Raw genomic sequence first — 72,089 nt, forward strand, 5'->3', positions numbered from 1 at the left:
GTTTGTAAACTCGTTCACTTTTCTGGTACCATCAGCTCCAATACAGCTTAAGCGGTCCGTCAAGAAGACTGTGTCTGGACTAAAGGAAAGGCGAAATCACAGTAAAAAAAATTGAAGTGGGATACAGTGTAGGCATTAGAAAAAAAAAAAAGATGCAGTGATAGTGTCTTTCAGCAGGGTATTGAACAAAGCAACGTCATTTCATGCTGCGATGTCGTAGAAACAAACCATTGTTTTGGAAACAAAACATCAAAGCAAAGCACACCGCCTGTAACGGGCACGGAGAGCCATGGGGCTCGCAGTCACGTGAACCAAGGAAAGAGCGACGAACATTTGGGTGAGGGACACAGGTGCTCCGTGACTATACAATACGCCGCTGTGGAGCATCATCATCTGAACAGTGAGGCGAAGCACACAGGAAGCGAGGCGGTAACACAGCTGAGCAGACTGATATATATATATTCACAATATCTACAAGAAACAACAGCAACAAAAAAAAAGGTTTTCCGGTTACGTAGGTACGCATAACTGAGGCTCACGGTTTAAAGATGATGATTTCCTTTTTTTTATTGTGAAATCTGCGCGCATAACAGCTCCCCCCCCCCCCCCCCTACCCCCCTCCGTAAGGGACCGACGGCTTCGAGAGCACGATACCGAGAGTAGCAATATTTTGTGGTCGAAGGTCTGTTTGCGAGGATTCAATCTCATAAAGGAATGGGTCCGTACGGCGAGTGAGAGGCTGAAAAACATGCAAAGGCCAAAAACGCGAATGACTGCTGCAAAAATAGGTCTGCTTCGAACAGCCAGTCGGGTTCGTAACGAGAGCGATGTCCACAGCCGTGCACGCAGCAGGAGTGCCAAGAATTATACCTCCCGAACGGAAAGCGAAAACGCTGTTGAATATAAATACACTATTGTACATGCATACAACTGCGAGCTGCGAAACCGAGGCCTCCGTCGGCCGTGTGGGGATGCAGCCAACCTCGCGGAAGGGAGACGCGAGCGCACTCGGTCCCCGCTCGCGGCCGCCCAGGGCTCGAGCGCGAGTTCCGAGGTGAGCACCAGGCGCGGGCTACGCTGCCGCCCACAAATAAGGCCCCTCATTCGACATGGACGCGTGTGAGCACAACTGACAGTGGTGAAGCATCTACAGACAACGGCATGCACACGCGCTGCGCAAGGTCCCCACAATGCGCAGCTGTCGTACGAAAAATCCACCCTAATAATGGGAAAAAGAAAGAAGGTTGTGCTGAGGTGGAAATGAATTTTTTTTTCTATTCTCTTCTTCCACTGGATCTGTCGAGTTACTTCAGCGAGGCATCAACCTGAACACGTGTTCGGAGATTTCACTGTGGTCCTGAGTATTTTCTCTCAACTGTTCGCGGCAGGAATGTGTCCTCTGTGGTAGAAGAAAACAAAGATCACAGACGTCGAACAAAAGCAGCAAAGGTCTCCCCATGCTTGTCTTCCCAACAGCTTGCGTCAAAATAATTATCACACCGCTCGCCTGAGCGTTCCGCATTCAACATATTTTTCTTTGTGTACCGCCTCGGTATCCGTCAGCGAATCGGAGAGAGGAACGAGTGCGATCAAGTTCAAAACGTAAAGAGGTGGAAGTGGCGGTGCTGGCAGCCGTCGCAGCGGGCGTCGCGATGCGTGGATCCAGCCTCGCTTGCGTTCATCTCGAGCGGGCCTTGGCCAGGAAGCCAGCTGTCCGATGTGTCCGTGCGGATGCTTCATTGCCACGCCGCTTCATTGGTTCAGTTGCTCGCAGATCCACCGCGATCGGGGCTCAGTTCCTGGTGTTTTCGCCTCACCTGCGCAGCAAAAGAGAGAGAGCGCCACGTTTAAAAATGCCACGCAGAAACGCTGACACTTACGGCGCGTTCCAATCGGCAATCCGGAGCAGCTCTCTGAATCCGTGAAGGAGCAAGCTAACCGCCGTGCTTCAAACAGGACTCGGCATCACAACCCAAACCTCCCATTCAAACAGGCTCTTTGGTTTCGCGGAGCAACTAAAGCATTGCTCCGGATCACTGATTGGAATACGCCATTAGAAATTTAATCAGAAAAACCATTCACAGGCCTACGACAGCAACGCGTCAAGCAAAATGGCTGCGCCATCCAAACGAAGGTATACAGTCTTTGTCAGAAGTTCAGAGCCAAGGGGGTTTGCTCCTAAGCCGTGTAGTGGGGCTTTTTTAGCATTCATGGAAGTCCTACCCATTGGAGGGGACAGGAGCAAAAATCTTCTGACCTTCAAGAGATTTTTATCACTAAGGATGCATTACAAGCCACACGGTGTGGCTCAGAAGCCAACCCCCTGGGCTCTAAACTTCTGACAAAGGCTGTACACTGGAAGATGGAGCTCTGTTATACCTAACGGCTGCTCACGTCATTAGATTATACAGCAGCGAATTTAGGACAATATTCGCTGCTTCCATGCTTAGTAACATGTGCGAAACCTGTGGCATTTCCAACAAACAGCACTCCTTGCGAAAGCAAAGGTCATGTGAAAAAGATATGCCGCAAACTCTCTGAATAACGCTCGAGTCGCTCCCAGCAGAACCAGATGTTGTGCCGAAGGTTTTCCTGCGTGTCCACGTAGCATTCAAAGTCGAGCGACAAGGACGGTCCCCGCTAAAAAGAGGAATACTCCGTGCGTCTTTTACCGCCCGTATAATGCAGCGGCGCGATGAGACACCCCCGGAACCAACCCGCTCAGCGGCGGCATCTTTCAGCCGGGTCTTTTCACTAGCCGCGCTGATCCTGTTACCGTCCCAGCGAGCGTGAAGCTCCGCCGCCGCTCCTAAACAGGATGCCCTGCGCGTACCTCGCAGATGGCAGGGATACAGCTCTCAGAAGGAAGTCGGTGCACCTCGTACGGGATCGGCGCCGGCATCAGGAGGAGTAAATAAAAAGGATATGAAGGTGCAAACTATACTTGAGCTATCGAATATGGTACTAAAACATGTCATCCCGAAACGCCGATTCTTAATCGCAGCATATAAGATGCCAAAATCGAAGCATGATCTAGAAGTACGAAGCGAACACAACGGTTCAAGTGCACGGCTATCAAGTTCTGCTCGATGATGCAAAAAAAGTGAGAAAAAAAATAAGTAATCGAGAACTAGAGTAAATGGGCTGCACGCGACTAAAAAATAAGTCTGCCTCAGTGCCAACTTGGAGTGCTTCACGTACGAAGTCCGTATGCGCGAACGATGAGACCTGTTCCGTGACTGCAAACATCACGTCGGGCGGGCCAGCAATGTTTGCGAGTTTATTTTTGCCCGTATGCAGAGCCTGCGTACGGTTGGCCAGCCGGTCACCACGCTGGCGCTCGCACGTGGCCCCACAGACGCGTAGCGAGGGTTGTTCCAAGAGAGTCCTCTTTCGCTACTCGATCCGAAAAAATCTCGCACCGCAATTGCCCCGTTATTTCGTTTCGGTCTGTCTTTTGGCGCACTATTTTTTTTTTTTTTGCATTCACTTCCGAGCAGAGAGTTTGGTGCGATTTCTCTATTTTCCCCCCGAGTTTCGCTCGAGAGCTCTCTGGGTTCCCGTGCCGTTTTGTTCGCGGGTCGCGCGCGGCGCAGTTCGCACGCCGGCGTGTTGCTGGCGCGGGTGTGCGCCCGGTCTGTGCGCGGCGGCGAGTGGCGATGCCGTCGCGACGAGGCCATCGCGGGGTCACGTGGGCGGCTCGCCCGGCTGAGCGAGCGCTCCTTTTGACCACTGTCCACCACTGTCCAGCCTGTGGGAACGTGCAAGGCCCAGTGAACGAACCAGTCCGCACGTCAAGCCGGGGCCGCGTCAGGTTCTGACTGCGCGAAAGGCAGAGCCGGACAATGCTTCCCGAACGGCACAAGCAAAAGAAGGTTTCGCCGCTTTGTCCCTCATCATTTGTACCGAGCTGCGCATATAGGCACGTGTTTCTTTTGTTCATCCTTGGAGTGTGCCGCTCATGCTCCCAGCGTAAGTTTAGAGCATCTCACGTCCTAGCCATGCATCGGGAACGCGATTTTGCACTTGGATAGCAACAATGTCTCTCCGCGCAATTTAGGCGAAGCTGGGCTAGTTGCGTAGACTCCGTTGCTTGAACGTACTCAGGTATTCATACCGTCTCGGGCGCGGCCACAGTGCCGCAACGATCCTTCCTCCCTCGCGTCCAGTGCGGGAGAGAGTCGAGGCAAAAGGCAACAGTCGCCGCCGCTTATCCCCTCATCTCCTTTTGAGTCGTGACTGCACCTTTCAGCGCGCGCTCTCAAGCGCGAAATCACAAGTCAGCGCGCCAATATCGCCTCTCTAATCCACGGGTCCCCGGAAAAACGCCGCCTGTCAGGGCTGTCTCATTCAGCGCGGGAAAATATTTATACGCGCCGTAAAATAAACGCCCTCCTCTCACCCCACTCACGGGCCGAGCTGACCCCTGCGGAGCCAACTGGCTTGTGCGCCGCCGAGGATTATCCCCCGTATAATGGACGCTAATGCGGTAATCCGGCTTTTGTCGACGCGCTATGAAACATATGCGGAGGAAGAAGCGCTCGGTGCCCCCTCCCCCCATCTACGGCGGCCGTCCCCCGTCGTCGTCGGCGGCGTAGGCCTCGGCCGCCGCCAGGTGCAGACGGGACCCGAGCGCGGCCCGGGCTCGCCGGTGCGAGGAAGGAGCGCGCCGGGGGAGCGGGGACGCTGCCGCCGCTGTGTACACACGCACGCGTTGGCCGCGGCGATCGATGAGGCCGCTGTTTGCCGTGCACTTTGCCAGCGGCCCGCGCTCAAGGACTGCCACAGCCGCCGCTGCTCTCCCACTCTCCGTGCCTCCGGTTTGCACCCTTCGCCCAAGATATACCGATGCGCCAGCGAGACGTTCCCGAGAGGATGAGACCTCGCGTCCGCTGAAGACGAGTGTGGCATTCGACTATGGCCTTCGCTGTTACATACGTCGGTAATTCATAGAGCCCTCCTTCATTTTAGCGCGCAATTATACCTGCTATGCACTGCGCCCAATGGTCTTTCTTTGCTTTCTCAACTCTACGTCACTCATCCTACGGTTTTATGCAGCATAGGCTACAGCTGCACGTAAGGCAGTTATTAAGGTTCTCTTTTTCCTTTTTTTCCTAACTTTCAAAATACAACCGTCGATATAGTATAACGGAAGCTGTCCTAAGTGCTTCTCAAACGAAAAGTCTCTATCTGCAGCAATTATAGCTGTTCGCGTTTGATCCCGCAGATGTTTCATACGAGATCGGTTTTTGGCTGGGATCGGCGTGGTCCCAGCCACATAGGCTATCGATTTCATCGCACGGATCGCTGCTTCGAAGCGCCGGGCATAATAGACACACATCGTCCGCGTTCTCGGCTTTATGCTCTAAAATCTGCCGCGGTACCAAGCGCGCTCTGGCCGACGGGGCTGCGCACATACGAGGATGTGCCTTACCTCTTAACCTACATAACGGAGCTGTTGCTTCTTTCTGTTTTTTTTTTTTTTTTTTTTAGAAAGGACGGACTCCTGCTTTTACGCGTGAGATGATCGAAGTGCATTGTTCGGCTCCCCGCGCGCCTAATGGAGAATCGGCGGACGCATTGTGACCCCCCCCCCCCCCCCCCCCCCCCCACGCGCGCGAGCTTCTCTGCTGGGGCTCGTGCGGAAGTGACGCGGCCGCACAGGCAGGGATATCGTTCGAACCGTCCGTTCACTTTCGTTCCTCCTATGTTTTGCTGGTTCTCCATTTGAGTTATTTCCTCTTGTACAGCTTCCGAATTTCGCGCCCGTTACTCGAGTCGGCTGCCGTTACATAACCGCTAGAAAGCTGCTACTTTGCAGTTGCCCATGTGGGAAACACTTTGTCATTCTCCGAGTGAAAGTTGGACCACTGCAAATTTGCGCCCAGTCAAGCTCTCTTGCATCTGTATGACGCAGCGCCAACATCAGAAGTAATATGCAACTGATCTCTACTTCGAAGCCAGGACCAATTATATATTCTGCGGAGTGCGATAAGGCACCGCGTCTTCGAAACATCAAAATAATATGACTGTCCAGAAAAGCAGTGTCGATACAGAACAGGAACGTTTCATATTTGCCTTCAACCGTGTAAAACAACGCATGTTTGTGAACAACTGACGACTCGGCTTGATAAGGCCGATCGGTGTGTTCCCACTAAGCGCGTTAAACTGCTTCGCTGTTTATTTACGGTATAAGTAGGCGCTTGAGTTCCGCTCTCTGTGCGGAATAAAGCCTCAGTCAGCCACTTACCCGGCCCTGCTTCGCATGCTCGTATTGGCCTGCGATGGTATTTTGACGTTAATTCCATGCATGCCTTGCAAAGTGATGATCTGGCTTTTCGTATCGATTAACTACGAAGCCAGGAGTTATCGGGCGCCCTTCCAGCGGAACCGTCGAGTATCGTCTACGGAACAACAGGACCAGCAGTATTTCCTCCTTGGCGTTCATGCTCCAACCTGGATAATTTCACCGGAGGTGCACGCACGGTGCTGTGTCACGTGAGTGCCCGGCATCACATGCAATTCGCCAGCCGCCTCGAAGCGAACACCGCTCGGCCTCCCGTCGCGCCTCCTTCATGAGGCGCGGCTTCAGAGAGAAAGGACCTCTCACGCACGCGCGCCTTGGCCCCCCGTAGCGCAGCCCCGGCGCGCCCAGCGTGGCGCCCGCTCGGGAGCTGGCGGATTCGCGGCGGGGGCGCTAATCCAGGGGCGTCTTGGGGGGGATCCATCTGGCCGCCCGGAAGGGTTGAGAGGCCGCGGATTAGCGTCGCGCGCCAAGACAAAGGGCAGATGCGCGGGGTAAGCAGCTACTGAGCAGGATTACCGGCACCGCCGCTTCCATACGTGCCCGAGGTTATACCGGAAGGGTTGCAAACAAGAGACGAGCTCGTTTGCATATGCATGCCATAAGCGATGACACCCGCCACACACAGCCGAGCCACGCGAGAGGGACTCCGCGGATTAAGTCAACGGGGCCCTTTGCACGCGCGTGTTTCGGTTCGCGGCGAAACGTTGATCGGGGCGTTTTGTCTGCGCGAGGAGTACCGCGCGGCAACAACTGTACACAGAAATGGTGTCGTCGGCGGCCGTGCGATAACGCCACATGGATGTCAGTTTTTTTTTATTTGGTTTGTTTGCAACCGTACAATATTTACGTGCGTAACTTAAACGCGATCCCGCAGCAACGAAAAAATCGAGCCGAGCTAGGCAGCCAGTCTACCTTTCACAAGTGACAGCTGAGCCGCCTTACTTATAACATAGTTCTTTTTTTTTAATCTGGTAGATCCCGCACGGAAGGCAAGTAGCCACGACCCTCCTCTGCAACAAGAGCAATCACAAAAGAGGACTGAGCAAAGAGATGAGGATGGCGTTCTAATATGTTGAAAAATTACTAAGACAAGGCAACCCAAGAAGCAGATAAATAGAAAAAAAAAACTAGCGCGAAATTCCATCATATTTTATTTCACCAAAAAGCTGGAACTATCATGCATATTTGCCTCTCTACCGCATGTCCACTGCCTTGTATAGGCTTCGAAAAGTTGAGCATTCTGCCGTGCTTCCCACTGCCCCTGCGTTTGAGCCAAGCCTGAGTGGGCTGCTCTTTCTTAGCGCTAGCTGTCCAGGAGTATGTTTCCGGCCTAAACGTCGTCGTTGTCGTGACTATAGAGCGTAACTAAACGTAACCGGGGCGGCACCTTACATGAGGGTAACGTGATTACTCCGTGCACGTGGCCCGTGCCTCGCGCTAACCCCGCCAAAACAGAAAGGCAATTGCCGCACCTTTGTCCGCGAGAAATTTAACAATTGCAAAAGCACTAGCGCTGATCACCCGTATTACCACGGGTGTAAAGGCCTTATATATATATTTTTACCTTATGTTCAGAGATTTTCTAAACAGCAGTAAAATCTGCGAAAAGGGAGCAAGAACCAGTTGGTACAGTGACCTATACACTATTATAGAGAACCGCTTTTTCTGGTTGAAATCTTTGTTATCTAGCCTTACAATCGCTTGCGCGGCAAACATGATACAGGAGATTGGTTGAAAAGTGTCAAATTAGGAAGGTAAAAAGCAGGAAGTATGAGATTAATCGCATGTGGCGCGTTGTTGGCAGCCGTAATTCCTTACGGTCTCCATCCCTCTTGACGACAATTATAGAGGCGTGCAGGCTCCACGTACGCGGTTAGCTTGAAAAAGTCATACAGTGACAAGTCACCGACGTTGCCTTAAAAGCAGCACCGTTTTCTCCAGCGCTGAAGTCGCTGAGCACTTACGCAGATTGGTAAGCAGAATTCTTGGCTTACTCAACAGCGTTAACATGAACAACCTTTGAGCGACCGACATATGTAGAATGGGCAAGAGAAAGAAATAAAAACAAAAGTTCCCAGTCCGCACCACCGGTAGCGCAAGCCCACGCTGCACAAATCTGAATTCTAAAGTAACGTTTTTCAATTTCATTTCTGTTAATTAATAATAAAAAAAAACTCGAGCCGAAGCTTGCGGAACACTCCTTGTATATTCCTATATGCATGTATTCGCTGGAAGCCTGGAGAGGGATACGAAATGCTGCAGGCTGTGATATGACGACAATTTGCTATTTTGAATTTCCTTTCATCCTCTCTTTTTTTTTTCATGTGGTGCTTATGACTGCACTTATACAAGAAGTGCCTACTGCCTATGTAGCATTAAAAGGCTGGATTGCGATCTTATAAGGGATACCTTATAAGACCACAGATAAATAAAAAGAGTTAGTACGTATTCCTTGTTCCGCTGTTGTTGCATAAGAACTGAATTGAATGCACAAGAAACAGCAGCAGCGTGTCTGTTCTGTCGAATGCCGAGCATTTTCTCGGTACACGGTAGATATTAGAGAACTGCATGTTCACGCAAAGTTGCTCAAACAAAAAGCACCTATTCAATTCAGTTCTTACGGAACAGAAGCGGAACAAGGAATATGTACCAACACCGCTGAAGGCGTGCAGAAAGTACGTGCGCAATTGTGCACGTCAAGGGAAATGTATTTTTGTCCTGAAGAAAGGATTTTACAGGCGTTGATATTTACTTCTGCTCGAAAAGGTTGGACGGAGAAATGCGTCAGTGGCTTCCTTTTGTCGCTTCCCTCGCGTGGCCCAGCCAAACTCGGGGCGCGCGCATCGGCTGGACTCGAATCGCAGGCAAAGCCTTTCATGCGACCGTCATTTGTCGCTTTTTGGTTGCGCGCGATGTTGTGCTCCCGCGGCACGGCCGCATCGGCTTGCTCCGCTCCAGTGCTGGCTTCCCCGGCGGATGATTTTTCAGAAAGGGGAATTCCCTCCGTTCTTTTCTCCCCTTTTCCCCTCCCCCAAAAAACGGGCGGAAAGAAGGCTGAAACGATGAACATCCACCAAGGGCATCATAGGGAAGCGTCGCCTTTCTCTTTTTCTATCTTCCCCAGTCTCGTGCATTCTGGCCCACAAGTTTGCAATCGGCGGAGATGCACATTGGGAGCCGCCGAAGCATCTATTTTGGCCGCGGCAACGAGAGCGGGATCGGAGGGGTGTTTGGTGCGGGCTCGCCGCGCAGCTGCCTTCAAAGCGCGCGTCGCCGCACCGTGAAAATCTGAAGAAATAAAACAAAAATGGCGCCACGCGAGAGCGAGGTGCGCCAACGCGTGCAACGCCGGCGCGGCGGACGCAGAATTGGCGAAAAAATTTCGCCGGCACGCGCTGCTGCAGAGGAGGAACTGGGCCAAGCGCACCCCTTTCCTTTGTGCGTGTTTGGGGCGGCCCTTTGTCATGGAGACGACGCCACGCGCTCAGGTGCGCGCGCCGCGCCAGATGCGGAGGCGCGCCGACGCCGCGTGTCCGCCGCGGCAAGGGTTGCGCCCCCGCGCCGCTTTCGGGGCCCGCATTTTGAGCGGATCGCGCGCAATGATCGCAAAACGCGGGTGGGAAAGGTCTGCCCGAAAGCAGGAAAACCTCGGGGGATAGGCGGCGCGGCGCGAACCCTGTTTGTTTGGCACTTGGCGAGCGAGCGCCGGACAGCGCGGGTCAAAGGGTTGCGCAGGCCGCCTCGTGTTTGCGCCGCCGTCACGCGCTCGGGCGAGGGACAGAGAGGGCTTTGTCGCTCTCCACGCTATTCACGGATCTTGTAAGCCGCGTTTCCGCAAATGAACCCGGCGGCAGACTTTACCGTGTCCCGCGAAAGTTTGCACGCACAACTTTTTTGGACGCTGTTGCGTTTTATATCATTTTCTCGTTGGCATAGCACTCCCGAGTCCAAGTTCAATTTTTTTTTCTGACATCGATTAGTAGTAATTTTGTATTGAGTTGATTCCTCTTTGAAATGGGCAACACTCTCCTTATTCAAATTATGTTTTCTGTAATCGAAAGCATAGGCGATTGATTATGAAATATACTCTGGCACTCTCATATGATATATGAAAGTGACAGAATATACACTAATGCCATTGCTTTATCACCAAAAAGCCTTGTCTACAGGCACGTCAATTTCGCTGTCTTTTGTTTGCCTGCTAGTAGACTACGAGGAGCTTCACCTGTGGATTACTTTTGTGCCCATTTGGGATGCGTAAAAACAGCGGCGGCGACGAATGGCCCTGAGACAGAACATGCGCAAGCCAGCTGCAGTCTCAGTGTAACTCCAAACCCTGAACTGTCACACTACAACACATATTTGTAAGCCGTGCTATACAGGCGTATATATTTACTGTGTGCAGATCGCGCGCATTTCTTCCTGAGCCTTTGCTTACCCGTGTGGCTTTGATACTGTTTCAGCAGAAAACTCAGCGAAAGAATATTACTGACACAGACAATGCGTTTATTATACACCCACTGTACATTCCCTCCCCTCTCTAGAGTGCCTGCAGTCATGAGTGCAAATGAGTATAGAAAGGTGACCCATAGGAAATATACGTTGAAAAGTTTACCGAGTAGTGTTGCCCCTGCACACAAGAACTTTTATACGCGCTTGTATATTGAAGCAAGAGGAGTTCAACGCCTTTTCTTGGGAGGAGCGTAAAAACTTACCTCGAGCTCAGCCGCCTCTGCCTGTCGTTCATGGCGCGCTCGGAAGGCCCTTTGTTTTTCTTCGAAGTCTCGCAACCTCTGGTTGTAGCACTCGATCTGGTCTCGAAGCACAGCATCTTCCAACTGGAAGAGAAACCGACAGCCACCGGTCACTGTCACACCCATTTAAAATACCCAAACAAAGCCGACCCACAACGGACATTCGTTTAGTCCTTGTTTTGCTCATATTCTACTGCCCAAATAACAAGTGTTTTGAAAATATTATTTGCTATCTTCGTTCTGTACACTGATGTCATTTGTATGCCCCTCCTGCTTGGGCCGTAAGGCCTGCAGTATTGAATAAATAAATAAATAAATAAATAAATAAATAAATAAATAAATAAATAAATAAATAAATAAAATTGTCCTTGAATGCGTGCTTTATTGCACGTCGTAACGAAACGGTAAATAATGGCGCAATTTGCGGACACTGCGCGACCATGACTTCAACCTTCCCGAAAGTATCTTACCAGCGGACATTAAGAATCTGGTTTGAAAGCAGGTTTTAACGAATTTTCTGTGTTATAATGCGCTCGGTGTGTTAGTCGGAGTTGCGATACAAGGAGCACATTGGTCGAATTGTCACTGTGTCCCATCTGCACAGTGTGGAATAACATCTATGTCCACATGTTTACACATATGTTTACACATACACATGCACATACACATGCTTACACATACATATGTATGTTTACACATACGTGCAAACAGGCCGAAAACAAAGCGAAAGGAGCGTCAATCCGCAGCATCTGCCTTAGCATGCGATGCGTTTCAACAGCAACAGGTGGGCACCCTGCGTCTGAACATATCTCTACATGTTTTCCAGCCTAGAGGTTCGCGGATGCCCGGTTTCTTCGGTGGCACGCGTTTGGTCGCCGCGGTAAGCATATTTTCGTTCGCAAAAAGGCTCGAAAGTGGAGGAGCGCAGTGCCGCTCCGCGGAGGGCGGGACCCCGAGCTGTCTGGCGCGCTGACGGACGTGTTCATCAGGCGGTTGCCAAGCGGCCACCGGCGGCCGGCTGGCATGGGAAAAGCGCACGCCGACCGGGCTGCCGCCGCGGCAACCTGCAATTAAGATGTGCCGCTTGCGCAAGGGTTTGGCCGCAAAAAGAGTCGCGACACCGACGCGAGGGCCCCCTCGCGGTGGTGGTGGCGCTGGCGTTGCCCCGGCTGCTGCCGCCGCGACCGTAATTAGAACCAGGCACCTGTGGCTGGCTGCGATGGCCGCGCCCGTCGTGCAGCGGGCCATTCCCACGCGGCCGCCGGGGACGCTACCGTTGGGGGCAGCCGCCGCCCAACTTCGGAAGCTGCGTCAGTGACCCTTGGGACGCATAACTCGGCTCGTATGTGCGAGTCGGCTCGCAGAGAGACCACCCCCTTAAAGGCCGGAATACATGGAGCGTTTTTACCGCGGCGCGTCGTCGATTTTCGCCCGACGGCGCAGATTTGACGCCCGGCGTCGAGAAAAACGCCCGCCGCCGCCGATCAGGACCGGCTAGATTTTGACGCGCGGCGTCCAGTGAGACCGGAAGCGGCGGCTGAAGCGAGCCAATGGCAGCGCAGACAGCCCGCTCTTCCGGTCCGCTGCCTGCCGCTGCCAACATGGCCGCCATGGCCGTCGAGCTGCGCCGTGTTTTTGGCACGGAAATGTTATTGTCGTGAAAATAAACGCTTCATCAGACTTGAAATGTCGCTTTTTTTGGAGAATACGGCCGAATCTTGGATCGGAATGCCTGCGCTCCCTCCCTGAAGCGAATCTGTCGAAGAAAACTGCAGCCGCTGGCGTCCGCGGCTGAGCGGGCGTCCAAAGGTACGCGACGGCATGCATTCGAGCACGCAAATCTTTATAAATACTTAAGCGCGCGTGCTAAAATTCGTACAATGGTATCGAAGTGAAACTTTCCTGATTTTAAGACAATGGTCAGCATCACTGTTCTCACAGACCTCCTTGCACAGTGGTGTTTGCTACTTGTTGATCACATTTGCTTTCGCGTCGAGGGATACGGGATACGCGGCGGCGCGCCGCCGCTCCAACGCTCCATGTATCTCCAGCCGGGCGTCGCGCCGCCGCGACGTTTTCTGCCGCGCGAATGTCGTCGGAAAAAACGCCGCATGTATCCCGGCCTTAAGTCGGCGAATGTGAAAGTGACTCCGAAACAATTTCTAATGTCCTATTCTAATAAATATTACCTGCATATCATAGATGAGGCCCTGAATTCGAGTCGAGTTCAAGCGCTCTCCTTGGAGCTTATAATTCATAAACTCTTTCTTTTTTATTCCAACTCTCCGTTAGCGTGTATATAACTGGATTCGGTTGAGAAGCGGGTCCATGGCCTACGACATTCCTCCGCGGTTTCACGCGGGTGAATTTAATTCGAAGGTATGCCTCGCATTTATTAAACGGGCGAAGCCCGCTGACATGCCGAGAAAATGAGCAGGCCGATTCTGCACCTTCCCCGCAAAGTGAATGGCGCATGGAGACGACAAATTTAAACGTTGAGCGACGTCTCGGCATTCACGTCGCATGCAGCACACTGTAGGTATCCGAATATATTACGTTCAAGTACAGTGTTCGTTTCTACTAGTGCGAAAGCACTCATACGCTCACCAGCACCGACCAAGAATCTTGTCACCCTCTTTGCCAAAAGTAACCGAACAGCCGCGACGGCAACAGGCGCGGGCTCTCAGCCGAGCGGCGGCGCTGGGGTCGCCGGCGCTGGTGTTCCTGTGTATGCCTCCGCCCGGTAGTGGCCGCTACTCCTCGGCTGCGAGTGTAAACTGAGAGAGGTAAGTTCGCACTCTCGCCCTCCTTCCTTGGATGATAATAAATCAGCAGGTAGTACGTGCGGCGAACAATTTCGCGCCTTTGGAGTGCTGTCATACTGAGGGAGGGCGCAGGTTTACGTCAGCCTGTTTACACTCGGTAGCCGGGGAGCAGCGACTGCAGCGCCGAAGATAGCAGCGCCGTCGCTCAGCTGCAAGCCCGCTCCGGCCGCAGGCGCGGCTGCTCGGTTACTTTTGGCAAAGTCGGTACGTAAGATCCTGTGCCGTTGCCTAGCAACCCGAGTTACTACCCGAGCTTACCCGAGTAAGCTCGGGTAAGTTCGGAGGAGCGTTGCGCCAACTGTGCGAGAAGTCGCTAGGGGAGAGCAACATTGGTCGCACATGCCCCTACCGGTGGCTGCCATAGAAACAGCCACCTGCCAATGCAGTGGCGCATCTCTTGATCGCTGCGCCACTGCGCTGGTAGTGGTATACGAGGACTCGCCGTCATCTATGAAAGTTAAGTATAGAATGACCAACGCTGCATATATGGATATCAAGATATCACGCCATACCTCCAATGCTATATAGACGGCCAGAAGGAAGGTTGATAGCTAATAGGGTCAATTAAATGAATGCGCATTGATTGTAATCGTCTCAAATGCACGTAAAAAAATTGGTAAATTGGTTTTTGAGGAAATGAAATGGCGCAGTATCTGTCTCAAATACCTCGGTGGACATCTGAACCGCGCCGTACGGGAAGTGAGGAAGGTGTGTCGTAGTGGAGGTCTCCGGAATAATTTCGACCACCTGGGGATCTTTAACGTGCACTGACATCGCACAGCACACGGGCGCCTTTTCCGTTCCGCCTCCATCGAAACGCAGCCGCCGCGGTCGGGTTCGAACCCGGGTACTCCAGCTCGGTAGACGAGCGCCTTAACCCCTGAGTCACCGCGGCGGGTCAAATCCACGTCCAAGCACGCCAATTTCAATATGCACCCAATCACCCAACAACACCCAACAACGCATCAGTTTTCATTGAGTGAACTTCAAAATCGTAATTTCCGCTCAAAAAAAAGAAGAAAAAAAAACACACCTATTGTCCATGCAGCGTGCATGGGTGAGATGATAGGTTAGTTAACATGTTTAAGTCGGTTTCGACGAACTGTTGAAACGTCTGAAGAAATGAAGAAGAGACATCTGGGCGAGCTGGAGAGAGCAGATTTTATCGACAGATCGAGTATAGATCGATAGAATAAGGGAAAAAGATGTCCCCACGTCGAATGAAATCGCCAATGCTTAATTCGTGCAAATGGAAACGTTTCACTTGGTACGAATTCAAGGTTGAAGAAGTCATCATCGCAGAGCTCTTCCGGAATATGTGTTCAGCTCGAAGCTCTGTGAACGACGGAGAGATTCATAGCCTTTTATCCGTAAGGTAGCCTCGTCACTGCAAATAATGCCCTGTCCGTTGCGCGAGTCGCACCGAACAAACACGAAAGGAACTTGTTAACATTCAAGTTGCTTTGTGTGTCCGGCCTTAATATTAGGCGCAATGGGTACAGATACCGGCCACAATTTGACGGAGCACGCTTCGGCGATCAAATTCTTCACGAGCCTTCTAATCGAAAGGAAGTACTTTATGCGCCTGTTAGCTCATGCAGGAGCGCTCGCGTATGAGCCCGACAAACCATCACACCTTCCGTATACGGAAAATTTAGAGAATTTTCGTGATAAAATTTAAAACGCCGAAGAGTACATCGTAATATTTAGCCGCACCTGCGCCTGGAATGTATGCTGTAATACTATCTATGCACAGAACACATCTACCGTGGCTCTTTTGTCTGACCCAGAAGGAGGAGTTTCCCCTCAATATCCGAGCCTTTGCAAGTATAGTCCCCTTTCGATTATACATCACCTCGGAGGAGGAGGACAGTGTCCCGGCAACTTGCGCAAGGCATTGTCGTGCAAGATCGTAAAATGCGCCGCAAGAAAAATGCATTATCCGAAGAAGGCCAGCTGCGCATAGCTGCTACGATAGATGGCCCTGCAGGGTTTCGCGGAAGAGTGCTCGCCCGCCTTCTTGGTCGACCGGAGCGGGTCGGAGTGTGGGCACCGGCCGAGCCGCGTCGGTGCCGGAATGCGATCCGGCGGCAGCGGTCAGGTGTCCGCGCGGCTCCGAGCGCCGCAGCTCCATCAGCGCTGGGCGGGACCCCGGCTCGGCGGTGGTTCCGCCCCGACCGAAACAATCCGGCCGCTTCGTCATGGCCGCGTGGTGTGCGGAGGTAACAATTAGCGGCAGTCGGCCGCCCGCGCGCGCCGACCGGCAGCGACGCGTGTGCACCGCAGAGCGAGCGCGGATAGACTGTTATTCCGGGTCGGCTTTTAGGCCGTCCACTAATTAATGAATGGGGTGCGAGGGCGCCGCTGCCCGCGGCGGAGGCGGCAGCGAAAGTTGGAAGAATCGGCGGAACGCGAGCGCGCATCGGCCTTGACTGCACAAGCATGCGACGAAGCGAGGGGTTCTGAGAGTGCTGCCGAAGGGCGATGGGAAAAGAAAAAAAAAAAGATGCCTCAGAAGCGGCGAAATTTGGAAGAAGAGGCGTAATTTTTGGTCTCCGTGCGCACAGGGCATAGGGTAAACACTTTGCCATTACGCTGCATTTGAGGTTTCTCGCCGGGGCTCTAATAACAGTAGTCGTTTTATAATGAACACTAATCTTGCGGTGGAGGACAAAGCCTACGGGGCCGATGCCAGCGCTAGGGTGCAGCCTGTCTTCCATTCTTTGCCCTTTAACTTAGCACATCTTCATGGAAAGCGCGATCAGAATAATTCGGGTTGCGTACACAGTAGCAATGACCCCGCATATCCGTACATCCAAAACCAGTGTATGCACAGGTCCAACGTTGCACAGATTACCCTATATATTACCCTCCAATTAGGAAATAAGTACGAGTATATTTTAAATTTTGTTGCGCGCTTAGTAGGCGTATAAGTCCCAGGGCTATATAACAGCAATATAGCGTACGCGGTTTCTTGTAATAACCTACGTCCGCCCAGTGCACACCTTCAGCGTTTTGCTAAAAATGAAAAACAGGAACGGCTCTGTGAAGACGGAAGCAGATGACAGCATTTAAAACTCTTTTCCCGCGGAGTGGATGAAATGGGCTGAATAATCTTTTTAAAGTACACTTCTTTCTCCAGTTCTGGAGAAGCCATATAAAGTTGTCATCCCAGACAACGAGTGGGTACTGTTTTTTTTTTTTTTTTGCGTAGTATTTAGACTCTAAGCGCTGAAGCCTTCTCCTATATATTTACCCGCAAGGCACAAAGGCTGGCTTTGGTGCTTACCCGTCCCCTCTCCTCGTCGTACTCCAGGCAGCCGACTCCGTCCAGTCGGTCGAGGTCGATCCATCCTCGGTACCGGACGCAGACTCCGTTCATGATGAAGCTGGACTTGATATGCACCTGCGCGAGAAAAGGAAGACAGACAATGAGTTTCGCAGGGGGCCCCGTTCCCGGCGTGCAACACGCAGGCCCCGAGTGTCCGGCGTGAAGGGACTCGCGTGACGGGGGCGTTGCCGGCCCGCTTGCATTGGCCGCGATGCGCGAGCGGTGGGCCGAGCTCGTCTGCGCGCTGTTTACACCGCCGCACACTGCAGGCGCGCCTGTCGGCGGCGGCCATAAATCAATCGCCGGGCCGATGCCTTTCTACGGAATACGGGTTCGCTGGAAATTAGAACTGGCCCCACGGGACACTCCCCGAGCACACGCTCGCGCCGGCGGCGGCGGGCGGCCCCTGCGCAGGGCAGCGTTGATGAATGATGGCCGCTGACCGGGTGTCTTCTGCGGCCCGCGGGCTCGCAGACAGCAATTTACGCGGTTTCCTAGCGCGCGGAGTCGCGCGCGCATCTTCGAGAAGTGCGCGGCCATTCACCGGAAATGACGTTTGTGCGTCGGCCGGCCGGCGACGACCTGCGTGCGCGCCCATTGTCATGGGGGCGGAAGGGGGGAGCCGCTGGCGACGTGCGCGCGGACCCAGCGCGATTACGGCTACGGGGCGGCGATGGGCGGCGCAGCGCCGGGCGCTGCGCCAACGAGCCATTTCCGCAGTTTGATGCCCCGGCGTCCTCCCACGCGATGTAACTGCGCCGCTCTCCAGCGAGCCCGACGCTTGGCGTGGAAACGGTAGCAGCGAGAAACGAGGCGCCTCCGGCCGCGAGAACAATGGCAAGCGTCGCCGGGAGGATTCGCCCCAGGTACTATTTTCTCCACGGGCGCCCTACGTCGCCAGGGAAAAGATGGCTCTCGAGTTTGTTGGACTTAAACAGCGCTTGGCTCCAGCTTGTTTCCCAAACGACGAAGAATGGGCGAAAATAAAAGGCTTGTTTCCCTTTGTTCCGAGTTGATGTTCCTTCGACACGGTGCCTCCCTACACCATCACGCATGTCCTCACGGGGCTGCTTTTGTCCGGTTAAGAACCCACGCATCGATGCCGGAGCATATTACAGCTCAAGGAGAATACGGTTCCGTGACTATACGAAACAGTCCCTTTATTATTCTTCCACCCAGAAAATACTCTGGCGTGGAACTGTGGTACCACATCGGGTGACGCTTTACCGACTGATAAGATGTCGGCCTGCAACAAAGCTGCAATGCAGACGGCCTCAATAGCGCGGTCACCTCCCGTGTGAAAAAGAGACGACAGGACCGATATTTAAGGACACAGCAGCCGCGGCCCACACAAATGTTCTGTGCCCCCTTTCTGCGGGTCTGAAGGAGAAGCTGCATGAGCAGCCGGTAACCGCAAGTGCGGTGCTCTCACGTGCTCACATCAGCAGTACAAGTCTGGAAACTGGCTGCGCGTGACAAAATACAGTTTTCGTGCACAACGTAGATTTAAACAAAGAAGTCCCCGAGTTTAGCGATAGTATAGTTTTCGTGCACAGCGTAGATTTAAACAAAGAAGTCCCCTGAGTTTAGTGGTGTCACGAAGGTTGCCGGATTGATTATTCGATGTTTCACAGCCCGAAACAACGCCTGCGGTTATGCGCCAAGCCGTACCCTTACAATACTGGTCTATAGACATCTTATAGACTCTTTCGCGTTCCTATAGATATTTACTATTGTCTATAGAAAGTCGATAGATTATGAAGAGGCAAGTCGACTAAAAGCGTATGGCATATACATACATGCTGTCTATGGGATTTGTATTGTCTATAGACTAGACTATAAGATTTGTCTATAGAAAGTCTACAGACTTTATAGACAAACATCTATGAATAGTCTACAGACTATCTAAAAAAACTTGTAAGGGAAGTGGGAGATCCGGATTATAATTCCTGTTATATCTGGGATTCTGGAGTCGGTGCAGCATAATACCCAACAACTCTGGGTATGCAGTAAACGGGAAAGAGTTTATGAACGCAATTTTTTCATATATTGTAAGATTTCACTATAAGAACCAATACATCCGCAGATCTCCCATCGACAGGCCTGCATTTCTTTGCTCTTAACGTTTCTTGCTCGCCAAAAGCCTTCCCAATTGGTTTTCTACGGCCGTCTTAACTGCTCCATACGAACGATGGCAAAAAATTTAAAAGCAAGATTTTGACATACATCGGAAGAATGGACCCTTACCTCCGACATTTCCGTTACAGTACGTTACAATTTGCCACTAGTCAAAATTTTTGTCCAAGAACATTGGACATGGCAAACGCCAGAATTATATCGCACGAATAGTCAGGAGCCGCCTCTCGACAGGCCAGTGCAACTCAGTTTCAAAGTAAGCTTTCTGATTTCGCCCTATTTTTTACGGTGTCTTTTTTTTTTTCAGTGCGCTTGAACGTTTCTTAGCTGCAAAACGTGTCTTTTTAGGCGTGCGTCTGGCACTTTTTGGCTTGAGCTGTTCTTGTACCACACTGTGTCGATCAGAACATAGGAAAATGATGATGATGATGGGTTTTCATGGCGCAAGGGCCTCTGTGGCCAAAGAACGCCATGGCACAAGGGTTTTTCTTTTGCTCAAGGTGGGGTCGAAGACCCATTTACCAAGCATTTCACCCTAGAGAAGCCGAGCACCAGGCCAGGGGAGAAGCTTGTACCCATTGTATCACCGCTGGGTACCAGGTGGCACTGGGGATCGAACCACGCACCTCCTGCATGCGAGGCGGATACCCAAACGACTGCAGGCTACCGCTGCGGCCCACAGGAAAATGATGATATTCCAGTCGACGCAATTACAGTGAACGTAGCGTGTGGCCAAGGCTGGCGAGACTGCGTGTGAGACGCGATATATGATTATACGGAGTGTGCAAATGGGGTGCTAAAGGAGCAGGTCATCCAAGGCAACAAGTCTTTTCTAAACGACCTGATCGCACGCGTGATGTATATGTTTTTTTATTTATTTTTCTGCGCGGGCCTGCACCTGACGGTGACGAAGATGCCTGCTGAGGGAAACTCAAGCAGGGAACATTTTTCTGTTATCTTTCAGGTAAAAAGTTATTACACTCATAGTTTTCCATCGATCAACACAACAAATAAAAATAAAAACATGCCTCTGCGCTTCCCTTGGTTTCGGTGGCTGTTCCTTCTTTCATTTGCATGAAGATATCAAGTGTTGATCAAATCAAATAAGCGAAAATACAGAAGGAGGTCCCATAGCTCATGGCTGCACCGGGACGTCAATGAGGAAAGCCTTCGAGAGTTTTTTTTTTCTTTTTTCATTTTCTAATCACTGGGATAAGAAAGTCTCTGTTGTTTGTTTTGTTTTCTTACTGCAAATGCCTTTCTGCAAAACTGGATTACTGACGCATGTGGCAACATTTCTGACCCGCTCCTGCAAGACAGTTTAATTATGGGACTATACAACTGTCACCTAACGAGACCACATGGGCACAAGCACTGCGTGGTAAAGAAAAAAATAGCAACTCTGTAATGAAAATACGTGGCAACGTATAGGTGGCGAGGCATCTGCATTCGGAGGTAAGGGCAGTGATATGTCCTATTTTTCGTGGTAATGGGAACCTTTTTTTTTTTTTTTTTCAGGGGAAGCTTCACGTGACTGGGAGTAATTTTTGTGCGAACAATCTTGACCGCCAATGTACAGTTATGCAAGGAACTGGTTGATACCTTAGACTGTCAGCTTTAATTTGAACGTATTCAGCCCCAAACAGAGCAAAATTACTGCCGATGTTGAAATGTCTAGACCCGATTGCCCCGATGGGAAAAAAAAAAAAAGTCATGGCTCGACTGTTATGGACACTTGTCCCCGAGTGGCCGAGTGCATGCCGACGCTGGACGCAGTGGCCAGTGCGTGTCGCGGCGCGCCGCCATGGCAACGTCGTGAAGACGATCGATAGGCGGCGCGGCCATGTTGATCCGCGGTCTGGGCGGCTGGCCGAAGCCCTCCTCCGGGCGGCGCTCATTGGACCGTCGCCGCGCTGCGGGGATGGCGGCTGAGCCAAATCCCATTGGGCTAAGTCGGCGCCGAGGGGGGAGGACCGCGGCGCGCACAAAGTAACAAACGAGCTCGCGATACGGGGCGCACCGTGACTAATCCATTGAGGGCCTCCTCGCTGGCGCTGGGTGCTGCCGCACACGGCTGGGAAACGGCCCTGCTCCTTTTCCGCTCGGCCCTTTTTTGCTGCGCCCCGCGGCCCAGAACAAAGGACGGCGCCAGAACTTCCCGCGTAATTTCCGTGCCGGTTCTCGTAACGTGGCACCAAAAGGGCATTGTGCGCCAGAGGCCCGGCAGTCAATCATCCCCAGCCCATCGAACGCGACACTCCTCGGAGGAGCCGGCTACGGAACAAAGAGCGCGGGTCGCAGTCGCGCCACGCCGCTGCACAACCTCGGCCAGAGAACGCCGCCGGTATATCGCGTAGGCTGCGCGATTCGCTCGGTTGGCCCCGTTGGCTCAACAGGCCGCTGTTCCTCATCCCAGAGCTGGCTTTCTTTTCCGTGAACTGGAGCTGCAGCTGCTGTGTTCAGAAGCGGGGGTGCCACTCTTGGGTGCTGCCGCCGAGTTTCGTTTTCCACGGGAAGAGTGAGTGATTGACGTGCCCGTGGGCGACTGGGGGCTCGTTAACGTGCAGTCAATCACTGAAATCGGTCTAGCCCAGTCATTTCTCTAAATGCGTCGTTCTTAATGCAAGCTGGTGAAACTTGTGTAAACTGTACACCCTCGGCAAACAACGCCTAAATTCCGATTTTATCACCCTCCCTTTTGCTCGATAACGGCGCTATTTCGCCCCTAAGACAACGTTTCGGCGATTGGGCTCGCACGACAGCGGAGGCAAGCGAACACACACGGCGTTCCGATCCACTCACCCGTGTCATAAGGGTTCTCCATATTCATTCCCCAGTCGTGAGCCGTTTAAGATAGGGATCGAGCTACGAAACAGCCTACGCCTTCTGCTCCTCGAGCTACCGAGCACGCACGGTGGCAAACGCTCTCTTTCTGGCGTGAACGTGCTTCAAAGCTAACGACAGCAATCATCACTCAAAGGGCCGTTGCATGACAACAGGGCTTCTACCACCCTGAGAGCAGCGTAGAAGCGGTCGAGCCAGTTGCATGACCTCGAACCCGAAGTTAGCTGGGAAAAGATCGTCTGCAAAGAGCGACATGTTTGCTGATTGATCAGATCACGTTAGGTCTACACGTAAACAGTGTGCGGTGCAATTCGAAACAATATCACACCAGATCACTTTTGCGTGCCTATTTTACATTTTTCGTCGCGACATTATGCGAAAGCTGGGCCCGCTTGCACGAAGAAAATAAGACTGTCTATATTATAGTTCCCATACTAATCATATTCGCGGTCTAAACACTCTCTTGGTTTGGAGGAAAGGAAATGCGCCTAACTGGCTGACGTTGTGGGTGGGCCCTTCCACTTGGCCGTGAGGGGAAAAGAAAAAACACGAAAGCCGACTAAAATCCTCAGTTGCCAGCTAGTGTTTGTGTGTTTTTTTTTTTTTTTGCCATTGCGCGGTTCAGGTGTCTACCGACAACGCTAGCAGTTATGCGTCTTTCCTTTCCTCAGAACCAAAAGATGGTTAAGGCCGCGAATGAGATTAGGCTAAGAATTAATTAATCAGCACCATCAACGTAATCAGCCTGACTATGCCCACTGCAGGACAAAAGCTCCTCTGCCAGCTGCTTTCGCGTAATCTATGAAGACTGTATATAGGGGTTGGCTATATTCTGCGCATTACAAGTTCTACAGTCTTATATTTGTTTTCGTGCAAGCGAGCTCTGGTGTAGACGTGCAGGCTAGTTGGTGAACCATGATTTCTTTAAAACAGCGCGAAAGACAGGGACACAGATAGAAAAGACACACACAGCGCTGAACGTGCTGCCTTGGCTGAACGCGCTGAACGTGGTGCCTTTCTGGTTTACTGCGCGGCGAAACACTGTAGCGAAGACACTCCTCCGCTCGTACTGAGGGGCACTCAAAAGACAGAAGTGTGGGCGCTATAGATGGTTGAGGTGAACGCGGCCACACGAAGTTTTGATATATTTATAATCATGAGCACTTCAAATGATGTCGCGACTTGTAAAAACGTGGCCAGGCATCTAGCAGGAAAACTTTTGGTCGTGCGCAGTACAACAATGTTCCCGTCCGCTTTCCTGCCTTCATTTCACATCTTTTCTCTCGTTCATGTATTGTCTATGAAGTCGGGCAAAAAAATAGATATTGGCCGTACGCCAGTACACGTTCCAAACCCTGTGTAGTCAAAAACGTTTCGCAATCTATTTTGCATTTTGAGTACATAAGCTGTTCTGCCTTATGTGCACGTTGTGACAAATCAATATAGTGCAGAACACTGCCCAGACACCTTACATCAAGAGTATACCAAAAGTTTACGGGACGTCGGTGTGCGAAAAAATATTCATTCCGGTGCAGCAACGCTAGCCAATCGCCTGAAATGTCTACGAAGAGATAAAGTGACGTACGAATACGCGTGTTCATTTCTGTGTTAAGAATACTGGGTAGCGAGGTAGAGTTACAATAAATGTTTTACCGAGAACTCGCGTCCATGAAACTTTTGCTACCGATAGTACATGTACACTTCACTCAATACAAAATAGCCCCAAACTGCAAGCAAGCAGATGCTGATTTCTGGCACTGGTACAAAAGGGGAACGATAACTTGTGCAGGCGTATAAGTTGTGCAGCGTTTTTTTTTTCCTTTTTTCGACGTTAACTGGAAGATGAGGCAAGACACACCCTTTGCTAGTGCTATACTAAACAGCTGCATATGAGAGCACGCAGCGCGATAAAGATACACTTATTCGATGCATACGCTGCGTTATGCCATTAACAAACATTTGCGAGAAAGAAACGAACAAAGAAGCAGGATGACCACTGAGAATCCTCTCAGTGTCACATGAGACGGATAGAATTGTTATTACTGTCGAAGCAACGAGCGCTTGCACCGAAGGATTCGGTCGGTAGTGCGGTACCTCCGCAAAACCGCGTCCCCTGCAGCAGCAGCAGCAGTGGCCGCGGCGGGGTCATCGGCGGCGCGGACCGATGCGGCCACCTCCGAGCCCATGATTAGCGGACACACCTTCGGCGAGAACCGCGCGCATCTCGCTCGAGGCGGCGGAATGCCGAGCTTCTCCTCGGCCGCTGGGGGCTGCTGCTGGCGGCCACAAGTGGGCCAGCCTGCAAGCTCCTCGGCCGCAACACGCCAGCGTGGAGAAGTGCATTAGCCGCGTCTCTTATTCCGCGGAGCGTCGGCCACGGGCATCCATCACACGCCACGCGTTCCTCCCACGGGCCCCGAGGTTCTCGGGCACAATTAACGTGGCTTTCGGTGCATGCTGCCGCCGAGGCACACTCTTTACGTGCCGTCATGTGTGCGTGCTACCGGCGACGTTCGGCGTCCATATATGGAAGGCAGCGATGTTGCGGTTCGCATCTGCGAACGACGCTCCAAAGCCACGCTGTGTCCTTTTAGAGAAGGTGATGGGTGGACAAACCCTCTAACGGCCGCGTTGAGGTAGCCGATAGGGTATAGGGCACTGTACACTATTCGCGTGCGGCATTATCACCAAGGTTCATAGCTGCAACTCCGCCGCCCGCATGAGAATTTTGATGCACCTGTGCAATGAGCGTACGCGCTTTTGAGGGTCCTGTTGTCGTTGGTGGGCTCGCCTCTGCACCCGGCTCCCGCCTGTAGTTGGAGAACAGTCGGGCTCAATTTTCGCTGCCTGCCGACCATATGGCATAGGCGGCCGAGACCTGTAATAAGCAGCCACCGTCTGGCCAGAGAGTTGCCGGAAGCGGCGACACCAGCGGTGGACGGCGTCGCGGTGAAGTCTCGGGCAGAAGATGAGCCGCGGCCACCACGCATCCGCGAGGCCCACTTTTAATTACCGCAGCCCGGGGGCCTGCTGCCCCACCCAACGCTCCCGTCAGCGCGGGAACGCGGAGAGAGTAGCCGCGGCGGAATGCCAGTCCCGTGGGACGGTGCCATATAGCGCTCGCGCCGCATGAATTAAAGATGAGTCCGCCCCGAGGGCTGCATCGTCGCCCGACGAGCCCGTGGTCCGTCTTCGGTCGCTGCTTATGCGGCGGCCGGGCCGTCTGCCGCCGGTATATGCCAGCAGCGCCCCTTTGCGTGCGCGCGTCAGCACCCACCGGACGGTGAGAGTGTGTGCTCAGCAGGCATTACTGGGCCTTGCGCTAGACTATACACGCCCCACAGGTCACGACGAGTAACCAGAGAAGGCTCGGCGCACAGCACGCACAGGCAAACTTGTTCAACGCATACGCAGGCTGTTTCACCTAAGCCTGTTAGGAATTTTTAAAATGGACTTGTAGACTTAGAAGACCATTCTCTTTGCCATAGCATTGTCGGCAGTGGTGTGCATCAAAATACAGATGCTTTAACCAGCAGGATTGTTAATTAAGACTAGAAAGTGAACGTTTTAACAATTACTATTAAGCTTCTCATTTATTAAGAACTTTGCAGACCACTCAAAAGTTTTATCCGTATAATTTTTAAATTTTCGCAAATGAAAATCTCGTCGCTGCTGCAGCGCTAGAAATTTTGGGGCCGCACACAGGCGATGCCGAAACATATATGTCCAACATTCTTGGACAAAATTTTGAATATTGAAATATTGTTAGATATTGGTATGGAAATATTGAAGGTAATGGTCCAGCATTCCGATGTGTAGTAAAATTTCTCTATTAGAGTGCTTCCATCACATTCACCGAGCAGTTAAGACTGCCATAGAAAACCAATGGGGAACGCTTTTGACGGCAGCACAAACGTTAATAGAAAAAAAATTCAAGCCTGCAGACGGGGTATCTGCGGATATATCGTTTGTTATGGTGAAATACTACAATATTCGAAAAAATTGCGTTCATAAACTGGTTCCCGTTGAAAAATGACTTTGTCCAGAATTGCTGGGTATGCGCGCGGCAGCAGAAAGCGCTGCTCGCTCCTACAAGCGCCTGTTGCCTGCTCTGTTACCCGCTAGCCGCTCCCCGGAAGTTGCAAAAAGATTGGCATTTTCAAATATATATACACTTATATAATCGAGCGCAAAGTGAAATCTTGGCACGGTATGTAGTAGCATGAACGTAGAGCAACCTTTGAAACGCTTGAAACAATTCGATCTTTCAAACCGTTCATGCGATATATATATATATATATATATATATATATATATATATATATATATATATATATATATATATATATATATTATCTCAGTAAGGCATGTTTACGGGCTAGTTGGTTTTCCATCTTGAAACTTGGGAAAAAAACCCACCTAGGCGCAAATGATTTCACGACACAAAAAGAGACGAGAGACAACGGACAGGCGCCGGGTGGGTTTTTTCCCAAGTTTCAATATATATATATTAATTTATTGGCAGCTTATTGATCAATATAACATAAAGTCACCAGAAATTGAAAAACATAACAGGGTTTTATTCACGACGTTCCGGCTGGAGGACCAGCCGCGGAACGTCGTGAATAAAATCCTGCTGTTTTTCAATTAAGGCGGAAGCCTTTAATGCCTCATCGTTGTAAGCATCAGTTGTCGACAGAAATGTCACGCTTTTCAATTGGTCGAAACGGTCGTGACGGCATAGTGCGCGAATTTCAAACGGGGGCAATTGTATTTTGGCTAGTGATCATGCAACCAATTAAAGGGATCGTATAGTGTTGCTCCGAGTAAGTGGGACTGAGTTTAGTCAATTGCTTAATTACCGAATTGGCCTAATTAACCCTTCTAGTCAGGCCAGATAAATAAAATCGAGTAGGAAATTGGTCGAGTTCGGGAATCGAACCCCGGTCACCAGAGTGCGAGACGAGCATGCTAACCACTCTGCCATGCCAGCTCGATGGTTTGAAATGAACAATGGCGCTTCTTGTGAATACGGTGTCTTCGTTCACACATATCTTGCTCCCTTCCCGTTATGGCGAGGTTCAGGTGTCCACCCAGATATGCGAGACAGATACATTTCCTTTCCTCAAAAACCAATTCACCGACGAGCAAGGCGTACAACCGAACGGGGGATGACCTTCTATGGACTCCCTGGCAGCGTTGCAAGACGCTGTCGTGTTCCATTCTCAGAGGCGAAGCCTAACATCTTAACAACGCATCAGTGACACAAGCAGCAACACAGCGCTTAAGGCTTTCGCCTCACCGCACTTTAGGTCAACAAAGTGCCCCCCTGAATTTTTCCGGTGACTTCATCTCTTATATATATATATGAGAGAAGCCAACAGCCACAGAAACCAAGGAGCACAGGGGATTTTTTAATTAATTTATTTTTTTTGTGGTGTTGATCAAGTAAGAATATTAGTGAATACGTTGTCGCTTAAAGCTAATTGATTAGAAAAGCAGAAGAAAAAACAACCACATGCCGCCGGTGGGATCCGAACCCACGACCTCCGAATTACGCGTCCGGTGCTCTGCCTCTGAGCTACGGCGACGGCTGTCAAACCTTCTGCTTTCGGGGGTATTTATGTTTACAAATAACCTAACCTTGAGAGTGTTCATCAGCGCCACCCACGTTCGTAAGCGGCGGACGTGGAACGTATATAAATGGGCTGCGAACCCCTTAATTAACGAGAAGCCTAACTTCAATGGTTACCGGCGCCTTATGGGTATGACACGGTAGGTAATAGTGAGCTAGGATAAACATTAAGAAACCTTCGTACTTTGATGGAATTGGGGGATACTCAAAGAAATCCCGCACATATGAGACGAACGAAAACTTGGCGTTTTGAGGCTGAATAGATCTGACGATGACAGTGTTATGAGGCTGGCGTTCGAGTCATTACATCTGAAGACGGTGCATGTCGGAACAAGCTCACACGGGCGACTGGCAATGAACAACTTGAAGCGGTCAGCGAGGGGACCGTTTCTTGGTCAGAGCTTCGCTACGCCGCCCAGAAGGGAGAGACCGTCTCCAAATGCACCACCGCGCGTGACCCGACTACAGCGAGAGCGGCGGCAGTGGAATGGAAGGGAAGAGGCCCGGGAGAGAGGGGGGACTCGGGAGCCCAGCGAAATTCCCCTCGCGGAGTGGCGACGCCATTATGCGGCGCGCCTCCGAAGCCCGGGAGGGAGGATGGGGAGCGCGGTGGAGGTTCCGCATCCGTTGCCATGGCGACCGCGACCGCAGCCCCGGCCTCCGGCTTCCCCAGATCTCCCGGCGGCTCTCCAGCTTGGTTCAAGATGGCCGACACCGCAAGACAAAAGGCGATTGCGTGCGCCTCAAGCCGCCGCCGCCGCCGCTCGCCTTGGCGGCGGTGGGCGCTGGCGTCGCCCGGCGCAGCGCCGCCGGCTCTCCTACCACGGGCATATCGGCAGCGTGGGCTTCCGAAGCGCCGGCGTCGTTTCCAGCGCTTCTTACCACACAGAGTGCGTGCCTTAGTTCCTTACAAGCGATGCTGCCAGCGAGAAATTTGCATTATCGATCAGCAGCTCCTCATTCGGCAAGATTTCGTCATATCTGGCACAATTTCAGCCTCAACAATTCGACGAAAATTTCGCTAATCTCTCCGCAAAACTTCCTAGGCTGTCATCATTATGCACGCGAGGAAGAGTAGCATTGAGGCCATCATCGGATATTTAGGACTGCTAGTCTCACAAATACTGTCTGCTTTCATGTTGGGTGCATGTTTCCCGTCTGCTTCTAATTTGGACTACAACGCGCGCAATAACGAAAGGAAAAAAATATCCACCTTCGTAGGCGTAACTAACGGTTCTTCCGTTAGTGAGGACGCATCACTATTGATGTATCTGCAGCTTCGGGATGCAACGAGATCGTCTGAAGGAGGCAATCTATGAAGGTATACTCGCTACTTGAACGACGGTTAAAAGACAAAATGAAATGCTCAAATTAAACAAGATGAACTTCACTGAGATAAACGAGGATACAGACGTGATTAACTCGAATGTTGACTGAGTTAATTATGTTGGACGTATCTGAGTCATCAGCGATACCGCAGCGAGACTTCACTGTCGATATTTATAATAAACCTAGTACTGTAGACGAGCCAGTTGCGTCAGCTTTGCTTGGCGAGGGCTTCCCACTCGCTTTATTTTTAGGCTGACGGGTATTACGTGTGAGCGACTATCACAGAGTGGCTCTGGAATTTCTTCGCGGCAGCTCTTCCTTGTTCTGTACTTGCGTGATATGCACCGTGCTTCCTATAAGCTCATTACTTTTCTTACTTTTCCCCTTTCTCTTTTTGCTTAGAACAAGCACGTAGCTCCGCATCAGTTGCTCTTAACTAGGTCTCAGTTAGGACTCTGAACGCTGTTCCCGGCTTTCGAAGTCCTTACGCGTTTAACGGAAGAAACTCAACGCAGCTAAGCTTCACGAGCGTCCTGTTATCGTGTCCCGACTTCAGCTCGGCGCTTGCTCGAGAACGCGCTCGCCGCAACAGCAACACGGGACACCGGCGGCGTTTAGACGGGCCCCGCCGAGCCCATACAGGTTAACAAAGGCGTCCGCCGCCTGTGACAGCGCGGGCGTAACCCGATCGGCCACCGCAGGCCAGCGTCAGCTGCACCGACGCAGACCGCGCAACGTAACCCGTGCCTGTCAGCGCCAGAGCGATCGAGATCCCAGCGCGTGTGGCGGCGGCGGCGTCCTCCCCCGCTGCTGAAGCGCACCGGCCCGAGGGCGGCAATTTGGGCGGCAGGAAGCAATTAGCAGAGTCCAGCCAGCCGAGAATGAGGGCCGCGGCGGAAGCGGCCACTCTCATAGCGAGGCGCTGCTCCTAAGCGGTCATGCACGGATCAAATCTACCTGCACGGCCGTGCATGGTGCCTAATGCGGACACGCGCCCCCCTGGGCACCCACGGCAGCAGCGGCTTTGCTACGCTGCCAGGATCATTTTCTCCGCCTTGGCTCGGATGCTCGGCTTAACGAGCGCCGCCCGCTTTGGTCGCCACGGACCGCGACAAAACAGGTATGCGTACGAGCGCGAACGGCGCCCGTCTATACAGGAAACGCGCGCAAAAACAAGGCGACTGTTTAGATGAAGGTGGTTGCAAGGGGAAGGGGGTTCGGCAATGGAGCATCATTTCTCTCGTCGGCGCTAGTCTAAAGTTTATACACCTCTTGTGTACCTTAGAATGTATGTACCCCCACTCTTTGCAGGAATCGTGCGCAAAAGTTCCTTTCAAAAGAGAAAAGACGAGCGAGAATATACAACACGAACAGCATATGTCACTGTCCGCCATCGGGCTTGGGCGCCAAGAGCGTTCTGCACTTGAGACGAGGTCTGCGAAGAAAGCGCCCTTCGGCCCACGAAGACAGAAGGCGCTCGCTGCAGCAGGTGAGTCGCTTGCAGGGCGAAACTAAACGCGGCGATTCCGTGGGAGCCCGTGTAATGAGGGGGGCCAGCAGTTGTTGAGACGACCAGTCCATCTCGGACCTTCTCCAGAAAAGGCCCTGCGCACAGGGTCGCCCCTCAAGGAGCGCGACTGTGCTAGCGGGAGGCATCGTTTACAGCAAGTAAAAACGGAATGGCAAAAACGGGGGCAGAGGAAAGACAACCACCGTCGTCCTTGCTCTTCGACCGAGCAGCCGGCAATTTGGACTTCGGGAGGTGCCGGCTTGGTGCTATTGGCGAAAGCGTTTTAGAAAACACGTGATTACACGCGACTGATGGTCGAAGAACGTGGCCAGCGTCTGTCGCTCGCTTTAGTTGAGGGTGTGGCGGGCTCGCGGCAAGTTAGACGAGCTTTAACTTGACACACGGGCAAATTGAGGCTTCACTAGTGCATATGAGATGTGAGGGGTGTACAGGAGGTCGAACATGCCATTTTTGAGATCAGTTTACCCACAGTGCTGTTTCCTTTTTTTTTTTTTTTTGCCGTCGATATTTAACGCGGTGCCGTTACATATGGACGCCTGACTTGGGTTTGACTACGAGTGAGCCACTGCAGATTTGAAAGCGCATAAAAGGGAGACAGCAGGTGCTCTTCTGTGTTCCAGTCATTCTGCTACAGTATGCGTGAAAACGGCACAGTGAGAGATCGGCGCGACAACGAGTAACGCACCGCGAACGCCAGCGCAGATGCCGTTTCCGCGTAGGATTGTTTTCTGTCGCGTTCGGGAAGTGCCGAAGTCCCGTTCACACGGCGGCCGCCAGCGGAAGAGCGTCAGGCGCGCTTCCGGCGTGTCCCGATCTCGGCCGCCCGGGCCCGAATCGCGCGACTGCGGGGACAACGCTTCCTGTTGTGTCTCGGCCAGCGCGAACGCTCTCCGACGCGCCATTCTCACGCCGGGGCGCGCGCGCGCGCGCTTCGCGGGGAGACTCGCTGCTGTCGCAGCGCGGCAGCCATTTCGCGCTCCCGTGCGCAGGGCGTCGCTCGAGGCGGATCTAATTGGTGGGCCTGCGCGCACTTTTCGCTCTCTGCCCGGCCGCTCATCCGCGCCTGCTGGAACGCGCGGCACCCTTTGGAACACCGAAGCCTCGGCCGCACGGCGGAAGGACGGAGCGCGCTGGCGAAGCGCCGCATCCAGCGGCGAATCTCTGCTCACGGGGATGGCGATCAGCATCTGGCGGCCTTGACCGGAAACTGGCACATCTGTGCCGAGAGGCGACCAAACACGCTGAATGCTTTGCCACGGTGACGGGCGACTATAGCTTTACGCTTTCACGCAGCCAACCAAGCCCTGCAGGAAACGGACTGTTTGCTCGTAACACGAAATAAGCGTATCTGTCGCACTCGCTCGCTGGGGACCTGCTTACGGCGAGGCAAGCAAACTGGCTCGATGATGGCTGCGCGCAGCACAGTGGAAGGCGCTTCTGCGAACATCTCGGTGAGGGGCAGCAGCTCAGCGCGCAACGAGACACGCACGCGTCCAGTGCAGAGTGCGCTCTACAGAGGGCGCACCCTGCCGACGCGCCTTAGCCTCAGCCGTGCAAATCCTTTGTGCTGTTGCCGCTCGCTTAGATCTCTTTCCCATCGAGTTGCAGTCGGCGCGCTGCCGAGGGTTGCAGGTCAAATTATAGATCGCCTCCGTCCTTTCATGCCCCGGTAGGAACCGCTGTCAATCAGGCTGGTCGAATGAAGTTGGCCGGTCGCACACATGGCGAACACCGTCATTATCCTCGCCGTTTGGCGACGCTTCGCAAATAACAACCAAACAGAGCGCGAGCGATGGTGTGCCGCGCGGCGCTTCGCGCGATGAATTGCTCGCCGCGCCTGCCGGGCGCGCACGGCAAACTGCCCGCGGCACTGCGAGGAGAAGCCGCGGCGGCGCGTGTTTGCCGGCCGGACGGAGAGCGCCCGATGCGTTCTGCGCGAGGCCAATTTCGAATTAAGTCGCCCGGACTTGTGATTTTGGGCGCTAACGCTTCCCTCGATGCCCATATTTACCGTTCGTATTGTTTAATTTTCGCGGCGATTTCTTTTGCGCCCATCGCTGACAGCTTCCGACGGTGCCGTCACGTACGGTGACAGGTTGATTTCGGCATGCTACTCGCGTCTCATTGTCTTCCGATGCGCAGTATATAAGCCAAAGTAGGGTGGATGCACTAAGAACAACACGGCAGTAAAGAATGTGGGTGCCATTTATTGCCTTCTAGAAGCGAACAATGAGAAGGGCCTCAAGTCCTATCTTTATTATTTTTTCTTCAGTCTCCTCAAGATGCAGTTGGTACTTGAGTGGCAGAATATAGCTTTACACAAGGGAAAATGTGTTTATCCTCTTCGGCGGCGTGTTAGAATAGCAGTGGAGGGGCACCGCTCCGCAGTGCTTCCACTCGGGGCCGCTGAGCATTTACGAGCACTTCGTGGTGCGCTTGGTCGGATGCCTTACTGCGCGTCTCCGAAGGTGCGCAAGGGAGTTTACTCCTTGCGGCTTGCTCTTTGTCTTCGTTTACACATAGCATTGTCAGCATTAAAGCATGTCTATACGCTGTAGTCGCTCACGTGTTCAGCGAGAGAAAACCTTATTTTAACTGCTCGGCACAGAACTCGCCTTTTTGTGAATGGCTATAGAAAGGTAGTTGTTGAGACGAGTCGGAAAAAATGAGTAGTGAAAATGAGCAGCGAAGAAACAACAAGATTGAAGAGCAAGTTACTGCGCACCGAAAGCCAGAAAGGGTTGCACTTGTTCTCAGCGCCAGGACCCGTAGTACTCGCTCAAAAGTGCTCCGTGAAAGCTTGCACGGATGTCGAGTTCCGTCACGGCACCTTGCGTAAGCAAACAATATTCACTGACGGCCTTTCGCCTGCAGCACGGCAGCATGCCGTTGTGCGCATGCTCAGTAAAAACAGTCGGAATGCACCAGCGCAACGCAGTGACACGTTTTTTTCTTAATGATTCGATGGAGGCCCTCAACGCGGTTATTTTTTTTTTTTCTAGAATTCGCAGCTAAACGAATAACATGTTCAGGCGTCTTCGACGTAACACTCGGTAAACAAAATACAGCGCTCGAGCCAAGCGTTCGCGTTGACTTGTGGTGTCTGGCGCCTTCTGACTGCAGCATAAAAAAATTACAACAGCGTGCTGATAGTAGCAGGTGCGCATTGGATGCAGAGCGAAATACGCTGGGATTAAAGCAACCGTGAAGCCATATGCCATGATAAGTCTTTTTATACACATGGACGACGCCAAGGTCCGCACCGCACGCGGTACATAATGCCACCTGCCACCCACAACACTTGGAGCAGAAACTTAAACATCGGCCAGGTGGCTTAAATAGGGTGCATAAAGAAGCAAACTCCCCCGAGCTCTGCCCCGCTCGCGCCAGCCCCAATACCAACACACTTCTGTGCTCGGTGGGATGACAAGCAGCGCTGATCTGCTTGGTCCACAAGGGTGAAAAAGAAAACGTTGTTTGGCGAAGGACTCCATGCGAAGTCGTCTATGAAGCAGAAATCGAGAAGGCGTGCAGGCGGTAGGTTTATACGCCACTTTGTCAAGCAGTGATTAGGAATTGACGCGTGCGCACAAAGGCTCGAGAGAGAGACACGCGAGGTAGGAGCCCCGCTCGTGGACCTAAGTGTTTGCGGTCGAGGGGATTTTGTGCGGCGACTCGCGGGAAGAAACGAAGGTGTGTTCGCGGCGCAACCGCGCCCTCTGCGGTGCAAACCGAAAACGAGGCTGTTTTTTTTTTTTCGCCAAAATTGCACCTCTCGTGAAACAGTCGCAGTGGCCAGAGCGCGCGAAGAGCTAAGCAGCAGTTCGAACCGGCCGAACCGCAAACGGCACTCGTACGACTGGCCCACAGAGCCACGGGGCCGGACGACGGTCTAACGGTGGATAATTTTGGGGTAGACGAGTGCCTAATGACCGGGGCATTCATCAGAGGACGAGGGGGGGGGGGGGGGGGGGGGGGCAACACCATCACCGGCGGCCGCTGCCCTCCGCAGGAGCGCGCCGGTTGCTGACCCGCTCTCCGCACACCGGGGCGGCACACGTCGTGCGAGCTATGCGTATGCGCTCCATACCGCGCCGCACTGCCAGACGATGAGCCGAGAACAGACATGGTTCAAGCGAAACTCGTTCTTTCTTTCTTTCTTTCTTTTTTTTTTTTTGCGCGCGTAGAGTCAGTCTAGCGGGCACTGCTTCCGGGCTCACAGCTAACCTCGTTACAAAGTTAGTCCTTGCAAGTATAGGAATATGTATATGGTATGCTTTCAGCCTGCAGTCGGGGCACCCAAACCGCGGCAAGAACTCCTGCTCGGTGGCATACTAGTTTTATGCCCCGGTGGTGCATGTGGTTGCGCGCCAGTCTGTTTTCCAGTGTCGGCAGCTATATACACCCTTTTGTCTTCCACGAAAGGTGCGCGCATCGGGCGGATGTAACCTCGCCCAGCTTAGCGCACCTTTGCGCAGCTGACCGCGGGCTTGCGTGCGTGGGCGCGCTCCAGGACGAGTGATGCGGCGGCGTTTACCAGCGCGCGGCACACGAGTGCAGTGGAATGCGAGGTGCCGACAGTGCGGCCGCAAAAAGCAGTAACCGCGGCTCCTCGCGGAATGCCGGCCGAGCAAAGAGCTCGTCCAGTTGGGCGCGGCCGCAGCTGCAATTAAAACGGCCGGAGCGGCGGCCGGGTGGGGCTGGCGCGTGGGGCGGGGGCGGACGGGGGTCAGGCTGGCACGTGGCCGCCGGCAGGCGCCGCTCTGGGGCCACGGAGGCCTTCTCCGTAGACGCGAGTTCTCCCTTCAGGGAACTCTCGCAGTAACTGTACGGCGAGGGCGGCGAGGAACCGCGGCGGAACGCCGCGAACCGTGTGCGTGCAACATTTTGCAGGCAGTCGTTCAACGAGCCGTGAAGTGGACTCTTGGAGCCTGCGGGCGCGCGCGTGGGATGCCAGCCGGCGAAAGAAATGCAGACGGTGGAGCCAGAACTGTGGATCAGTGCGTACGCCGTTATATTCCCGAAAGATCAGACGTAGTGAAACTTCGAATGCCGATGTTCTTCCTGCTGCGCTCCGCCCAAAACTATGACCTGTGTGGCCCGCACCAACGACGTGTTGGGTAACCATCATACCGCGCCGAACGCCAGCCTCAGCCCACACACTTAGAGCGCTCAGCGATCCACGACTCGGACCTGGGAGGCATGTTAGTTAGTTTTCTTTCTCTCTCCCCCCCCCCCTCCCCCCCCCTCCCGCCTTTTAACATCGCATTCGTTAAAACTGAGATCTACCGCGATGACGAATTGATCGCTGCTCATTCCGCAGGTGAGGAAACGCTACGCAAAATGTATTCGTTCTAGTGATCCCTTTCTATTTCTGCTGCCGTGCCCACGGATATGTTGGTTCTTCTATCGAGTTGCTCTGTACTTGAAAGAATTGTTAGTGCTAGATGGTGATATTGAGACAAATCCTGGTCCCAATAATGCACAACTTTCAAAACAACTGGAAGATATAGCTGCAGACATCAAAGAGATAAAAGAAAAACGGTTGACTGACATAGAAACTAAACTGGACGCAGTATCGAGACTGGAAGCCAAAATCGTTCTCTGTCAAGACCAGCTCGAATCTATGAATCGTGTAATTCAAAACCTGGAGAACAGAATAGATGATTTGGAAAACCGCAGCCGTAGATCGAACTTAATTGTTTACGGCTTCAAAGAAGAAGAAGACGAGACTTCTGAGTCCCTGGAGCGTGATGTTAACCAAAAGATCATTCAAGACAAACTTGATCTCGCACCAGTTACCATAGAGCGCATTCATCGTTTGGGAAAACCTGCAGAGAACAAAACTAGGCCAGTTATATTCAAGCTCCTAGACTCTCGTCAAAAAACCGAAATTCTAAAGCAAGGACGTAAACTGAAAGACAGTGGTATATCGATCGGTGAAGACTTTTCCTATAAAACAAGAGACATAAGAAGAAATCTCTGGAACAGTACCAAGCCGAACCGCGATAAAGGCGACAAAGTTTCGTTAGTTTTCGACAAAATTTTTATCAACAGTCAAGCCTACGTTTGGGACTATGAAAAGAACGACAAGGTGCCTTTGCGAAAAAACTATCGTACGAAACAGACACGACCCTTAACGCCTTCAGTGGTGCAGTCAACTCCATAGATCACGCAATTCTAAGCCATAAACAGGTCTCTGCTTCTAAATACCGATTTCCCCAACATAATCGTAATAGAGGCGACAAAGGAATTTCGACAGTGACAGTGAATAAGCATCTCCGAATAATTAATGTTAACGCTCGAAGCGTCGCCAATAAAACCGAGCAGCTTGAAATCCTTCTCCTACAACATGACCCTCACGTTGCGGTTATAACAGAAACTTGGCTGCACAGCGAGATTACCGATGACCTCATCTTTCCACCCTCGTACAAGGTATTTCGCAAGGACAGGCCCTCGAGAGGTGGAGGAGTTGCAGTACTCATTAAAAATAATATACAGGCTGTTTCGCTAGAAGATGTACCTGATGTTGAGTGCCTTTGCATGAAACTGTTTTGCTGGGGACATTGCTTTATTTTGTATGCGGTTTACAGGCCTCCTAATGTAACACAAGATTATCTAGCAAAGTTACAAGTTCACATGTCAAATTACAAAAAGAGTAAAATATTGCTATTCGGTGATTTCAACTTACCTGGCGTTGACTGGGAACGTCTGCAGCCATGTTCCGGGTACAAAAAATACGTGGATATTGTATTCGACATTATGTTCACGCACAACTTGTGTCAACTGGTTCGCGAGCCAACCCGTGAATTTCGCATGAGTAATTCAGTGTTGGATCTTGCATTTGTTCCCCATGTTTTCCATGATTGCAACGTGTCTGTCGCACCAGGACTTTCAGATCATCATCTTGTTAGTGTTTTCATTCCCTTAAAACCGCTTGCCAAGACAAAAACATGTAAAGCACATCCTATCATCGATTTCACACGTGCCAATGACGCCTCAGTTATTGAGCATCTTGAAACATGCATTGTCGAATTTGATGGAACCGACGCCTGCGCACTCTGGAATCAGTTTAAGAAAATGTGTCACTATTGCCTTAAAAATTTCATACCTGTAAAATACAAAAACATTCGCAAGCAGACGCCTTGGATGACACGCAGTATCATTCATCTCAGACGCCGAATCAAAAGGCTAAAAAAGCATCGCGCACAGCAGAGCACAATCAACCATTTAAGAGAAAGCCTCGCCCTTGCTGTACGCCGTTCAAAAGATTATTATTTCCAAACAACTCTGCCGAACTTCATAAAAAACGACCCGGGTAAATTCTGGCGCCACATTAGCGATAAAAAAGCCCCTATATCAGAAATGACTATCAACGGTACAACGGTTACCAATCAGCCTGCCATTGCTCACCATTTTAACAATTACTTTCACAGTGTATTTTCTCAACCAAAACCGTACGATGCACCAAGCACAACTTCAGCACATCCATCTGAAGTTAACTTCATCTCGTATGATGGTGTCGTTGCAATGTTACTAAACCTGAAAATTAAATCATCCCCAGGGCCCGACGATATTCCTAACGGTTTTCTTCGGAGGTATGCTGAATCTCTGGCCAGGTTTTTGGTTATTATATTTCGCGTGTCATTGTTAACCGGGTGTGTACCTGAAGACTGGAAGATAGCCCGAGTCGTACCTGTATTTAAAAAAGGCGACCGCCTTCAGGTGAGCAATTATCGACCTATATCCTTAACGTCATCTTGCTGCAAATTAATGGAACATATTGTCGCAACTAGCATTAATGAATTCTTAGATCGCAACAACATTCTGACAGATTACCAGCATGGTTTTCGCAAAGGGTTTTCCACAGTAACTCAACTACTTTCAGTTATCCATTCATTTGCGGCATCACTTGACAATAACAGCCAGATTGACGCGATCTTTCTAGATTTCAGTAAAGCGTTTGACAAAGTTCCACACCACAGCCTAATTCTAAAACTAAAAACTATTGGACTTCCGCCTATTTTTATTTCCTGGATAAATGATTATTTAACTAACCGGAGTCAACATGTTTCAATCGGTCGGCACCAGTCTGGCTGTCTCCCAGTCACATCAGGTGTGCCACAGGGAAGCGTACTGGGGCCACTACTCTTTCTAATCTACATTAACGACATCATCGATGAAGTTTGCCCTGGCGTACATATTCGATTATATGCTGATGACTGTGTCCTTTTTCGCGATGTTAGCAATGAAAACGATCAGAGTGACCTACAAAATACGCTTACTAATATTGTACAGTGGTGCAAGCGCTGGGACATGACACTGAACGCAGATAAAAGCGTTTCTCTTCGCATAACTAACAAGATAAACGCTCTAGAATATGTATATAAATTAGAATCATCACCATTGCAACAAGTAGCGTCCGTAAAGTACTTGGGTGTAACACTTACTAATAACCTTTCTTGGAACTCTCACATAGATAACATCTGTTCACTCGCATTCCGTAAGCTCTGTTATATAAGGCATAAACTTCGAAACGCCCCCGCTAACGTTAAGCTCTTAGGTTATAATACTCTAATTAGACCCAAGCTTGAATATGCTTGCATAATTTGGGACCCGTATACTAAGTCTAACATATATAAGCTCGAGAACATTCAAAGGAAAGCAATTAGATTCATATATTCAAAATATCTACCCACTGACTCACCCTCAGACTTGATGCATGCTAACGGTATTGAAGAACTACAGGTAAGAAGACGAAATTTTCGTTTAGATTTTCTTTCATTACTTCTTAACAATAAACTCAGACTTGACCCTTCTGCTTATCTTTCCCCAATGCCAACACGGAATACAAGACACTATCACAAAGCTCTTTTAAAACCATATTTTGCCCGGACTAACTCGTTCAAGTTTTCCTTTTTCCCACGCACCATATCCGACTGGAACTCATTAACCGAACCTAATCAACCCTGAAAATCAGACGCGTTCCTCAGCCATCTTTTTTTATATTGCGTATTATGTATTTTTTCTGCTTTGTCTTGCATTGCTGTATTGTTGTTTTACTACATTATTTTTGCTGTATTGTTGTATTTTTGTTGCTATAATTTTGCTTTTTGTGCACCTGCCCTTCCTGCTTGGACCTAACCATGGTCTGCAGTATGTACATAAATAAATAAATAATTGTCTAGCAAGGCGTGCAGCTCGGTGTGGCTTGATACATTATACCGCCTAGCATTAGATTTGAGTCCCGAGTACGTAGGCGGCCAGTTGTTCCGTGCTATGGGAGCCGAGTACGAAAGTCACGTTCCTCGCGTGCGCTCCGAGGAAGCCACTCGGTGTTGAAAAAGGTTTTCTGCGGTCGGAGGGGCGAACAGGATGCACCGAAATGGAATGGAGGCTTCCGCTGGAAGGCATCGTGCTTTGGAAGCTGCCTGACGCACGCGATCGCACTGCGGCTGCGACCTGAGCGTCGGCTCTGCGGTCGGCGCACGAGAACACCTCCGCGGCGGGCCGACGTGCCCGGGACCTGTGGCGTGCGCGCTCCCTGGCGGCGCGCATTAGACGAACCAGCGTAGCGTGACCGTGCAGTGAGCCGGTGTACTTCCTCATGGCTGTTTTACACCGACACGGACGGCTTGGCAGCTGCAGCAGCGCCGGCCTGTGTACACAAGCTGGCTCGGCGCGCACTTGCTCGGCGCGCGCGCGCAGCCGCGAGGCGCCCCGGCGATTGCCGTCATCGGGCGCCTGATGACTGTGTTGGTGCGCCCATATACGGCTGCGCCCACGAACGCCGATAACGATCGCCGAGGGCGGCTGCCGTCTTCGATTGAGAGGTTGCTCGTACGGAAGCGACTGCTACAGTTCGATGACTGTGGTCCTCAATGTCCAGCCGCTCACTGCCGCCACGGGGCGTCGTAGCTGGCGCGGCCGAGCGGCTTCGCGTGGCCCGTTCCGGTCGCGGCCAAGTGGCGTCCGATCGCAGCGCCAAGCACCTGCCGGTCTTCTAATTGATCGCGCGCGCACTGCGAAAAGTGCGCGCGCAAAAGCCTCGCCGGCCGTGGCCGACAACCGCGGATGGCTGCGCTCCGCCTGCGGCCTCATAGCTGCCGACAACCCGAGGACCTCGGTTCGCCCAAGCCATGGGGCTGGCGGGGGAATGGCGGTGGAATGGCGGTCGCTAAGACTTGAGCAAAGAAACGCCGAGAACTGCCTGCTGATTCAGCTTGGATGGCACCCCGGAGAGAGAGGAGACTTTAATGACGGTCATATCAAGGGGCTTAGATGCGGGACTTCGTTAAAACAAGTGAACGCGCAACAGTGCTTGTGTGGAACATGACACAGAACAGCGCCGCACAGATAGGAACGACGCAAAGCACCGCATGCAAATGGGGAAAGGCGAGCAGTGGTGAAGTCCCTCATAAAACAGACGTCGTGCTGCATATATAGCACCGATCTGAAGGCCTGGCACCCAAGGCCCTGGGATAAAGGTTCGCTGGCTGACGCGCTGCACTGCAGCCCCCATCCTTTCTCGACGGACGATACGTACAAACATGCTCACCGAAACGTGCTCGAGTCCACAATGTTCACCAAGTGACTCGCACACCTCAGGAAGGCTCGCACTTTGCACTAGCGATGTTTCATAAACGTGGTGATCGACAGAAGCGAAGGCATAGAGCGACACATCGTTCATTATGAATTTATTACATGACTTTCACGTGCACAAAAGCACATGGGCACTTTTCCTCAAGGGCCACTTCTTCCTGACGTCATTAACGCGACGCTAACCTCCCCTGTGCGTGAAAGGCATTCGTGGACTTCGCGCACAGATAAGTAGCCGCCTCGCTCCAAGCGGGTCCCTTCCCGCTTCGGCTGCCCTTGTTCGCGCTGCTGCGCGCACCTGGGCGCTGGCGCTGCATAGAACCGTGCCCAACACCGGTGGCGGATAAGATAACCGGCCTGGCGAAAATACTTGACCGCAATGTTGACAGCTGCCTATCTGCGGTTCAGGGAAACACTGCCTGTTTACTCGGCCATCGGTAAGGCCCTCTAGGCGGCGTGCACTCGGAGACACTGCATGCTCGGCGAACAGATGCCCGTGGGTTAGTGGGCCGGGTCTTGAAACACAGTGCAAAGGACCGTCCCTCCACCAAAAGCCTACTTAAGAGTACAGCATGAGACAAAAGAGGTGCTCGCGATGGAGGGAGCAAGTAAATCGTGCGGCATGATTTCCTGTACTAATGACTGCGCGCCACTTGCACAGATGCGCACTTGTCTCCAGTCGCAGTGTCGTAACTGAAAATAATTTAGTGACTGAAGCACAACTGCACTCTTTCTGGGGCCGCAACAGAGTACATAATCTGATTTGCATGCGGACGCATGCCGGAACGGCCCAACGTTTCACAAAGTGAATGAATCCGCAAAAGAAAACGCGTGCAGTCAGTTGCACTGTATTACTTTAACGTCGCATAATTCTGGAAGCGACACGATCGAGAGAAGGTCCGTGCGACTGCAAGGCAATCTCGTAGAGAAAGACAAGGCACGAAACGCTAAGGAGCGAAGGAAAAAGGAACATGAGCACAGCACACAAAGCGAGCTTGGCCGTTCGCTGTCTTGCACGCAATTTTGACTACAAGAGAGGTCAAAAAGGCAGACGAAGGGCAGGGCCTTTCGTCTGCCTCTTCTTTCACAGCGGGAAATGAGTAACGCCTCTGCAAGATGCAGCTACTATTTCAAGCAGGCCCCGGTCTCGTTTACCTCCCCGGCTGAATGAAATGAGCGAAAGAATATAGTAGTAATGCGTAGAGCTAGATTACGCACTCGACCATTTCATGGCTCGCAGCATCGTCGTGAACATAGACAAACTCAAATGCAAACTCACTAAGACCGTGGTAACATTTAGCATAGATTAAATAAAACAAGGTCACCGGCGGCGCGCCGACAACCCGGTAGCAACATGCTTAAACAGTAAATCCAAAGAGTGCTCTGCTCAAGCACGCGCCATCACCTGAGTCAAGGCTGGCACAAATCACTGCTCGCATACAGGGGCGAGCGAGAACGGAAGGCGAAGATATGCGCAGCTCCACTGACCTTTCCACGCTCCTTATCGAAATCGCAGCAGTCCACGTAGCCGTTGTGGCACGGGCTGAACACGAGCTGCAGGTTGGTGCCTGTGGCGACGAAAGCCTGCGAGGGCAGAAAGAACAGCAGCGACGGTCACGGGTGCGAACCGACGAAAAGAAAGAAGCACTCTCCGCCGGCCTACGAGAGCGGGGCAAAAAGCACTTTTCTCCCGATAAGTCACGGCAAATGGCTTTGAAAACACTAAACAAGACACGCACACACACGCAAAAAAGACGAAAAAAGGACGACTAAAATGGCCGTGGCGGCGAAGAAGACTCCTCCTGCCCCCCGGGTCTCGCATGTCCCGTACGTGTCGCCAAATGCTCGCAGCAGAAGGAGAGCCGGCCTTTTGAACGACGGCTGCGACGCCCCGGGCGGCGGGAGAAAGCCTGCCGCCCGTAAACGGCGGGCAATCTCGGGTGGGGGCCAAGAAAAAGGCGACCCGTGGGTGCCGCGAGGGGCGGCCGGTTTTGTTTGGCTTCAGCCGGCGACAAATTGGCCCGTGTGTGCGGACGACGGTCAAAGCGAAGCCGACGTGTGGCGCGTCCCCGTGGGCAGACACCGCAGCACGAGTGGGAGACAATGCGCGCGCCGCTTGGCCACGGCCGCCGCGCGCACTTGAAAGGGACCGCCGCCGAGTGAGCCTTCAGAGCCTCCGCGTTCGCCAGAGGCGCGGAGTGCACGAGCTGAGACTCACGGAGGCAAAGCGAGAGTGAAATGCAAGCTCGCAAAGAGCTTGGGAGTAATTGCAGGGGCAAGGGGAGAGAGAGCGTGCGCTCTTAGGACCGGACGACGGAAGGATAGCAGTGATTTATTTTCAGGACAGCCAGTGCCTGCGCATAGTTTTTGAAACCAGAGAACCTCTAGCGACCCTCATGACATCTCTTCCAAAACATACTTCACAAAGATAGAGAAGAACCGGGATTCTTCGCAGACTGTCAAGTCTTTATGCATATCCTAGCCAGAGTATGCCTGGGAATCGCGCGAAGCGGAGTGTTACTGTGTATAGTAATACGATCGACAATGTCGCAGCACGAACGTTCAGGCGGGTTGTCAAGCATGGACAGCGACACGACGCAGTGTTGAGTACTACGTGTGCTTCCTTTGCTTGACGAACAGAGACCCAAGTCTACCTCACATAAGCTATATGGGAAACTTGCTCATGTTTAATAAATCGTACTCAGACATCAGAATTGTACATTTTTTGGTGCTCGGATGAAAACATCATTGACTACCGTTTACATCCATGCCACATGACGAGTAGTGTTGGGCAAACGTGTGCTCCACTTATCTGCGCCAGATCACAGGCAATCAGCGATTCGAATCCTGGCAGTCTGCATAGGGACGAGCTGTCTGGCCTGAAACGAACTATACCGCTTCCAGACTCGTTGGCTGCGCTTATAAGTAGGGGTTGGAGTTTTAAGTTTAAACGTAAAAAAAAAAAAAATAATGATAAACGTACGCAGAATCCATTTCATTTTCATTGAATGCATTTTTTTTTTTTGAAAATCGTTTTGAACCGAAAAAGGTCAGTACCCTTAAGATGCACGCGATGGCTTGCTGGCATGAGTACGAGTTACAGTCAGTCGCAGTTAAACTGGCAAACCAGGAGCGCGCTGAGACAACGTGATTGTTGGAATCAGCAGTGCTGATGTAAGCACGTTTTGAGTCATTACTCCGCTACTTGGACTAACGCCGGGTACAGACCGAGACGCTCCACTACCTCGTCAAACATCATCTACTAGCGCATAGTGCCTTCTGTTCACACACTTTCATGACCTTATCAGAGCCGAGCCGTTACTTGGTTAAGGAGTTACGGAATCAAGGACACTGACAAGGTTTGTAATCGTAACAAGTCCCCGTCGACATGTACACGCATAAATTTGGTCTAGATAGTTCATTAGGAAGGGGCAAAGCAGCGGAAAAAACAAGACTGAAGAAAGACAAACACACGCGTTGAATTTCCTGGAAAAAAAAAAAAAAGTGATGTTCCGGGCTTCCGCAATGGTTCAGCGGAACTTCCATAGCTGCCGCTGCCATGCTTACTACATCGAAGGCCACCTGACCCCTTCTGGATTTCGGCCGTGGGAACTGAAAAGTCTAGCCCCTATTTATAAGCGACAGCACTGATCAAGCACGGTTTGCGATGCATCTCGTCGATCGACCGTTCGTCAAACCCACTGTTAGTGCGCGCGTGCCTATCTGCTACGAAGGATGCTCACGAGTGTCTTGGCCAACAAAGTGCGCGTCCCGGAGGGCCTTCGCTTTGCGGCCGGGACCTTGGTGCTGGGCCCGGAGCTGTTGCTAAGGGCCGCTCCATACGCGGAGTCTGCGAGTGCCGATAACCACGCGTGCGGGCGGCCTCGGTTTACACACGGTCGGCGGCATATATAGATGTCTCATGCAGGCCGGCCACTAATGTCGGCCGAGTTGCTAATTGCAATGTTGAGCCCCCTCTCCTCTGCAGCATGCGGCCCGCGAGCTGTGCTCCGATGGCCCGGTCTATAGGGGCAAATCCGCGTGCCTCTCTATACCTCTACGAGGGCAGACGCCGACGCGTACTCGCTAAGCGGGTTGCTTCCGAGCTGCCTGCCCGCCAAGACTGCGCGTTTTCGTTCAAGCTCCAAACTTGTGCAGACCAAGGCTCGATCGAGCGGTGTAATCGTTGTGTAGCATGTTTGTATATTTCATTCTGGTGGCACCAGAAAAAAAAAAACGCGCTGAACGCAGCGATCAGTGGAGGAAGGAGTGAGGAACGATCGCTGGATGTCATGCACGAGGCCACGCGATACGAGTGCGCGCAGATAAACACGGCGTTGTCTCCTATACCCACCTGACGGTCACGTAAGCTGCGCTGTTTGCTTGACACTTCAGTGTGCGGAAAGTGGCTCGTAAGCCATGCAGTTTCTATAGGCTTACTGGCAAAGCTGTTCCAGTCTTATAGGCTCAAATGCGCCGTGTACCATTGTCTCGACAAAACCTGGCGCTCTAAAGTTGATTGCATTCCATTGTCACCCCATTTCTTCGCTCTAAAATGTCGACCGTTTAGAGCCCGCATGCATGCTCAGGACGAGGACCGTCGGATTGGGCGATTGCACGCACGAACCTGCTAAGCAGCCGTACGTGCACAAAACGACCGGGCCTATTCGATCCAGCAGTGATCGAGACGAGGGTCCGAGATGGCTATGCGCACGTGCCCGTGGGTCGTCGCCGCTGCACTAATGAGTGCATTAGCGTCATTACGGCGCGTGAGCAGTACGAGAACTCGGACTCGCGCACCGCCCTCATCACTCGGCGCCAACGCGGTGGAGACAGCCGCTCTCGGCCCGAGTCGTGAGCGTGCCATTGTGACGGGGCACGACGCCGTGCGACGCTTTCGCTGCTCCAACAAACAGGCGTGACTAATGGGGAGTCACACGCCTGGCCGCCCGCATAAACTGCCGCGCGGGAAAAAGGCAAGAAACAGGCTGCGTCCTCCGGCGGAAAGTCGCACTGACGGCGCGGATCCGTGGCGCACCGGATCGGGCGAATCGCCTCGAATAACAGCGGACGTATTAATGGCGGCACGAGATTGAGGAGGGCGCGATTTAATCGCCCATTCGGAAGGCGCACGGGCTGGAGTGAAAACGCGCCGGTTCCCGCGCGGAGAGCGCTGGACGCGGCGACGGTCGCGGAGGCAGAAGCGCTCGGGGCCAAGTATAATTGCATCGGCAGCATTTGCAAACCGAGGCGCCCGAGAAGCCCGCGCCGGTGATTGCCGACGCGCTGTAATGGCGGCCGAGTTCGCGAACTTGTCCGTGGGCTGGATGCGGCGGAGAAAGATGGCGCATATGGGTCCGCTCTCAGTGCGCCGTGCCAGACAGGAGGAGCCCGATCGGAATGCGATTAGCGACGCTCGGGGCTTCGCGCCGCCGGACCAGCTCTCGATTGCAGCCGCTGCCGTAATTGGCAAGACTGTCCCCTTGCGCCCCGACCAGTATAAATGACCGCAGGCAGCATCATGCTAATCGCCGCCCGGCCGCCACTGCTGTGGTTCGGCACAAGTGGCGCGACGCTCCCGGCAGCCCAACATGCGTGCCGGCCTGAGAGAAATCGCATAAGCGAAACGTCCCCACGCTATACGCCGCGCGCTTTCGCTTGATTGCGAAAACCCGTAAATTCGTAATGAAGGCGGCGAGAGAATGTGCGCGCATGTTTGCATGCGCACTCGATTCCTGGTAGACGCATAAACGACGCCTGCCTGCCCACCTACCATGCGGGCTTCCCCAATGCAAGCTGCGTGGGAAACGTGTCGAGCTAGCCGCGTATGCCTGAGAGCATGTTGCGCGAGTTGTACGTCCCCAAGAGAGAAATCAATGTGAACCGTGTATTCTTTGTGCCTGTTCTAACTCCTCGCGGTTCGATTTGCTGCATTGCTGCACATCGTATACGCCTGCTGGCAGATAAAACTACGTCTATTATTTCGACATCTGCCGCCACGTAAGGGTCGACTATTAATTAGTTTGATTGAATTCCTCTTCCTTCTGCTCTTCTTTTTTTTACTGATAATGATGTCTCGCAATGTGGATCGCCACTGCATTGTCGAATCAGGGTGTAGAAGAACCTTATGTAAAAATACTGGAAGATATCTATAACGGATGCACAGGTATACCATAGTCCTCCATAAAGTAAGCAATAAAATTCCAATAAGGAAGGGTGTCAGGCAGGGAGACACGATCTCGCCAATGCTATTCACCGCCTGTTTATATGAGGTATTCAGGGACCTGGACTGGGAACAGTTGGGGATGAGAGTTAATGAAGAATACCTATATAATTTTTGATTCGCTGATAACATTGCATTGCTAAGGCATTCAGGAGATGAACTGCAAAATATGATCAATAAGTTAGGCAGGCAGAGCAATATTGTAGGTCTAAAAATTAAGTAATGTTCACCAGCCTCGCAAGGGAACACAGTTTACAATTGATAGCGAGGTGCTGCAAGTGGTAAGCGAATACGTCTACTTAGGGCAGGTAATGACCGCAAATCCGGACCACGAGAGTGAAATAACTAGAATAATAAGAATGGGATGGAGCGAATTTGGCTAGTTCTCTCAGATCATGAATGAAGGTTGCCAGTATACCACTCAAGAGAAAAGTACATAACAGCTGTATCTTGCCAGTACCTTTGGGGCAGAAACGTGTATGCTAACGAAACGGGTTCAACTTAAGGACAACGCAGTGAGCTATGGAAAGGAAAATGACAGATGTAACGTTAAGAGACAGGAAGACGGCAGAGTGGGTGAGGGATCAAACACGGGTTAATGACATCTATAGTCGAAGTCAAGAGGAAGAAATGGGCTCGGGCAGGGCATGTAATGCGAAGGCAAGATAACCGCTAGGGTAACGGAGTGGCGGCAGAAAGTTAAGTGGGCGGATGAGGGATAGGGTGACCGCAGGTGGTACAGGACAGGGTTAATTGGAGCGATACGGGAGAGGCCTTTGTCCTTCAGTGGGCGTAGTCAGGCTGATGATGAAGATAACACAGCGCGTTTCGACGAACAATGAAATTAAAATATCAAAATGCGTCTTTGTCCTTATGTATTTTTTACTTCTTTATGGTATATATCATATATGGCAGTATGCAAAGGAAGATGCGTCACGCAAGAAAACTGTACATTTACGTTAAATTATGGCACGGATGGGACGCTCACTGGACCTGGTGACGAGGCGGCATATGCAGGCAGTAAAGTGTTGCAGGTATACTGTGAAAGCAGTACTACTGTACCCTCTCCCCTCCGCGTGAATCCGATGTCTGTTGAAATGAAGCCTCCTATCCAAGCTCCAGATGCACCACTTCGCAACCGCCCAGCGCCTCTCAGTCCACCTCCTCACCCAACTCTACCCTCCAGCAGCATCCTCGACCCAAACTCGCGTGCCTACATCCTCCACAGGACCGCCACCCACGAGACGCCCACGAAGCAGCGGAGCGAAAAAAAAAAACGAATTGCAAGTCGAACTGAAAGATGCAACGGTAAAGCCAGCTGTCCTCTTCCAGAAGCACAGTCCACCAGCCATCTCCCCACCCTCACCCCTTTAAGTAGGAGGCTAACCCTTCCCCCACTCCAGAAGCGCCACCTACCGCCCACCTCACCGTTCAGAAAAAATCTGCCGCGTGGGTTGAACCCTCCGCTTAGAGTAAAAGCATTCGAGTCAAAGCATCACCGCAACCATCGAGGGTAAATCCAACTGTTCTCGCAGAATTTTCGAATCAGACGTCTAATACCGCATTTCTTTTTCTCTCTCGTCAAAGCCCACGCGTGTTATTAAAAAGAAAAGTCCAACTGATAATTTTGAGGTAAACATACGCGTCCTTATGGCAAACTTGAGGAGGAACTGTGGGCAACAAACGAAGCGCTATTTACGACGCCTATAGTATTGAGACCAACAAAAAAATTTCAAGAATGAGAGGCTCGTTAAGAAGCCAACCGTCACTGAAACTAAGGAAAGCATAAAGAAATGCATTTATTTTTTTTCTTTGTGTCGTTGGTCGATTGGAAATTAGAAGCCTAATCATTTTTTGCCTGAAGGATAATTGATTAGAAAGTAGAAGTAAAATCAACCGCATGCCGAAGGTGGGATCCAAACCCACTACCTTCGAACCAACTGTGCTACGGCGGCGGCTGTCGAATCTTGTGTTTTCGAGTGTGTACTTGTGCTGGTTGCGGCGGCGGACTTAGGAATGTGATCGAACAGTGAAGGCGACAGCTGCTCGAGATTCCGCTTATGCCACCTATATGGCACCAAGACGGACAGAAGCGAAGACCTCATCAAGCTATTTAGGACAAGGGTAGGAAATGAGGGGCTCGTTAAGACGTACATATGAAAGAAGCCAACAGTCACTAAAACCAAGGAAAGCATAAGGAAATATTTTTATTTTTACTTGTGGGGTCGATCGATGAGAAATGAGCAGTCTAATCATTTCAGTCTACCATTCCCCTATGCTATAGCTACCATAAGAGGGTTCTCGAACAACTGCCGCCCTTGTTGGATCAAGTTTCACGTGGCGCTTGCGGTACGAGGACATTTCACTTCCGCCGCTATGGACGAGAGTGGCGCTGGTGAACACTCTTAAGGTTAGGCTACACGCAACACAAGTGCACTACACGATTGGACAGCCGCCGCCTATAGTTCAGTTGGTAGAGCACCGTGAAATGCGGAGGTTGTGCACTCTACACAGAAAGGAGCAATAAGGAAGTATGTCCTCTAGCGCACACCCTTTCATAAAAGGGTGGTAGAGAACAGGTTACTCCCTTTTTACTCCCATATACGCGTATTAATGTTCAGAGTGCAATGGGTTCCGATTCCACTGGCGGCGTGTGGTTGCTTCTTGTTCTGCTGCCAGATCGCTTACATTTCGATACAAAATTATTCGACTGCTAACTTTACACCGATCAACACCACAAATAAAAACATTCCCCTGTGCTCTCCTTGGGTTCAGCGACCTGGCGTCTTCCATACAAATATTTAAGGCAATTCATGCTCTGTTGAGGAAGCATGACGGTGTCCCGGAGTGTGTCACTTCCACCAACACTTGCAGGGCACGTTTCCGGCAGCGCGATGTCATCTATCAAACGACCGAACCTCTCTTGCCAGCCAGCAGAGAAATATACGACGCATGCATAAGCGGCCGCGAGTGATGTCGACATTCTGTCGTTGCGTAAAATGGTCGGGTATGCATGCAAAGCCGCTTTTGTTGCGTAAGCCTCGCTGATATCACGTGCTCTCCATGCTGCCGGTCTCAACGCATTGCGGGACTTCGAAATCTCATGAGACGTGCGTCACAGCTGCGTCACCACTTTGCTTGCTGACGACACCCAAGTCCACTCAGCTCGCCGACGAGAGACGCGACTCGCTGTGCGCAGATGGGATCGTTTTCCGACTTGCGAAGCATGCGCGGACGTTGAGAGCTGCCTGCCTAAGGCTGCTGCTTCTCTCCGTATGCTGTGCATCCCCTGAAAGTTCGCAGCTCAGAAGTCGTTTGGATAATGTACGCCTAGAACAGACTGCCGCTTCTCGTCATGTGCCATGCCGTCACTTATAAGCTTATACAGTGACGCGCGCCAAACATTTTTGCGAGCCATATTATGTGTGAAGCCATACTGAAGCCGCGAACGACTGCGAGGCATTGAAACAAAAGGGCTGCATAGAGTGGGCTTCTTTAACACCCACCAGAATTTCTGCTCAGTCAGACACTCTCCTCGCAGGACGCTATTTTTAACGTTAATGGAAGGCGAACGAAAGTGTATGAATAAAAGAGTTCAACAATTAAACGAGGGGGGAGAGAATAGAGGCGTCGCCAGAAGAATTATGAAAGTTTCTTTTTAACCCACCCTTTTCTTTCTTTCACGAGCAGCACAATGTCCCTATATATATTGATGGCGAGGTGCTGGCAGCGGTAAGAGAATACGCCTACATAGGGCAGGTATACTTCGTTTCATACATCAGGTGCAACGCGGTGAAAGGTTTTGGTTTTATGGGGTTTTAACGTCCCAAAACGACTAAGGCTATGAGGGACGCCGTAGTGAAGGGCTCCGGAAATTTCGACCACCTGGGGTTCTTTAACGTGCACTGACACCGGTGAAAGGTACCGAAGTAGTTCGCATGAAGAAATAAAGGGAATAGTGTTACTCCGCGCTTGCTTTGTGGCCGAGTGGTCTAAAGTCACGAGAAAGCGACAGCGTGTTGTCAGTAATAAGAGCGCATTTAATCGAGATCATGAGAAATGTATTATGTAATAAGCCTGCAGACAAAGCATTTATTCTGTTTTCCTTACCACGAGGAACGCACTACTTTTTGATCGCGGATGTAGGCAGCGCAAACAAGAGCGCTAGTTTTGACAACTTTGCACCTGATGTATGAAACGGAGTATAGTGACCGCAGATCCGCATCACGAAAGTGAAATAACGAGAAGAATAAGAAAGCGGTGGAGCGCATTTGGCAGGTTCTCTCAGAGCATGAATGGTGGTTTACCAATATCCCTCAAAAGAAAAACATCTAAAAGCTACATCTTGCAGGCAATGGGCAGAAACGTGGAGGCTAATGAAGAAGGGTTCAACTTAAGGGCAACGCAGCGAGCTATGGAAAGGAAAATGATAGGTGTAACGTTAAGAGACAGGAAGAGGGCAGAGTGGGTCAGGGAACAAATGCGTGCTAATGACATCCTAGTCGAAATCAAGAGGAAGAAATGGGTTTGGGCAGGGCATGTAATGCAAGACAACCGATGGTCCTTAGGGGTAACGGAGTGGATTCCAACAGAAGGCAAGCGTAACAGGGTGCGGCAGAACATGTCCGAAATTCTATGACAAATATTTCGAAAATTAGAAAATTGAAATCTTGCATTATACGAAAAAATTGCGTTAATAAACGGTTTCCCACTCAAAAAATGCTTTTGTCCAGAATTGCTCGGTATGAGCTATTAAGAAGTTTGCGGGGATACGGTGGCCGCAGCTGGCACAGGACTGAGTTAATTGGAGAGACATGGGAGAGGCCTTTGCCCTGCAGTGGGCGTAGTCAGGCTTATTACATACTGAGCAGGCATTCTGAAGGCTAAAATAGTGCAGACACCTAACCTTTGGGTGCGTGTTTTCTTGTTTGTATTGGTGCGGAAGGCTGGTTTATGGGCGCTTAACGTCCCAAAGCAACTGAGGCTATGAGGGACGTCGTAGTGAAGGGCTTCCGAAATATCGCCCACCTGAGGATCTTTACCATGCACTGACATCGCACAGGACACGGGCCTCAGAAATTTAGCCTCCATCGAAATTCGACCGTGATGCGGAAGGCATTATTATACATGGATTACCACGTGGTACTCTCCTGCGACCGCTAAATAATTTATAATCGAATTTCTTTCTCGGGCTGTTTCGGTTTCAACAGCCGACCGATGACTGTGACGTCAAAGTGTGGTTATAAATCACGTGAGGCATGAAAAAAAAACTGCGATATAATTGCTGCTTCTACATCCTTTGTCATTCCGGCTCTTGAGGAAGGCTGGCTTCAGCACTACAGTGAATTAAAACGATGAAGTAGCGATTATATCGACATTTTTCATGGCTCGCATGACATATAACCGCAGTCACAGACTGCGACATATTCCTAGCGTTAAAATACACACAAAGGACAGAGAGCAGGAACACACAGGTCCTTTGTGTGTATTTTAACGGTATAGGAATATGTATCAAAAGCACCAACTAGCCCAACTTTATTCTTTAATAACTGCACTGTCACGGCTGTTTCAACCGAAACAGCATGAGATAAAATTCGATTATTAATTAGCGGTCGTAGAGGGATACCACATGGTGATTCATGCATAGCAGTGTCTTCCGCATCACTGTAGAGAAGAAAATATGCCACCAAAATTAGGCGTCTATGCTGCTTTAAATTACACGCAACAACCTTATATAACAGAATTTTTTTTTTTTGATGGGGGAGAGAAGGAACAGGGCGGTTTATCTGTCTTCCAAGTGCTGGAGATCATTTAAACCGCCCGCTGGGGATGGGAGAAAAGATGTAGAAGTGCATGGACCTGCACAACAAGGACCAATAACTTAATTCCTGATGAATGAAGCACGAAATTTTTTGTTAGTGATGCATTCGAACTTTCAGAGGTATTTTTGCGTGTTGGCTCATCATTGAAGTCATTTAACCAATATACTATTAGCCCCGTGAAAATTAAATGCATAGCGTTAGAACAAATGCCTGAGGTCCTAAATAAATTTGTGTAAGGAGAATAGGAATGCAAACTATTGCCTGTTACTGCAATAGCTTTTATTCCAAGAAATGTAGACTAGGAGTTATGTCGCGATATAAATAAGAGGCTTGGTATAGCAGTCCGCCTCCAGTTTTTTTAAAATCGTACCTCATATGGCCAGACTAATATGATTGAAAGTGAGAGGGAATCATGTTTGCAAACGAGGCATTGAAAACAACCGACTGATACAAGCGCTGTCTTTCGAACTGCTCTCCGGTGTCTACGGGCTGCTCCTTTCAGAGTGGGGTACGCAACTGGTATACCAGCCCAAAGTTCGAATGTGCAGCGCTCCAATAGGGCTCAGTGCGTCGAGCAAGCTGTGTACTTGAATCGGAGCACATACACTTTCCGATGCCTACGTTTACCTATGAAAGCGACTATAGACGTGACAACTTCAAAGGTAATGCCTAACGCAGCGCAGATCAGCAAATGATTCCGTATCAGTGTCACTTCTTGGATTTCTGCAAATAATACGCAAAGCGTGTTTGCATTACAAGGCGGCCAGGTAGTGCACCCTAATTTGCAAAAAATTGACGCCTTTCTTAAGCTGGTAGGCGCGAAGCAAGTGACAAGATCCAACACTGACTGTAAACCTGGCCGAGAGCTATATAGCTGTACTTTATATGAGGCGTCAGACTTGTGCCACATCTTGAATAATCGAGTGCATGGCTCACGCAGGAGTTGCTGGCCACGAGATAAGATTCCAAGGCCCCGACCCGACAAACAATTAAAGGTCAGCTCCGGCTGCGGCCCCGAGCTGTGACGCACTGCGCCGGTGTTAGTGCGTCCTTTGAACACGCGCCAGGTATGGCTATCTCGTGTTTGCTCTTCCGGCGCGCGAAACGGTTCGAGGAGAGTCGCTGCGTGCTCCAGGATCGCCTTCCGTGAAAGAGGCGTGCCTCTCGGGCGCTGGTGTGGGGTTTGACGCCCAGAAGCTGCACGTGGGGCTATGAGAGAGGCGGGCTGTTCGAGGGCCTTCATTTTGTAACGTTTCCTTTCTCGTGGTCCTGGGTGTCGTCCATCGTCACCGGAAACCCGCGGCCAATGGCAGAGCATCAAAAAGAAAATGATACGTTACAGAATACGATGGATTTCAACCAGTAGCCGGCGTTCTCGTATTGTTGGTCTCGAATGAAAATACCGCGACGACCTTGGGATCAGCAGCCGAGTGACACAGAAACTGCACCACCACGGCATACGTCATTTCGTCATACGTGCATTACTGACGCGTCACACAAATATATCTGCGTCATATAACAGCTCACTTAAGCGGGGATGCGCAAGGGGCTGGCAATTTCATCAAACGTATGAGGCCAAACTCCCGATGGCTTGGAATCCGCATGGACAACTTGCGTGTATTTTTTTGGCGAAGCTGTAAACCGAAAATAAAATAAATAAACGGAAACTACCGGCCCCGCAGCGCTATGATGTTACGCCTGCGAAAGAAGAAGAAAAAAAAAAAGAGAACAACCACGGCGCGCGTGGACGGCACAAGGGCGCCCCTTCCCGGCCACCCGCGGCGTGTGCGCATCTGGGCAAACAGCGGCGGCTCGCTTACCACTTCGGTGTGTCCCTCCCGGCAGGCGTTCTGGAAGCGCACCTGACGCTCCTCCAGTGGCCTGTCCCGGTAGCCCGTGTATCGGATCTGCGCACCACGGATACACGTCACACACAAGGGCGCCAGCAAACGCAGCGAGCGACGTTTGTCAATGCGACATACGCTCAGATCATCGCTCGCCTCAGCCGACAGCAGTACACGTCTGGGCCCAGTCATCGTGGGCACAGGGTTTATTTGAGGTTTTTGTCATCTTTTGCACACGTCTCCACAAGTCCACCAGCACGACGTGTGGAGAAATAATTGGCGAAAGAAAAAAACTGCACTGAAAAAGACAAAATGTGCAGTGGCGTTTCGCACGTTTACCACGGCACCTCTTCGTCGGGTATGCAACAAGCACTGTACTTCACAATGGGCGTCATATCTCGCCAAGGTTGTCCAAGAACAGCGAGTCCATACGTGCAACCTGTCCGTAATACCTGACGTCTTTCTTATTGGAGCTCACGCGAGATTGTATTAACGGTTTTCGTGGCACCATATGTGGTGTGCAGTGCGCACTATATATCTGTGAAATCACCACTTCCACTGCATTAGCCACCAGCTTGGCATTGGCGGTATTAGGCTCACAGTGAGCTATGAAGCTGACCTGACAATCCATTACACTATATTTGCAGTTCAGAACAGCAAATTTAACGAGATGCTAAAACCAAGCAGGATGCTCACGTACCATAGTTTTGGTATCAGCCGAGAATGGAAGACATTGCAAGCGTTTCGTTACTTTCCGTTCTTGGCCGATACTAGAACTACAAGCGCCGGACGCAGTCACAGTCAATAGATATTATCATCTGCCATAGCAAGACATCAAACAAGGAAACGTTGAGCACTACAGGTTAAATGTGTTTTTAATCTGCATATTGGCTTCCAAGTTAATGCAGTCTCAGCTGAGAATGCATAACATAGCCCAGCATCTGATAGCCATTTTTCCCAAACTAATACCTGCTGGAGCGAATCGATCCATGGTCACGCTTTTTGCGACCAAGATTTAATTATGCTTTCTGTGGAAAACTCATATCCAGCGATTTATTTTTCCAAGGTGAGAAATATGCCTGCTTATGAAAGCACTGCGGCTAAGTAATGTCACAGTCAGTAAAAAAAATAATAATAATAACGGTACATACGATGATGTTGCAACAATTACCCGCCCCTCAACAACAAAATTAGAGGGCCTAGGAGGCTCTTAACTACAAAATTCAGCTCTGTTATGGCTGTTAAACGATCGTGCACTGAAAATCGTTCCCTCGATGCCAACAGAAGGGGTCAACTGCTAATGACTTCGGTTGAGTGGTGAGAGGAACTGAGAGGAGCGACACAATACTCAACTGTGCAGCCCAGTCGCATTACAAAACGAAGGTGAAGAAAAAAAAAATAAAACGTGATACAAGACACCATCTACTTGTTTCATTAGAGCCCTTATAGAGTATTTTCGGCATACAAGCAAGTACATGCTGTCTCAAGGATTAATGGAGGTTAATAAAAATAATAAGGCGCAGTGATTTCAAAACCGGCAGAATCTCACACTGTACAGCCGCCGATACACCTGACGAAAAAAATAACGTTTACTGTCCTCGTAGTTTTTAGACAGCGATTCAGTGGCGAAAAATGCGACGCCGACGTATCGCAGTGACCACTGACCTGCTGCGGTCAAGAAATACTAGAACACTGTGACACCAGTAATGATGTCATGTGACAGCAATCACAAACAGTGCTCACAACACCCCGAGCAGAACACACAGCAGAATGACCCAGATGACACGTGTAGTACGACGGTCAACGCTTCGCGGTACAGCAAGTGCGACGCGAAACGCAGTTCCGCATGACTGTGCACGTGACTCAGGGCCGGGTAATTGCCCCTCGAGGTCGGACAGGCAGTATGCAGCCAGGACCCTGGAAGGTGCCACGAGGGTGGGCCAGCGTGCAACGCGGAGGAGGAGGACGTACCTCGCACTCTCGGCTGAGGCGCCGGAAGAGCTCGTCGGACTCGAACTTGGCCTTCTGGTCAGGCACCACCCGCGGCATCTTGAAGACGAACCGCGGGAGCTGGTCGAAGATGCTCGGCGTCTCGAAGGGCAGCATATTGGGCTGCAAAAGGCAACGGCCTCCAGCCACGATCGCCACTGCGCTGCACGGGGTCCGGCCGCCCGCTCCAACGGTGCACAAGAGAAGGGAGAGACGGTAGCGCGCACGCCGCTCGTCCACGATGCAGCAACTGGAGTGGTGTGCACGGTGGCGAGCGGCGCCCCGGCGGCCGACGTGGGGAGGCGTGGCCTGCTCGCCTGGCCCCCTCCTCCCGGCGCGGCCGCCAATGGCGGCCGCGCCCGAGCGCCATTGGCTCGCCGCTGCGGTGCCACCGCGGCCGCCGCGGGGCTACCTCGGGGGCTACCCGCCGAAGCCGTGTTCTTTTCCGCGGCGCGCTCCGGGCTGGCGTTCCCCTTTTTTATTTCTTTCTCGCTTGCCATTCTTTCTTTTCTTGCTGCGCCACGGCCCAGCGGCTCCGACCCTGCCGCATCGGCGCTTTTGCTCCCGCACGCTCCTGCCTCGCTTTCTTGTTCCGTCTCGTTTTGAAATCTTTTTTCTTTCTCCTGTTTCGCAGGCTAACATAGGCGGCTTCAAATGGATCCCATCTGGGCTGCGCTGGGAAAATCACTCTTGTTTCCGAACAAATACAACTACGCATACGCTGCGCCCTCGTGCTTGGCCCACGGGAGTCGCGCGTTTAGCGGAACTTAGTAGCTTTCATCGTTTCCGTATGCTTCTTCGCTCGTGTCTCCAGTCAGCTTCACGGGAACTGACAGTTGTTCGAGAAATCAACGCCAGTGCAAAGCGAAAAGAAAAGTAGAGCGCTGATTTCATATCATCTTTGCTGCATAATGGAACTTTTCCTGTGTCATATCAGGGCAGCGTCTTACATGACATTTGCAGCGCCTTTAACGGCTTGCGAATTTAGGAGAAAAATATTTGAGCTGGTGCAATATTAGTAGTCTACTAGCATTGTTGTTGGTCATGTGTCTGTTTGCAAACACAATTACTGGAAAGTATACTTAAAATGCGTATCAATGTCAGTTAAGAGGACATGATGATGCTTGTTCATTGGCCAGGCCGCTATTGTCTCAAAAAAAAAAAAAGGCGAAAGCCTAATTTCTCAGGTCTGCCACCGTTAAAAGCTCTAGTCCCAGCTCTCAGTACTACTATTTTTCTCTATTTTGGTTCTCGATATCAAAATAGCATCTATCACAGACTAAGCAAAATCAGGAAACGTTGTCGCGTTGTCAGGACGTGCCGAGCAAGCAGAATCAAATTTAAAACGCTTTTTTTTCCCCTGCGTTCTATAGAGCTTATAATGGGCTATCGATGTAGCATAATCTTACGCACAGTTCGCGCAACTTTTGTTTCACGCCGTTTCGTGAATACCGCGGCAGTACTCTGCGATATACTATTTGTCTTCTTCGTAAAGTTGACCTCTGTGCTGAACATGCCTGTATAACAGGCAAGCACTGCATTCAGGCAGCACGGAAATTATTGCTAGGTGATGTTTATTACAAATAATTTTACCTGTCGGATATGTGGCCAGCATGCCATCGTTCTCAAAGCCAGATCCTTTTTTCTCTCTCTCTGTCTTTAGAGCCGTTATTTGAAGACATGTCAGAAGCGTTCAGAAGTTCGGATTGGTTCACCCAATCTTTTTCTTCAGGCAACTTCGTATGGAAGCAGGCGCGTTTTGCCGAGAAGCATGAGCAGAAGGGGCCCGAAGCTCCCCAGTCTCAGGATTGTGAAAGGTACAATCGGCGTCAGTAAGCCACTGGGCCGAATTCTGAAAGCTGGCCGCACGGGAGGCCTAACGGTCCTTTCATCGGCGAGAAGTTTTGATCTCTCCGCCCCTGATTTCGTATCGCAGGCTGCAGCATCAACTTCTGCGCGAAGAACTTTGTGAGACGGAGCATATATCTATTCTATTTCTATCCTTTTCGACTTTGTTTCTATTTCTAAATCTAAGGGATTGCTTGCCCCAGAGGTCTCCCATTTCGCTCGGCGCTGCTAGCATGCTATGCTGCGACAGGACCGGTGTAGCACAGGCATGCACCTTGTCGTCGGCAGTCGTGCGTGAATGATCTGCCCTTTGCGAGCATTTTTGATACTATGAGCCCTTTTCTAGACTCATGGAAGGGGATCAGCCAATGGTGGCATTTCATTTTCGCTTACGCATAAGATAGGATACACCGCAAGAAGGACCTATTGTAATTGCGTCACCGCATGAATATTTCGTATGCTGAGCATGCGTGATATTTATATATTCCGTACCGAGGTTCGAAATAAACTGCCCCATGACTTTTATTTCCTCGTGTCATCGTCCACTGGTGCTGTGTATGCTCCTGTCAGAACCATACCCAACAATTCTGGACAAGATCATTTTTGAGCGGGAAAAATTTGATGAACGCAATGCAATGTAAGATTTCACTATCACGATCAATATATCTGCAACCACCCGACGGCAGTCTCATTTTTTTTTATTAACGTTTTTGCTATCGTCAAAACCATTCCTCACTGTTTTTCTATATAGCAGCCTTAACTGCACGATGCGATCGATGGAAACACTTTAAAAGAAAGATTTTGCTACATATCAGAAGAATGGACCATTACCTTCAATATTTCCATAACAATATCTTACAATTTCCCAATTTTGAAAAATTTTCCCTGAGAATGTTGGACGTGATTAGCCATGAAAGTGAGGAGCTATTCCAAAACGCGCAAGAAGGAACAAGGAAGTCGGGATAAGAATTGTGCTAGGGTAAACTTATTTGCGTTAAAGGCCTTTTCTTTTTTATGTTTTACCTGAAGTCCTGGGCTCATTTCAAACGTTTATGCGGCCCGAGGAGGTTTGTCAGCGATGTGAGGTTAAATAAAACTGCACGATATCGTCAGGGCAGCTCCAAATGACTTTCTATTGCTGTCGGCTAGCTGCGAAAGCCCAGTTGGCAGCGACGACAAACGACCTTCCGCACGAAACCTCGAGCTAGTTAGCACGCAGCCTTCGCAAAGGTCAGGTTGGGAGCAAACCTGATGGCGTCCTTCTAGTATTTTTTTTTTTTTGCAATAAGGCCGGTTGCAGCTTAAAAGCCTCACAAATAATTGAGGCTGCACCATGTGTGTTGGCGCTAAAATTTTGTATCGTCGAACTGAGCGTATATTGTGTAGCTTCAGGTCAGCAGCGCAATTAAATTTCAGAATTTTGATGATAATTAATGCATTATATGTATAGGAAGGGGGGAGGGGGACTTCTCTGTTTAAACCGAAAACAAAAACAATAAAAGTAGGCCGAATCCAATTTCAACGTTAAGGGACCCGTTCAGCGGAAAACACGGCGTCATCGTTGGCGGCGTGAGAGAAAAATCCCCAGAGAAGCGATGTCACCCAGCTGCCACGTAGGTTATTTGACCTTGTGACGTCATCACAAGCTGCCCACCGTGGCAGTTAAATTAATCATTGATTGCTAGAGGTTCCCCCGGAAGAGCGACCTGGGTCTCGCAAGCTCGATGGCAGCACCAGCCATCGCAGGGCAGTGGCGCATCGCTTAACCGCTGCACCACTGCGCCTGTAGGGGTGCTAGGAAGACTCCTAGGGACCTATCAATGTAGAGTATAGATTTCCGATTCCGCATATATGGGTATTGACCCATTATCGCTATATGAACAACTGCCATCCGTGAACAATGGATCCGAACGCCGGAACCGAAGGGAAAACCGAAGTGCTATGCATCCAACGCATTTGGCCTAACTACGGAAACTGGCCGACATTTTTGTTGGTTTTTTTTTTTTGCTTATTGATAGCATTTCTTGATACAGGCACACCTCCAATTACGACCACTTGTGCGTCAATTAGGGGTAAATCGGCTGCTCATGTTGAACAAAATGCCAAATATAAACTCTACATGACTTTTGAGCGCACATGAATACCACATTATATCACCGAAAAAAAAAAGTATTTCGCGCGCGGAAAATAATGTTCACCGTAAAAAAAGCCGAAAAATTCTTCTTGAAATAAACACCAAAGAAGCCTGCCAAATTTTTCAAAAGATAAAAACCGAAATCTACAAACCCTAATTAAATAAATTAATGAACAGGGTCGTCCACTCTTAGTTAGAATGCGCTAGCGCATGGCCGGGAGGGTCACTGCGTCCGAAACGGCTGCGCATCAAAGCGAAGCGACAGATGACGCGAAGCACCACGTCCAGGTACACCTTCTCCTGTGCCACTTTGCTGCGATGAGCGACTGTGTCGCACGCGGTGGCCCTCTGAAGAGTGCGGCCATGCGCTAGCGCATTCTAACTAAGAGTGGACGACCCTGAACATCCAAGCCGCAGGTTACTACAAAACTGGAATTGTGTTCATGTCGGAGCTTTGTTTTAGTGAATATAGCAGCAGAGAACAGCACTAGCGGCCTAGTAAACCTGTCGATAACACCTCACGTGACAAGAGGTGATTTCAAATGACCCAGTGATCAAAATTTTTGGGCCCCAACCTGCCCCGTCACCGCAGGTATATCCTGTTTTTGCATTATGACACTAAATACACCCACAGAGAATTCTCCCTTCTTCAGCGTGTATGATTACAAAGTGAGCCAGCGCTACTATTCAGGAGCAAAGATTGTATGGTCCAGGAAATATTTTTCTCCTTCAGTTCCCACAGTTCACGACCATCGCCTGGCGTCGCTAAATCAGGAGACGGCTGTGCTGCTGCCACAAATCACTCCAGCAAAAAAAAAAAAAAAAGAGAGAGAAAAGGACCGCATGATCAAAGCCCGTCATGATTGGCCGCCGGTTGGTGCAGATCGTGGAGGAAATCTGAGAGGCAAGCATGTTTTCCCGTGTTGCTTTGGAGTTCCTTCTTGCTTCTCTCCAAGTTACGGCAAAAGTTATTCAGCGAAGCGCGGCCTCTGTAGTGCGGTTGGACTGCAATATATATCTTTTTGCAAATTATTGACTGCTATATAATACAGGTTGTTTTCAATACTCATTGGTTCACCCTTTGTCTTCACAATCAGTACTGACCGAGGTTTTCTGTTTTTCGTGCGGAGCCGAGTAGTCGACGTAGCAAATCGAATCAGTAAAATGCATTCGATTTGCTGCGCCAACTGCGAATGCACTTTTATGCTGGAAATGCGTAGCTGTAACGGGCATTGCGTTTTGGGGTTACTACGTTAACACAAGACTGTTGTAGGATTGCATAGCGCTTCCTTTTGTTCCTCCCTTTTCTCTTTGCCCAACGACCTCCTTTCTCTTTTCTCGCGACTTTCCCACACTCATGCATTCGTATACAGAGTGCCATCTCATTTTCTTGTTCCTTGTTTTTTTTTTTCTTATTTCCGTTCTCGCAAAGGAACGGAGAAGAGGTATTTCGTAAGAGAATTACCGGCAGGAGAGTGATCAATAAAGGCACCATCACAGTTGCATAAGCACCCTATTTTTGCTATGCTTTAGATCTTCTAGAAATCCCAATTCAATTAATTCACTCCGCTAAGTGGGCTTCAAGCTCATAACTGGCGTATTAGTGATTACCTTAGCTGGGAAAAAAATACGAGCCGGTAAGTTTTTGCCAAAAACAAAAAGAAGACTGTAACTATACCACGAAACAGAAAGGGGAAGAAAGCAATAGCTGAGGAGCTGACCTGCTTTTAAACCTTTAAACAGCGCGAAGATCGGGTCAAGAGATAGATGGACACCGTGAGGCAGACAGAACCAGCACCAGACTGTCAAAAAGAAAAAAAAATACGATCACGGTGAAAAAAACGAGTTACAGCACACCATCGAACTCGCAGCTGTCTAATACACATCTAAGACGTGCGGTGGCGGAAACATTATTTTCAGATGACTTTATCATTGCCATTGTCATGAATGACCCTCATCATAATTTAGTAATGTTCTTTATAATTCCAAAACTATCACTAACTGCCACTATAACTACCACTAACTATCACTATCACTGACTACTACTGTCTCGTCTAATGTTTTTGCTCCATTGCCTGTGATCACCGATTGCTATCTTAGGGTCTGCTGCAGACGTCATGCGAGATCATGGTGACGTCACTGAGATTTTCGAACCACTGCTGCTGGGCAACAACGCCGGGTTGGGTTGCCGATGAGCCGTACAATGCTTTGGCATTAATAAAGTGAAATCTACTTTAGTTTATCGATAGCCTCTTTTTATTTATTTCATTATACTGCAGGCCAATAGATTGGCCCATGCAGGATGGGCTATACAAGGCATTGAAAATGACAAATACTAAGAAAATACATGGGGATACAAACAATGAGCAGAATAACGAAATACAACGCTCATTCACTCGAGAAAATGCTTCTCAAGCACACCATCGAACTCGCAGCTGTCTAATACACATCTAAGACATCTAAGATGCCCCTTGCCAAGTGTTCGAATAAAAAAAAAAGTCAAATCTACCCCGAAAATATTAATGGAAAATAGGAAATATACGTAAATATAGATTTAGCTCCAAAACGGACAGCACACAATAAGAGAAACGGGACAAGAGCAACAAAGTTGCGCTTGGCCCGTCTCTCTTACTGTGTGCTGTCTGTTTTGGCACTAAGTCTTTTTACGAAAATATGCACAAACCAGTCCCCCAGCAAGTATTACCAAGAAATGTACGCTCCATCATGGCAGCGGGCCATGGAGGCCATATAAAATTGACAAAGGGCTGAAAGGAATTGATTTTGGGATGAATTCCCGGCGTTATGTCTGCCTCAGTTAGCTATCACTTTTTTTTTTATTTCATGCCCTGTTGTTTCTTCTGTATCCATACGGAGGACAGCCGTTCGTTAAAACATGTGCTGCTTACTATAGCACATAACGCTTCTCTAGCAGTTTTAGCTTGACATAGGGCTTATAATGTTTTTTTTTTTTTTTACGATTCACTCTTCGAACCCTTGTAACCGCGATGTCACATGAACGAATAAAAGCACTTATTTCCGGTGTAACCTCCGCGTGCGATTCACCCACGTGTTCGATATACTCAGCAAGTTCTTCAGAGCGTAGCGTGCCTAAAATAATTGCGCATGTCGGATGCCTAATAATGTCGCGTGCATTTCGCCCATTTCGTCATACGTGATCATATTTGACAACAGTTTATATCCTTACTTCTGAACATTTGCAAGCGAGGTATGTTTGTTTATGCGGTTTAACGTCCCAAAGCGACTCAGGCTATGAGCGACGCTGTATTGGAGGGCTCTGGAAAAATTTCGACCACCTGGGATTCGTTAAAGTGCACTGACACCGCACAGTACACGGGTCTCTAGAATTTCGCTTCCATCGAAATGCGACCGCCGGGGCCGGGATCGAACCTGCATCTTTCGGGTCAGCAGCCATAACCACTGAGCCACCGCGGCGGCTAAGCGAGGAATGTGAAGACGCAAGTTTTTACATTGTGCTCAATAATTTGTAAAGATGGAATGTTCTGGTATCAGCTGACAGTACTTCGTATTTAGGATTCTTTAGCTGCATCAATACTCCGCAAGATAAATTCACTCTGGGCAGGCCGAATGAACGTGCATATATCTAAGAGTAGTCAAACTCTCATCGTGCATGTGTTAATACGGGAAACAAATTGCTCAGCAATTACACGCAGAGAACACAGTATATATGGCACTGAGATTCCGCTGAAGCTAAAAAAAAACGCACTGGAGAATACGATTTATTGCAAGAAAATAATCGCTTGTACGGGTGAAGGTTTGCCTTTTTGTCGAAGTCAACTGCCTTTTCCAATCTGTAGTCTGGTGGGAGCAGGTAATTTCAGCATCGGCAGTCACGTCGTCAAAGCGAAGACAGCTGTGGGTATACCTCAGCGATGCAAGATACCCAAATAACAATACCCCCAATCAGAGTACGTGGAGGCTCTTGCTTGCTGGCGTTATGCGCGTGTCTACAACGAGTTGCCGCCAGAACCAAGATCATGCACGGAATAGTCCGAACTAAGCAGACCTGCCATTAAGGCTTCTGCGTGCTCGCTATGCGACGGACCCGCGTGAGCCGGTTGGATACATGCTCAAGAATGATGTGGCGTTCTTTCGAAAATATCTACTTTCCGAAGAAAGAAGTCTGACTTTCTCACTTTCCGGCCCCACCTTAATGACCACGCGCACAGTCACTATATAGGCTGCCGTCGCCTCACTTTCACTGCACAACGCGAGCACATTTTCGGTATACCTTCGAAAATACCTTCGCAGTGCCTGCAGGCAGTGCCTGAAATCTTGCTGCATCAAAGGTGGGTCTCTAGAGATTTGAATGCAGACGGAGAGGGAAATAAAGAGGGAGAGAGAAAGCAGCTGGCGGCCAGTTTTACACATCGTTTTACAGAAAAGTGGAGAAATCATTTTTGAAGGTTGTTTGCTCAGTTTATGTCACAGACCTGAAACAAATGATCCCCACGCTCTACCAGTGCACTCATTGTTGTTGCGTAGGCTTGGAGCTGATCGAGTGGTCAGCGCTGGACTGACTCGTGGTGTGAGGGCACGGGTTTCCCATTTTCTTCCTGCAGCATTTGTGTAGTGCTGCCGACTGCTTTTTATTTTTCTCCGTCTCGGGTTTCAGAAAACGTGTTCATGATCTAAAACTCGCTGTGAATTTTCGAAACGATAGAAAAAAAAATGTTCCGACGACCACTGACAAGAAGAGTAAAAAATGGTTGCCTGTTCCGAATTCATGCTGTCTCCAGTACGGGGGGTCTCAGGTCCCGTGTCAGTACTTGTGGGGGGTATCAGACCCCCCGGGTCAACCTGACTATAAACCCTGCCTGCAGGTAATACAATTATTAAGTTTAAAGCATTGCGCTGTTGTGTAAGCCCAGTTCGGTGCTATTCAAGGTTCGGGGAAAAAAAACATGAAAAATAATTTTCGCCACTCGCTCAAAGAGCAGCACGTGAGAGCGGGTAGTGCTTCCAAGGGACACGCGTGAGAGCAACAGCCGCTGCGCATCTCTTTGCCGGTCTTTGTCAGGGGAGGTTGTGTATCTCGCTTCCCTGCCCAGACACGGCGGCTTATATTTTCGGCCAGCTGCGATATACCCGCTTGCATCGCCATCATCCTTTTTCTATTCCCTACCTTTTCCTTCTCCTTTCCTTTCCCCAAACCATTCGCAACTGAATTTTTCTGTCTCACCTCTAACGCTTTCTTTAGAAGCACCCGGTCTGTTTGTTTCAAAATACCGCTGTATTTATGGTATCAACTGTAATTGTGATTGTGCGGCACATGGGTAAAACAGTATTACCGTGTTACCGCGTTACAGGACAGAACTGTGGTCCTTTTTAATCGGTTAGCGTTTTCTTTCTATTTCCAGCGATCACATTGTGTGGCATATAGCTAGTAATTTGCTTTATTGTTACGGTTTGGTGCTGAGAAAGAAAAAAAAACACGCAAAAGAGAAGACGAACCGAGGAGGGGCGTTCAGTGACAGGGCAGTCACTGTCGTGTAGGTAAAAATACTCCTTCTGGCCTCTCTAATTTCTCGCTGGCACGTGCTAGAGACCTCATCTTTTCTTATTACCGCAGAGCTTGCAATGGTATGGCATCAACGCGCCAGATTTCTTCTTAATGGCTTCATCAAGCACTGTCCAGTCTTCAATACTTAAAGACTACTGCTGTTTGAATTTCATTTATGAAAGAAAAGTTTAGAGAATGAACCAACTCGGCCAAGCCAGAAAGAGGGCGACTGCATGTCCTGTCACTAAGCGCGCCTCTTTTCGCGTTGTTTTTGAATTTCCGAAAGCATGAACAATGTCACCCTAACCAGAATTTTGGCTATGTTTGAACACTGCAGTTAGCCTGACTTGAGCCTGACATCCAAAACGTTCGTGACAAATTGGTCGTCATTTGTGTTGGTGTACTGCCGGACAAACGACGTGCGTATACGACGTCGTAGCGTGCCTATAGCACAGAGCGCGGCCTATAGAGCGAGGGGTGCCTCGTGAGGGCTCTCCGCTGCCTAATCGAGAGATTTTAAAGCGAGAAATGTGCGCGTCTGAATGCTGCATTCTTTTTTAGAGGTGACATTTTGTACACAAACAAGAAGCTGTCGTCCGCAGCTGGGACTCGTTTGTCCCTTACAGAACTTGAACAAGGGGCTCGTTTAGCTGATAAGGCAAGAAATGGTCGGCTAGGGAAAAAGAGATACGGGAGAGGAGGAGAGGGCAAACAAAAAAAATGAACGGGGGAGAAAGGGGACAAGCGTGTGCGCCTTTGTCGCGTGGAACTGAAAGCCCCTGCCGGTGAGTGGTGCGCGCGCGCGAAAAGGCGCTGTCGCCTGGGGCGACCTGTGGTTGGGCCAAGGCCGTCGCGAGACCACATCCTCTGCCCCGGGGCGGCTCGGTCCGTCGTTCGGATGGCCACTCCGAGCATTGCAGTCAACGACCAACGACCCCAGCACCCGCGCCATTAGGAGAGCCGTTTTTTTGCCACCAGCCCTTTGTTTGCACTCCCCCCCCCCCCCCCCCCCCTTAACATTTTTTTCCCTTCAAAAAGAAAGTGGGGAAGATCCAACTTGTCGAAGGTTTTCCGCATGCCGTAGACCACAACGGTCCAGATGAGGCGTTTTGCGCAGCCGGTCTGTATGTAGCATCAGGCTCGCGGGCTCGAAAGGGGGCCGCTTTCCTATGTTTCTTTGCTTGTCACCCATCGTTCACATGTTTACTGAACTGTTAATCCACTCTTCTGAATTTTTGGAAAGCTTTCGCCATTGGCGGAGCACATGACGTTCACAGCCCTGCTTGCTAATTGGAACTGCATGCTGATCCAGCCATCACAATAGCAAAAAGATTTCGCGCTAAGTTGTGGGCTTGTCACTCCGAGTTAGCGGCTTTTCTCCGCATCAACAAAGGAAGTAAACAGAGGAGGAAAACTTGAGTTTTCAGACTACTTCTCCAAGGTCCACGGGAGTAATTCCACAACGCAAAGACACTTGAAAAGCCTTGGAGCGCTTGTACTATTGGGGACCAAAGTGGTATACTCCACGCGGCGGAAGCCGGAGCAACGGAAAACTGCGGCATTTTGGCTAGCTAAAGCACGAAACATTGAAACGAGCCAAGCGACATGCCTGCTGATAATTAAGGTCACGCATTGGCTGTCTCGACCCCAGATGCCGCCTGTAGATGGCGTTGCAACGCAGTTTTCCGTTACTCAGGCTCCCGCCGCGTGGAGTATGCCACTTTTGTCCCCGATAGTACCCCGAAGTTTCATTGGAATGTGACGAGAGCTATCGTACTCTGAGAGCGGCTTCTTCAGTGGTTGAACCTCACAAACACATCATAAATGTTGCGTCGCCTCTTGTCCTGTTTCCACGCATTTTTTCATCGTGTTGTCGTGCGACTAACTGGCCGAAATGTACGCTGTCGAGAAACTCTCGTTCCAGGTACAGACCGGCACAGTTTTATCGACTTGCTTTGCAAGATATAAGTTTTGGCTGCTGTTCGGCGGTGCGTATAATGCTGCAAGCAGAGGGCCTCTTTGTAAGCATGGAAACAGAACCGGTATGGACCGGCCAAAGCTGGTGACAAATCGCTCTTTTACTTCGGCGCTTCTTTTCCGCCCACACTAGCAAAGTACACGCGTCCACCGTCCGTCTCGAGACAGTGGTACTTTGGCGGGCCCGACTCCTCCGGCGTTTCTAAACGCTTAGCCGCGCCACTCTCCCGCACCTGACGCGCGTGGTGCGGACAAAACGCCGTTTGGCGCGGCGGGCGCTCGAGGGAGCGCGTAGTTGATGTCCGTTCATCGTGCCAGCACTTTGGCCCGACGGCGGCCGTGACCCATCGGGGCGACCGCGAGGCGCCGCGTCGTCCTGCGACAACGGCGCTCGCTGAATGCCTCCTCCGCTTACTTTCGCCGCGTGTCCCTCGCAAAGGAGCCGCGCGGGCCAACACAATGGGCCACTTTTACGGATGATCTGGGACAATGGCGACCCTGCTACCGGGCCGCCGCGTCGCGAAAGTGGACGCTCTGTTTGACACTCGTTTTGCTCCGTCCGGGTCGTACATCTTTCGCCCTTCTCCCCCCTGCTGTCCGTCTGGCCCCCTTGTTTACCCGAGGGGTCGTTGAGCGGAGACAGGTAGCGCGCCCTGCGTGCACTCCCGTGACCCCTCTGTGCAGCGGCTACACCTCGCAACACTGCCGGCGTGTCTTCCGGACTGCTGCACCCGCTGCCGTGCGGACGAGAGCCCTGAGCGGCAAAAGCTGCGCAGCGTGGACGTTTCTATTCGGCCGACGTTGGGGATACCCACTGCGTTGGAATGCACTGAAGGTGGCACCAATTGCAAGACTATGCGTACAAAACACTTCTTCTAAAATTTTTTCCTGCTCAGCACCATATCCAATTGACTTCCTCGCCCCCTAAGTACATCACTTCCCCCAGGAAGCCTAAGCGAAACATGTTTTATTTCGTACATACAAGGTGCCACATCTGTGAGATCAGCCTTATTCTTACTTACTTCCTTCGTTATTCTCCATAGCTGTAAATAATGCTGCATTGCTTTTTTGGGGCCATTCTTTTTCTTTTTTATTGAGATCCAGTAATATTCATTTCAAAAACGAGCTGTGCGATTCGTATCACTTTGTGAATGCATTGCTCGGGAGGTGCACTCCCTTTAGGTATCCTTTAGGCGCATCCACTTAGCATCACTTATGTGCAGCTGCTCGATTGCCAACTCCCCTCGAAAGCACCAAAGGTATGTCCCTCATCTACACTCACGGCAGTTCATGCGCGCAGGGTAAGGAACCCCTAGGTGCTGCGCTGACATTAAAAAAGAAAAAGAAAATTCTAGAGTTTCGCGCATGAGCTGACGCTATTCAGGTGAAAAGTTATTTGTTTTATTTTTCTTCCCGTCGGCAGCGTCTTCCTCGCCGCTTGGGCCGCAAACAGCAGCCGGAATTGAGTCCGCTCGCGACAGGGACCAGCAGATGCAGGCTAACGAGTTTGATGCTGTAAGTCTGGCTTCGCCTTAACTTTTCTTTCGTTACGGTTGCTGAAAATCTATTTAAAAAAAAGAAAAATAAAGAAGGCGCATGTGCTTGCGTATTTGCCGACGTTAAACGTACGGTTTCTGCTTACGCGTGTGGTAATTAAACTTACTACATAATTAGATTCCCACGAGGGGAGGCAGATGAAAGAGCGACCGAACCCTTACCTCAAGAATGCTTTCTGGGAATTTGCTTTGGTAAAGAAAGGGTAACCTCAGTGTGTTCTGTCCTTAGCTCAGACAAAATTATTGGTTTATGCAGTGTTTAACGTCCCAAAACGACTCAGGCTATGAGGAAGGCCGTAGTGGAGGGCTCCGGATATTTCGACCACTTATGGTTCCTTAACGTGCACTGACATCGCACAATAGACGGACCTCTAGAATTTCGCCTGCATCGAAAATCGAACACTGCGCCCGGCATCGAACCCGCGTCCTTTAGGTCAGCAGCCGAGCGCCATAGCCACTGAGCCACCGCGAGAGTACGATAAGAGAGTACGATAATCGGAGGGCCGCTGCATCGGTTCTCGCCATGCAGGCCTCATTTCGATGGAGGCGAAATGAAAGAACCGTTGGCCGACCTAGATTTTGACGTACGTTTAAAAACCCCGCCAGAGGTCTCACTACGCCAAGGTGTTGATAAAACATATCAATTGATATTGATAAAACATATCAATTATTCAAAATAATCTGCGATTACTTTCGATACTATTCGACCGCAAAGTTATATGATATCAAGGGTGAAGCGAATTTTAGATAGGTGGTATTCCCATTTAAGCAAAATACTACGTCGCTGTTGCTCAAGGTAAGAACGGAGATACTTTCGGGAGATAAAGCAAAGAAACATACAAACCTGCGTTGTCGGCACCGAGACGAATTAATTGGCTTCGTTTTCCTACTGAATATTTAATCGCTGGCTTTTCGGCTGTCTGTTTTGTCTTTAAGTTCACTGAGGTTGTGAGTTTCTGGGTGTTCTCCACAAATCATTACTGTGTCTAGATTTTCGGAGTATGATCACGATTACTCTCGCAACTGACTCATGCTACTAATTTTAGCCGGCCCTTCGATCCTTCCCTTCGAAACATGACTTGCATTCACGCACTTAAATATAATAAAGGGTGTTTCACCTAAGACTTGACACAGGTTTTAAAGAGGCTTTTTGAACTAGAAGAGCGCTTTTTCTCGGCGCACCACTGTCAGCGGTGTAGTACATCAGAATACAGCTAAGACATGCTAACTAGCAGGTTCGTTGACTAATATAGAAAAGTTAACTTTTTAACTATTACTGTTAGGCTCCTTAATTATTGAGGGGCGTGTAGCCCGTCGTGAGTAATATTCATATCAGTTTGTAGAATTTCAAACCGCGGTGACACTCGGCGCTGTGCCCCAAACAATCTGGCTATTTTTTTTTTTATTCGAGCTGTTTGCCATGAGTTAGGTGCCCTGTAGAGGTTGCTTTGCCTGCAAGCTTCTCGAAAGCGCGTGTATTTTGGCGCGATGTAGCCAAAATTTGTTGGGACACAGCGCCCAGGGTAACCGCGCTTTCGAAATTCTAAAAACTGACATGGATATTGCTTACAGTGGGCTACACGCTTTTCAGTAATTAAGGAGCCTAGCAGTAATAGTTAAAAAGTAAACTATTCAAGTATCAGTTAACCAGCCTGCTAGTTGCACGTCTTAGCTATATTGTGAAGTACTACAGCGCTGACAATGCTATGCCGAAAAAAGCGTTCTCCTAACTGAATAATCCTTTTTTTTAAATTGTGTAAAGTCTTAGGTGAAACATCCTGTGTATGCCATATAGTATAGTCAACGCGCATTATACTTGTGCCCATTGAGCTGGTCGGCATACTCTACTGAGAAAAAAACGTC

General features: G+C 50.6%; 1 protein-coding gene across 1 annotated transcript; it reads right to left on the reverse strand.

Moving 5' to 3' along the window:
- Window positions 1–632: 632 nt before the first annotated feature.
- On the reverse strand, window positions 633–57,439 carry LOC149350616 (protein big brother-like). The gene is made up of 6 exons (XM_089579688.1): window positions 57,152–57,439; window positions 55,157–55,243; window positions 42,780–42,875; window positions 17,176–17,292; window positions 11,023–11,145; window positions 633–1,817 (listed from the first exon to the last, which is right to left on the reverse strand). Exons 1-6 carry the CDS (start codon window positions 57,284–57,286, stop codon window positions 1,761–1,763), a joined length of 615 nt encoding a protein of 204 aa, XP_089435814.1. The 5' UTR covers window positions 57,287–57,439; the 3' UTR covers window positions 633–1,760.
- Between the last annotated feature and the right edge of the window lie 14,650 nt (window positions 57,440–72,089).

Source organism: Amblyomma mixtum, chromosome 3, assembly GCF_055824585.1.
Source record: "Amblyomma mixtum isolate Tamu chromosome 3, ASM5582458v1, whole genome shotgun sequence".
Taxonomy (NCBI): Eukaryota; Metazoa; Arthropoda; class Arachnida; order Ixodida; family Ixodidae; genus Amblyomma; species Amblyomma mixtum.

Excerpts from the sequence above, each read along its gene's own strand:
- LOC149350616 (XM_089579688.1), bottom strand. The coding sequence starts at position 57,286 with ATGCTGCCCTTCGAGACGCCGAGCATCTTCGACCAGCTCCCGCGGTTC. Across the intron at positions 55,244-57,151 it reads GCCTCAGCCGAGAGTGCGAG|ATCCGATACACGGGCTACCG; the intron begins GTACGTCCTCCT and ends CGTGGTGCGCAG. Across the intron at positions 42,876-55,156 it reads GGGAGGGACACACCGAAGTG|GCTTTCGTCGCCACAGGCAC; the intron begins GTAAGCGAGCCG and ends CTGCCCTCGCAG.